At 38.6% G+C, this 70,948-nt stretch overlaps 6 protein-coding genes across 8 annotated transcripts; 3 read left to right on the forward strand and 3 right to left on the reverse strand.

Moving 5' to 3' along the window:
• Positions 1-4,659: 4,659 nt before the first annotated feature.
• On the forward strand, positions 4,660-11,044 carry LOC104088371 (protein STRUBBELIG-RECEPTOR FAMILY 6-like). Of its 2 annotated transcripts, none has more exons than XM_018768158.3 (16): positions 4,660-5,426; positions 5,814-5,949; positions 6,061-6,132; positions 6,225-6,290; positions 6,399-6,470; positions 6,563-6,634; positions 6,990-7,061; positions 7,153-7,218; positions 7,329-7,388; positions 7,486-7,787; positions 8,569-8,855; positions 9,028-9,296; positions 9,663-9,795; positions 10,193-10,323; positions 10,434-10,590; positions 10,704-11,044. In XM_018768158.3, exons 1-16 carry the CDS (start codon positions 5,336-5,338, stop codon positions 10,809-10,811), a joined length of 2,094 nt encoding a protein of 697 aa, XP_018623674.1. In that variant the 5' UTR covers positions 4,660-5,335; the 3' UTR covers positions 10,812-11,044. The 2 variants fall into 2 exon arrangements, with proteins under 2 accessions (XP_018623674.1, XP_009591325.1); XM_009593030.4 differs by having other exon boundaries at positions 4,662-5,426; positions 7,474-7,787.
• A 982-nt stretch (positions 11,045-12,026) lies between these two features.
• On the reverse strand, positions 12,027-19,969 carry LOC104088370 (26S proteasome regulatory subunit 7 homolog A). Its single transcript, XM_009593029.4, has 10 exons — positions 19,776-19,969; positions 18,304-18,385; positions 18,085-18,176; positions 17,914-17,991; positions 15,962-16,023; positions 15,067-15,211; positions 14,692-14,910; positions 14,433-14,614; positions 13,740-13,915; positions 12,027-12,464 (listed from the first exon to the last, which is right to left on the reverse strand). The coding sequence occupies exons 1-10, from the start codon at positions 19,866-19,868 to the stop codon at positions 12,307-12,309; spliced, it is 1,287 nt and encodes a 428-aa protein (XP_009591324.1). The 5' UTR covers positions 19,869-19,969; the 3' UTR covers positions 12,027-12,306.
• A 1,941-nt stretch (positions 19,970-21,910) lies between these two features.
• Positions 21,911-27,748, reverse strand: LOC104088369 (uncharacterized protein C23H3.12c). The gene is made up of 8 exons (XM_009593028.4): positions 27,348-27,748; positions 27,167-27,231; positions 26,986-27,084; positions 26,224-26,271; positions 23,696-23,765; positions 23,453-23,524; positions 22,921-23,049; positions 21,911-22,266 (listed from the first exon to the last, which is right to left on the reverse strand). The coding sequence occupies exons 1-8, from the start codon at positions 27,543-27,545 to the stop codon at positions 22,123-22,125; spliced, it is 825 nt and encodes a 274-aa protein (XP_009591323.1). The 5' UTR covers positions 27,546-27,748; the 3' UTR covers positions 21,911-22,122.
• Positions 27,749-48,098: 20,350 nt separating this feature from the next.
• On the forward strand, positions 48,099-50,294 carry LOC138894730 (uncharacterized). Its single transcript, XM_070179458.1, has 3 exons — positions 48,099-48,656; positions 49,533-49,781; positions 49,875-50,294. The coding sequence occupies exons 1-3, from the start codon at positions 48,099-48,101 to the stop codon at positions 50,292-50,294; spliced, it is 1,227 nt and encodes a 408-aa protein (XP_070035559.1).
• Positions 50,295-52,198: 1,904 nt separating this feature from the next.
• On the forward strand, positions 52,199-54,487 carry LOC138894731 (uncharacterized). The gene is made up of 3 exons (XM_070179459.1): positions 52,199-52,382; positions 52,470-52,587; positions 54,355-54,487. Exons 1-3 carry the CDS (start codon positions 52,199-52,201, stop codon positions 54,485-54,487), a joined length of 435 nt encoding a protein of 144 aa, XP_070035560.1.
• Positions 54,488-56,148: 1,661 nt separating this feature from the next.
• On the reverse strand, positions 56,149-60,019 carry LOC104103642 (O-fucosyltransferase 36-like). Of its 2 annotated transcripts, XM_009611556.4 has the most exons (4): positions 58,523-60,019; positions 58,034-58,283; positions 56,784-56,991; positions 56,149-56,466 (listed from the first exon to the last, which is right to left on the reverse strand). In XM_009611556.4, the coding sequence occupies exons 1-3, from the start codon at positions 59,758-59,760 to the stop codon at positions 56,815-56,817; spliced, it is 1,665 nt and encodes a 554-aa protein (XP_009609851.1). In that variant the 5' UTR covers positions 59,761-60,019; the 3' UTR covers positions 56,149-56,466; positions 56,784-56,814. The 2 variants fall into 2 exon arrangements, with proteins under 2 accessions (XP_009609851.1, XP_009609850.1); XM_009611555.4 differs by having other exon boundaries at positions 56,149-56,991; positions 58,523-60,018.
• Between the last annotated feature and the right edge of the window lie 10,929 nt (positions 60,020-70,948).

Here is a 70,948-nt window from a genome sequence, read left to right on the forward strand (position 1 = left end):
AAATTCCAGCAAAGTTTCAAGTCCAAAATCCAACCCGCTAACCATCCAAAACTTACCCAAGCCCCTCGGGACCTCAACCAAATATACTAACAAGTCCTAAAATATCATACGGACTTAGTCGAACCCTCAAATCACCTCAAACAACACTAAAACCATGAATTACACCCCAATTCAAGCCTAATGAACTTTGAAATTTCTAGTTTCTACAAACGACTCCGGAACCTATCAATTCACGTCCGATTGACCTCAAATTTTGCGCACAAGTCACATTTCATATTACGGACCTATTCCAATTTCAAGAATCGGATTCCGACCCCGATATCAAAAAGTCACTCCCCCCCTCCCCCCGGTCAAACTTCCCAAAAATTTAACTTTCGGCATTTCAAGTCTAATTCCACTACGGACCTCCAAATAATTTTACGGACACGCTCCTAAGTCCAAAATCACCATACGGAGCTATTGGAATCATCAGAATTAAATTCCGAGGTCGTTTACACATAAGTCGACATCCGTTCACTATTTTAACTTAAGCTTTAAACCTTGGAACTAAGTATTCCAATTCATTCCAAAACCTCACCGGACCTGAACCAATTGCCCCGGCAAGTCACACAACAACTGTAAAGCTCAATTTAAGCAGTAAATGGAGAAACGGGGTTGTAATACTCAAAACGACCGATCGGGTCATTACACTGACATTCTAACAAAAGGATTGGGATGACCACAGCATGAATATCTTGTAAGCAAGCTAGGTGTACTGAACATATTTGCACCACCTAGCTTGAGGGGGAGTAATGAGAATACAATATGATAGTGAAGATGTATATAGCTGTGTAGAATCTTCTAGAATCAGTTATGTAGTTAGTCAGTTAGTTTAGGTTGTTAGTTAGCTGATACATCATCTATATATGTATGTGAATACACTGTACAAAAATACAAGAGAGAAAATTTTCATTTCATTTCTCCCTTTCAATGTTTCTCTCTCTAAGACATTCAACTCCACAATCTCTTCTGCCGATTAGGTTTCATCAATTACCCCCAAAATCAACAATTGCACTCCTCAGCCTAAATAATGCCAATGAGAATGGCGACGCCTCAAGATTTTTTGCTCTCAAAAAGGCTGAAACCTTACATTCAGAAAGGAAAAAGAGACATACCAAACGCAAAAATGAAGGAACCTAACTAAATGCATACATACTGTTTTTTTTCTGATTAAAGAAGGTTAACATTCGAAAATAACACCTAAATGGAAGCTGGTGTTTTCTGCGAAGGCCGGCAAAGTTCACAACGGAGCACGGTTTTATAAACAGACCTAAAGAGAAAAAGTAGATAAAATCAGGACTCGGAATAGAAGTAGAGTCCATTTGGACCGTAACTATTGTAAATCAACTTATCATACTAAAAGTGGGAAGACGTCAAGTTAAAATTTGATTTACAAATATACCCATTAAAAATTAAGTACCAATTTTGCCCATGAGTAAGAAATTGCCTTCTATTAAATTAAAATAAATAAAAAATCAGTTGCATTGTTTCACATTCCAACTTTTATTTGTTTGGTCCTATGAGCTTCTACCGGTTATAGTACTAACATTTATGCATAGTCTTTACTCATATTTTACTACACTATAAAAGTAGACACCAAAGTGTCAAATTACTTCATCATTTTTTCATTTTCTCTTCTTACGTAGCAACTCCCTTTTTCCCAGAAGAACATGCTCTTTCTGTTTTTTCTTTTTTTTAATTTTGCTCTACTCCAATTACAACGCCTGTGTAAAGAAATCTCAGTGAACTTAGTTTATGGGGGCTGCTCTATTGCTCTTATCCCCATCATATATGTGATCAAAGTTCATTGTGCCGGTCTTTAAAGGAAACTCAGCACATATATCTGTAGACTATAATTTATACGCATGTGATCTTAAATCTGATGCAGTTATTCTTGATTAACATAATTTATTTTGATTGAATTGTTTCTTTTTTTCTTTTGTTCTTTGGATATAAATTTGCGCTTTGCTTTCCGGACTAATTATGAAAACGACTCGTTCTATTACTAGAGCTATTTTTTTCCTTTTTCTCCGCGATAAACATTCAAAGACTATGGGTTATTTTTGTTAATCGTTTCCTTCTGATAATCAATGTTGCTTAGGATTTATCTTTGTTTATAGAGTTAAATTATAAGTATTTTGTAATTCAATGAGATGAAACCTGGAGAATATCTTTAGACAAAAAGATGAAAGATTTGTTTTAAAATAAATTCTAGCAATCAATTGCATATATTAATATTTCGAGAAATGAAATAGTGAAGAAAATCGCCGAATAAAAAAAGGAACAGTAAAGAAAAGTTATTTTCCAATATATCTATGAGGTCTAGAATCAACGGCAAAATTAGAAGCTTCGTGTCACGTGCTTCACCAAAAGAATATTGCAAATTGAACACAAAAAATGGATACACGATGCATTAGGTAAAGATGAAAAGACTAGCCAATAACTTGAAGTCAAGCCGAATTAATGCGAGAAATCTTTTTAAAAGCATTGTAATTGATATTTTACGTGTGATCCGACAACTTTTTACAGCATGCGGCTGTAAAAAGAGGCTACAACTTCTAAAAGACAAGGCACAAACTTTAAGATGTGAAGCACTTGCAAACACAACTGACATTGCTTATATTCACATTAAAACTATGTACTAATGAAATATCAAAATTCGAGAAAATTGCCAAGTTGAATATGTGGTATATTAGAAGAACTGCATAAGAAAAAGTTATACCATTTTAGTTTAATGTCTACAACTAAAAAATATAATAGTGACATTGAGTCATACGAATAGGCTGAATATATATTCATCAATTTAAGCTTGTGCTTTTTCCTTTCAAATTTTCAGTTACTAATAATTATGCACAAGTTTTAATATTGTTTATATCGTTTTAAATTTTTTGTACCAACTGATATGGAACACACGTGCAATGCTCGTGTCCAGAAACTAGTTCCATAAAATTAGCCGAGGCCAGAATTTGAAGTTTATGGATTCTGAATTTCAATCTATTTAAAATACTGGATTCTAAATTAATAATTTATACACATACAATGAACTTCTTAATACAAATACAAGATTTGAACCAAAGCTATTGAATTCGGTCGAACCTATAAATCAAATTACACTCTCCGGCCTATAATTCATTTTAATAACACTACTGGCATAAAGCAAAATGTTGTATATATACAAATATGATTAGCTGATTTGAAGTAGCTGATAAGTATTAGGTGCTGAAAAGTATTTTTAAGTACTGAAACTTATTTAATAAATAAGCATTTAAGTGTTTGGATACAAGTATTGAAATTGATAATAAGTTACTGCAGTATTTGATAAAAAAGTGTTGATAAGCTCTTTTTCTGTTAAAATGACTTAAATAACCTTAGAAGTGTTTCCACTTATAAGGGCGTAATTTCTTCAAAATTTTAGATTCCAAATCGATCTAAATACAAAATATTCTATTTGTCATTTTATTTTAAGTACAACTGTGCTTAGATAAGATAACTTTTATGATAAATATAATTTATTTTATGATAAGCATATCATCATAAATTATAATAATTAATAAATTGATAAAAGTTTCTCAGTAAAAAAATAAACCTAAATAGGACAAAATATTTGAAGAGAAACAAACACTGTCTTTATCACCATAACACTTAGAAAGCAATACACCAAAAATTTGATATGTCTTCATTTATTACATACAGTTCAAAGATTAATACACAATCACATAAATATAAATATGCAAAGGAATAGAGAATTTGCTTATCTTAAATAGTCGATGAGCATTGCAGACTTGAAAAGCCGGGAGGGGGGGGAGGGGGGATTAGGTTGAAATAGTACTTGAGACAGTGAGTATCGATGTAAGAGTTTTGTTCTAAAAAAGAATATTTTAAGGATAAAATAATAAAAATTTTGGTCAAACTTAAAGTGCTTATAAGCTAAAAATTTATAAGTTTGGGGTGACCAGCTTATAACTTTTGACTTATAAGCACTTAGCTTATAAGCACTTTTAACTTTACCAAACGCGTAGATAAGCCGAAAAGTGCTCATAAACTAGTTTAACCAGCTTATAAGCTTAGCCAAACAATCTCTTAATTCCTGGTCACTGCGTCCATTATTCTCCAAATGCAAAAACCAATTCCAACATGGAGTGACCGAGGCTGTAATTTTCTTGCACAAATTAAGGCAAGTTAGGACAAAAATAGCAACATGAAGAGTTATGGCCTATGGGTCTAAGTTGTTTTCTACTCACCTAGCCCAGCAATTGAAAGTCATTTACTACCACAGTTGGATGCAATAAAAAAAAAAAATTGAAATTTGTGGTCTAAAATTCGTGTGGATAAAATAAAAAATTTAAAGTTAAATTATTTTCAAAATGAAGTATAACATTTTTTTGGGACATACTAAAAAAGAAATATTAGATACGAGAACACTAATTAATCTTTACGAAGAGATTTACATGTAATTACCTAATAAATAATCTCGTTCTAAATACTCTTTGGTCCTTCTTCCCCTGTTTTTCACCAATCTTTGGTCTTTCTTCTGAAGATCTATCAGTAGTGGGCATTTGACAATGATTAATTAAGGATTGACCGCATGTTCACAGAATTTAAATACTGAGTCAGGTCAAAGATTTTGTAGTTTTACAATTCACAGTCCCCAAATAAACCCGGACCCCATTTTTGGGGCAACCCGGTACCCGTAAGTCTCTCTCTCCCTCACATTTCCTCGTTCCTCTTTTAGCTACCATTCCCTTCCCTTCCCTTAATTCCCCTCTGCACCAACTTTACCATGCAATCGTGCATGCAACTTTATCAACGTTAACCTATTTCAATTTGCTTTCACATTATATTTCCAGTTCCATAACGTTGGAATTATTTCCTATTCAAGCAATATATGTAAATCTACAGTCAGTTTTACTGACGATAGTGATATTTCTTTCTACCTGCATATCGATATTCAGTCATATAATGCAGAATAATATATTATATATGGGGTCTCCAGCAGCATATATATCTTCATTCCTTCGTGATATACCAAATATGTGAAATAAAGAAACTTACCAAGGGATGGTCAAGCAGATCGTATATTTCTTTTGGGATGGCCCCTTTTCCTCCCTCACGATATTCCTTTTGTTTTTTTAATTCCCTCTCTATATAATTCTTTTTCTTTATCAAGAGGATCACTCTATATCATTTTCCATTTTTCACAATAAAAAGTTAAGCTTTGACAAATTAAAGCCTTCTCGCGTATTCCCGAGCTGGCACTTCGGTTTCGTGTTGGTGGTGGTTCGGAGAAGGGGACAGGATGAGCTTGGTGGTGATCCAAGTGGTAATGGTGGCTCTTCTCTTCGTAAGTAATCACAGCTTCGCCAATGCCGGCACGGATCCATCTGACGGTCAGCTTCAAATCCTGGCTCTACCTCTGCTTGAAATGAATAAATTAAATTACTGAATTGATATATTCATCGGACTGATTGATTAGGACAGAACAAACTTAGCTTCTTTTTTTTTTTTTTTGTGGAAATTCTGTAAGAAAGAATTTTGTTTGGTTCGAACTGTTAGTTGAATTATTTCTTGATTTCAATCACTCAACCAAGAAAACTTATGATCCAAAACAAACCATAGATATTCATATAGTTATAAATGATCATTTCATTAAGAAGTTTAAAGTTAAATTATTTCTACTATATTTTTTAATATTTTGTTTAATAAAGCTGAATTATCTAGCTGATTTTCACTGAAATGTCAAAAGAGCTCACAGAATGGCCAACATTAATTTTCAGCTTCAGCCCTGAGAGTAATGTATAGCTCCCTAAATTCACCGGCGCAGCTTACAAAGTGGAACTCATCTGACGGTAGTGATCCTTGTGGAGAGTCCTGGAAAGGCATTACTTGCTACGGCAATAGAGTTAATGAAATGTACTATGGTTCTCTTCAGTACCCATATATACCTATCATTTTTTCAATATGCACGTTATAATTTCAACTTCGAAATTGCTAATGTTTAGTTTTCATTTCATTTTCCTTCAGCCATTTATCCGGTCTAGGACTCTCTGGATCAATGGGATACCAATTAACTAGTCTGACATCTGTGATCAACTTGTAAGATTAATACCCTTCAAATTATTTCCTTCCTTCTTTGATTTGTATTTAAGTCCTAGAAATTGTAATATTTGGGGTACTTTAATTTGCAGTGACATAAGCAACAATAATCTGGGAAACCAGATACCTTATCAGCTTCCTCCAAATGTGCAGAAACTGTAAATGGAATTTAGTTTTCTGTCCTTAATTCCAGGCTCTAGTCCTTTTCTTCTTTTTTTTGAATTTACTATACATACATCATTCTGACCAGTTGCCTCGTAACACAGTAACCTTGCTGGTAATGGTTTTACTGGCGGCTTACCTTATTCGATTTCACAAATGGCTTCCCTTCAATACTTGTAAGTGAAAATTTTAAATTAAACTCATCTATATAGGTGACCATTAGGCTCATTGTTCTAATTTTCTCTCCAATTGTTGTGTCTGGTTGTAGAAATGTGAGCCATAATCAAATTCAAGGAGAACTGAATGACATGTTTGGATCACTTTCTTCTCTCAATACATTGTAAGGCCTTCTCTTCATTTCTCCCCTTTCTTATATACATTGAAATTACCCTGTTACGATTGAGAAGTTCAACGTATAATGTGCTATTCTTGATAGATATGTAGACTATCCCTTCAGTTTATTACGCGAACTGTTGCCACCAAGTGTAAAGGGTCCAAAGATGCCTAGTTGTTTGTCGCCATATTAATGATGAGAATGGGTTTGATCCTTGACCTGATGCATTGAAAATTTAGGTCCTCAAAGTATCATCAACATAAATCAGTCTTTGACATGTATCTTTTGTTTTTTCTTGGTTGATTACATTTATGCTTTGTCCATTGTTTCTTACTTTTGGTTGTTTACATTTATGCTTCAGGGATATCTCTTTCAATTCAATGACCGGTAAACTTCCTCAAAGCTTCCAGTCACTGACTAGTATGAAGAAAATGTAAGACCGGTATCTTCTGGTTCATTATTGTACTGTATTGGTTGAGTACACCGTCCTTCAAATATTGAAGTTCTAGTATTATGTTGTGCAGCTACCTGCAGAACAACCAGTATACAGGAAATATTGATGTCCTCGCCAATCTTCCTCTTGACAATCTGTGAGTTATGCACATCTTTGTGTGTGTAAATGTTATCCCTGATGTCAAATGTTTCATTTCCAGGCTTTCAGCAATTTATTGTTTGTCATGTTGATTCCTTTATGCTTTAGGAATCTTGAAAACAATCAGTTTACTGGCGCGATACCTGAGAAGTTAAGAGGGATATTGCAGTGAGTTCTTCAGTACTTTGTAAATTATTGTTCATCATTGATAAACAATAACTTTATAATTCAATTCATTGTGATACAATTGTAGAAGATCTAACAGTAACACGGGAAGCTCAGGGCCAGCGCCTCCATCTCCACCTGGCACATCCCCTGCGAATAGGTCCAGTAATCGAAGTCACAAATCCGGAGGCAATGGCAGCCCTTTCACTGGTGGCGGTAGCAGTGATAGAGATGAGAAATCTGGTATAAGTGGTGGAGGCGTTGCAGGCATTGTCATATCAGTTTCAGTGGTTGGAGCAGTTGCAGTTATCTTTAGTATCAAGAAAAGACATAGAAAGTCGTCTACAGACATAGAAAAACTTGACGTTCAGCCAATTGCTCTTCATCCACAAGAAGAACGAGGTATATAATTTTGTGACTACTGTTTTCTTTTCTTTTTGGTCATTGATAAACATATTTGGTCAACTTGATTGTTACTTTCTTCAAAAATCATACCAATATTTAGTCCACATGTTATAAATCTAGATGGTTTTGTGAAATAGGGCATTTAAATATTATGCTTTACTGTAGCCTTTAATTGGTTAATAAACTATTAATGTAGCATTGCAAGGGATTTTCACTAATACAGAGGAGAAATAACTAAGAAGGAACAAGCTTTACCATCATAAATAACAACTTGATGAACTAAGAAAGGTCCTATCTACAAAAGAGACAAGTTTCAGGCTTAAAGCTGCAAAGACCTAGTGTTAGAAATTCAGCAGGTTTTGAGTTACCTGGTGCTTTTGAAGCTTAACAGTATAAGGAAAGCATTCAATTTTATGCTTTGTAGAGCACAATCTATTGCGGTACATCAGTAGAATAAGATAAATTTGTTTTGGCAAGTTAGAAAATCAGCACCCATATAAGCACAAGATCTTTCAGAAATGTAATTGCCTTACAAGAGCACTCATAACTCAGGATGCAAGTTCCAGAAAAGGGAATGATCAATTCTCTTTCCCTTATGGAACTTCATTTGCAACTTGGTGATTCATACTTCTTAGGCCTTATCTCAATTTCCTTAAATTATGTATTGTCATGTGATCAGAATTCTGGCTTGCTTTTGCCCCTTTTACGTATATTCATTTCAGTTTTGTGTTAGCTTTTGAACCTGAATTTTGTATTCATCACCTATTTTTTGCTGCAGAGAGGAAACTTAGCCAAAATTCCTCCACAACAAGCATGAAAGCTGTTGAAACTCCCACCTCGGCGACTCTAAGACCTCCACCAATCAATCCTCATAAATCCTTTAATGGAGATACTATTTCAGCAAAACCCATTGTTCCTCAGAATGAAACTCATACAGATCAAATGAATGTTTTGCAATATTCATTTGCAGACCTACAGATGGCTACTGATCGCTTCAGTGATGAAAACCTTATTGGCGAGGGATCCATTGGGAGTGTATATCAGGCTCACTTTGATAATGGCGAAGTAAGATCTCTTTCTTGAGAATATCTATAAAAGGAAAAAGAAAATCATTCTTATGAATTTGGATTCTGCATGATGAAATCTTTTCACTATTTCAAGTTGCAGCTACCATTCTCTATGCTCATATAAGTGATCCAATTCTTTTAAGTTCCTAATATTATTTGAAATGATGTAGGTTCTGACTGTCAAGAAAATTAATTCAACTGAGCTCCGGAATCCTGAAGATTTTCTCAACCAGGTTTCTGACATATCCCGGATGCATCATCCAAATGTGACTGAACTGATTGGTTATTGTTCAGAACACGGGCAGTACCTGCTGATTTATGAATTCTACAGAACTGGTTCTCTGCATGATTTCCTGCATCGGATGGATGAAGAAGACGGCACACGACTAACATGGGATAGCAGACTCAAGATTGCACTTGGCACAGCAAGAGCACTAGAGTGAGTTTCATAATCTACAAATTTACTTTCATCGGGTATCGCATAACATTAATGCAGCTTGGAGCAAATTTTTGGAGGAGAAACATATTAACATCATGAAAGTAAATCGACCACTTAGTCTTGAGTTGGAATTGTGATGATTACCAATAGATTTAGTTGTCTCTCATTTGGAAATCAAACTTACAAGTTTGAACTGGAAATATCAATGAATATAGAGGTTTTGAAGTTCTAGAACACAAAACTTGCTCATTTTCAATCAAAAAGCTAATCAGAGTTTCGCGATGAATTTTCTATCTGTCGTTGCGACTTCTTCAATTTTATGAGCATGTTTTTTCACTAGCTAATTAATTTAAGCATCCTTTGCAGGTATCAACACGAAGCTTGTTCGCCATCTTTAGTTCACAAAAATGTCAAATCTGAAAATATTTTACTTGATACTGATCTGAATCCTCATCTATCAGACAGTGGGTTGGCAAACCTTATTGCTGATACAGATCAGGTAACATTTTGTGTTGTGCTTTACTGTGAAGTGTTCTTTGGGATATTTTTGTGAAATATTCTCATGCATAATTCAGTTTCAAGTTGTCAAAGGAGAATATATTTGGGAGTCAACTTAATCGTTTTATATGAATGTCATGCTGAAGAGTAAAGGGATAATAATCAATCACCGAAAACTGGTTAAAGGTCATTTGTTTTAGAGGAAACCTTACTATGTTATAGAGAGTTTTACGTATTGCATCTATTAACAGCAACCATTTCGTTTATTTTCGATCATGATAGATTGAATCAACCATTTCGTTCACATAAGTAGAGTAAAATCGTGTGTGTGGAAATCAGCTACACATCAGTATCTTCTAAATGGTTTCGACTTGGACTTCTTTCTTTTTTCCCTACAGGGATTAAATACAGAGTCAGGATATGGCGCACCTGAGGCTGCTATATCTGGAAAGTGTAGCACGAAGAGCGATGTGTACAGCTTTGGAGTGGTTATGTTGGAACTTTTTTCTGGACGAAAACCTTTTGACTGGTAAAGTTATTTAAGCACATATGATTTCCAATCCAAATCTGTTGAAGACAAAGAATAAGAGAATTTAGAGGGATTTTTTTGAAATAATGCGTTTGCTCTTCTGTACTCAGCTCACGACCAAGATCTGAACAGTCTTTAGTTAGATGGGCAACACCTCAGCTCCATGATATTGATGCACTGGAAAAGATGGTCGATCCGGCGCTTGTTGGACTCTATTCTGTTAAATCTCTGTCACGGTTTGCTGATGTTATTGCTCTCTGTGTCCAGGTTTGAGACTAAGTCAAAATGATAAATCCGCTATATATAGCATGTATTTTTCAAGAATGTAGCTTCTTAAATCGCCTGTCTTATCTCAATGGTAATTATCTATGTTGTGCCAGCCCGAGCCAGAGTTCCGGCCACCTATGTCAGAAGTGGTTCAAGCATTGGTTCGGCTAGTGCAACGAGCAAACCTGAGCAAGAGGTTACACGGTATTGATCAGGACTGAGGAGACGAAAGAGCTGTTCAAAAGTAAGAAACTCAGTTCCAAGCAATATTGACTCACTCTGTTGACTATTCCAGCTAATATTTTCCCCTAAATTCTTTGCTGTTTATGGGAGATTACCTGATGCTGATCAGTCCAGCAAGTTGCAATGTTTTCGATTAATACCAGATTCTGACATTCCTAAATTATCTTGACTTATGAGAGAACCTTATTAACACATACATTATTGGACTTTATACTGGCTTTGGTACTTTGCTCCACAATATTGTTAGCGGCAAGTTAATTGACATCTGACAGATAAATGTGCAACTCAGAAACCTGAAAATTTTCCATCTTAACTGAAACTGAAATACACGGTTGAAGGTGCCACTCTTCGGAAGAAATAACAAACCTGAAAATTTCATGTTAGATCAAAAACAGTATATGAAACGGAAACTGGGCAAAACACAATTTAGGTGATCACTATGTTGCATCCAAGGCTTGATTGTACTTCAATGATGAGCCACGGACAATGTGACATACCTCTAGATACACAGGTACTTGTTCGCTCTAACACGGACCAAAAATTTGTAAAATTTTATTTCGAGCGATAGTTCGCAGATATAAATGTTCCCGTTTCTGTAATATGCTGATGAAGGTCTGTGTTCCTATTTTAGTGTTACTGCAGTTTCATCAGGAAAACGAAGGACAAATAGTTCTTTCAAATAGGAATTTTGTAGTGTATAGAAATCCAATTTATCATTTGGTAAAGAGATAGCAATTTGATTCAGCGCATAGCGTCAGTACAGGATGTAGCAAGTAGGTTATTGGCGAGTAAGTTATAATCGGAATTCAGAAATATATATATATATATATATATATATATATATATATATATATATATATATATATATTATCTCTCTTAATGAAGAATGTGGATAATAAGTTTCGGTTTAGAAGGTGCACTTGAGTCTTGAACGAGCACCTGCGAAAATATAGTGTTGCTAGCACAAAGTCTGAACCCAAGCAGAAGATAGTATTCGACAAATTAGGACATAAAAATGCTTAATGCTAGTACGATAATAACAGCTCTAATTTGCCATTAAGATAACTACCTTGACTAGTGGAAGAACTGACAGCAGAAGTAAACATCATCCAACACACACACACACACACACACACACACACACACACACCCACACCCCATGGGTATAAAATTAAGATAAGTGAAAGGGAAGCTATCAGAAATTACAGTTTCTTAGATTTAACTCGAAACACCAAATCACCATGCATTACAGAGCACAAATTGGTCCGGTGTTTTTGTTGGCAACAAACAGAAGCATCCAGAGATTAATAAGAAGGTACAAAGTCTAATGGATAACTGGATGGTGAAACTGAGTAAACAGCATAATTCTCATATCGAGTACACAGGATAAACTAAATATCAAACAGCAATGTCAGCCCATTCCTGCCAATGCTCCATTGTTTCTCCAAGGAGGCCAAAAAGAGAGTAGTGCAATCAATTGTAGACCATGTACTTCGGTGTTGCACTGAATTTCTGATATCCTTTAATGACTTTATTGACGGCATCTAAGAAGTCTTTCTCTGTAACAGTTTTCCTCCTCGCTCGAATAGCATACATTCCAGCCTCCGTGCACACACTTCTTATGTCAGCTCCTGGAAGGAATCAGTGAAAAAGTCAAAACTGTACCCGTAACTGTCTGATATTCGTACATCTGATAACTACACATTGAACTTATCACTTCTCTTTTATGTGAAAGCAAACCTTCTCTAGTATATCAACCATAACTCTATGAAAGTCTATAAATATCCATATACTCATTACATAAACATCCATCAGCCACAACCACATTCCTCATATTGTTGAAAGCCATAAAGTTAGCAAAAGCAGCTAACTTATTTGCCAAATTCACCTTCAAATACATCAAATTTAATTATATATCAACCTCTTCCAGCTTCTCCTCCTGGTGCTGCTATCTTTGCTTTGGCTTTAACTGGTTGATGGACAAGCTCACAGAGATCTCAATCTGCAAGTACTCACCCTAGATTTCCTATTGGCATAACACCATCCAACATCATGGGTACCAATAATCTAAAGTTTTCTACAAAATTAGATATTTAAACCCCTATTATTTATGTAAACGATATTTGGTGTCTCAATACACAATAATTCACTGGAATAGAACAGCTCAAGTTTATTTAATAGACTGCTACAGAACATTTCGAATTTAAATTTTAAAATCTATTGAGAAACAAAAGAAGCGATCATATAACATAAGAGAATTTGGATTCAAAATGTAACCAGAAAATATTGGGAATTGGGATCAGTGGAATGAGTGTGGCTCTGATGTTGTACTTAGCAGAAGATACAACCTCATAATCATATATTCAAGCAACTCCTGATGTAAACTACCAAAGGACTATATTCCCTTGCGCTCATATCGACTAGGCACAATAAATAAGATGAAAGGTTCGATCTGTACATAATGCAATGTTTCACAAGGAATGTTGGCAAGTAAGTTTCTATTTATTCAAGAATAGGGAAACAAGCAAAGTTACACTCAAAATGTTTGACACCTAAAATTTAAATTATGATTTGCGTCTATGATGGTAGTAGCAAACAGAATCCAAAAGTTGTAGAACTAGGTTTGATAAAGAAATTCAAATTCTTAGAGCTTGTGAAATTATGTAGACTTAACTAATTGCCAAAATGTAACATTTTGAGTAACTCTAAAATTAAGAGAAAAATAGTGAGTTAAGATGTGGTAGAAGTCCCCCTTCTAGAAGCAGACTAGGGGGGGGGGGAGCTTTTTAATTGAACACAGTGCACAAGTTAGATACTTAAGATGCTACACTAAGGTTTAATATGCAACTCATGGTGCAACGTACGCAAGATTTTTTTTTTATAAGTCAAGGTATATGAGGGGTTACCAGTAGAGTTTGGGCAGAGACGTGCCAAAAGTTCAAACCGAATATCCCGCTCACAGTTCATTGTCCGCGTATGAATCTTAAATATCTGGGTCCTGCTCTCCAGATCAGGCAGACCAAACTCAACTTTGCGATCCAAACGTCCAGGACGTAGCAATGCTGGATCAAGAGTATCAGGCCTGCAAAAAAAAAGGAAAAACAAAATGGAGTTACTATTTGAGCAAGAGGATAAGATAATAAACTGCAAATCAGCAGTTAGATACCAAATATCAATAAACTAATAATATTATTTCTTTTGTTACCACAAATCAACTTCATACCAACGGAAACAATTGAGACTCGAAAGAGCATAGGAGAAATCCCCTGAGCAAGAGGAGTATAATCAAATGCTATACCAAACAGCCAAAAGTAGCAAGAAATAATTTATATGTTTCAGTCAGATGTGGCCTTTTGCTAGGAAAGGACACAAAGGTAACATCAAGATACACATCGAAATGTATGCTATTGATGTCAAAGTCCTACTAGATAAGCAAATAAAAGCAGTAGACAGGCTAAAGAGAAAGCCATGGATATAACACCCACTCTGCGTCACTCATTTATCAAAAGCTGCAATAAATCACCCAAAGTTGTTTCAGCACCTGCAACCCCCAAGAGAGACTACTGGAACAAAAGTTAAAACATAGAGGAAATATTAACCTATTGGTCGCCATGAGAACTTTAATATTCCCACGGGCATCAAATCCATCCAGTTGGTTCACAATTTCAAGCATGGTACGCTGAACCTCATTGTCTCCGCCTACACCATCATCAAATCTTGCACCTCCAATGGCGTCTACTTCATCGAAAAAGACAATGCATGCCTTCTTAGAGCGTGCCATCTGCCTTACCAAAAAAGTGGTCAGCAATTGAAACTACGAAAACTTGCTAAAAAGTTGCCAACAAGGTTACATCTAACCTGGAAAAGTTCACGAACCATCCTAGCTCCCTCACCAACATACTTCTGAACAAGCTCACTACCAATAACACGAATAAAGCAAGCATCTGTTCGATTTGCCACTGCTCTAGCAAGCAGTGTTTTCCCAGTACCGGGAGGACCGTAACAGAGAACACCCTTTGGGGGGTCAATCCCAAGTTTCACAAACTTTTCAGGATGAAGCATGGGCAACTCAACAACCTGCAAGTTAAAAGCAGAATTTCATCAAGCAGTCCGAAAGACAAATCTAGTTTGCAAATGTCAAAAAGATACAATGCAAGGATGTTAAGCAGACAAGGTCAGAGTCGGACATATACCAAATAATACCAAAACAGAAGAATATACAATCATGAGTACCTCTCTCATCTTTTCAATTTGTTCCTTGCATCCACCAACATCATTATATGTTACATCAGGCTTTTCCTCAACTGTCATCATGGTAACACTAGGATCAATTTTGGGAGGCAATGGAATCTGAATCTGATATTTATTCCTATCAACCCTGCAACGATAACAATATGGTCATACGGAGGTTCAAACGGACTCTGACAAGATTCAGTAAAGCAGCAGGTGTGGCTAGTTCGTTATTCTTACATACACAGCTAGATTTTCCCACTAAATCCTCATTCCACCTATAAAGCGCGAGAATGCCTAGCACTAGGTATCTCTAATATGAAAAGAAAGCTAAGCAATTTAAATACATTCCACAAGGAATTAACAGCTAATACGGTCATAAGACTCAAATGCCAAGCTTCACAATAAGCAAAGGTCACATTCTGTTAGATTACATGAATCCACCAATTAAATAAGATAGTAAGCTGCAAATGCTTCTTCAGCCATTTATCAAGGAGATGAGTATTGTGACTAAGTGGACCAACCAGTGTGGAAAATGAGCTGTCAAATGTTGCACAAGGTCCAGTTTATCATCCCCATATAGAGCAATCAATTAATTAGTTTCTGTGAATCCTTAATAGTTCTAGGTAAGATCACTACTAACATTCTGAAGGATCCTGATGTTGCAATAGCCCTCTTCCTTTGACAAACCACTCTTGGGGCAATATGACATAGGACTCTTATTATGTCAAATGCAATTACGAGAAAACAATACATCATAACTTCTTTTATTTAAAAAAAAACAACTTCAGGAAGAAAAAAAATCTATTTGGGTTGTGTACATATTCTATCGAGAGAGAGAGAGAGAGAGAGAGAGAGAGAGAGAGAGAGAGTCACAGAGAAGGAGAAAAAAGAATACCCGACTCGCATGCCTTCTTCTATATCTGTTGGTGAAACTTTGTCCCCTAATCCAACAACAAACTGCAGGTATAAAATGAGCATAGTCAAACAAGGTGTTCAAGATCCTCATTCCATTAAAGACTGAATCCAACAAACAATGTTGCACAAACTTCCGTGATGTCTATAAACATAAAATCATAGATCCAACCCCAAAGAAGAAGAGTAAAACCCTTCAGACTGAAGACATAATAACATGGAAATCGTCATGTTTATATGCTCAGTATATTTTCTTAGAAGATAGAGAGGGGAAAAGGTTGGCATCAAGGCAGACGGAATATTTGTGAATGGGTGGGAGATTGACACTGATCAATAGTGTACTAGACAGCATTCTGACTTACTACATGGCACTATTTCCAATTCCTAACAAGGTTCTGAAACGGCTGGATAAGATCAGGAGGCACTTCCTATGGGAGGGTAACAGCAAGGATCACAAGTTTCACCTGATATAATGGGCTAATGTTGTGCTGCCAAAGCACCTGGGAGGACTGGGCATAAAAGACTTGGCTCTACACAAAAAAATGCTTACTCATGAAATGGTAATGGAGATACACACTGGAGGAGCAAACCCTACGGAAGAAAGTAATCAAGGCAAAACATGGAGTCCAAAATCATCGGTGCTCCAAGTTGTCTAGATCCCCACATGGTGTTGGCCTATGTAAGAGCATATACAAACTTAAAGAAGAATTCTTTCAAAACACCCAGCTTACAGCAGGCAATGGTATGCATATCAGGTTTTGGAAGGATAGATGGCTGACAACACTATCCAGATCGAGGGATTCCCAAGCCTCTTTCAGATAGCATGTGAGTCTACCTCCTCCATCTCTCAGAATTGGGAACAACACTTGGCGGCATGCAATTCTGAAGGAACCTACAAGAATGGGAAATTGAAGAAGTGACCAACCTACTTTCCAGACTAGAAGGCCACATGATGAATGCCCAGACAGCAGATAAGTTAGCGTGGGGCAGTGCCAAGGATGGTAAATACTCGGTGAAAGCAGGCTATGCAAAGTGCAAACTCATATGCTCCTAATTGATTGATTGAAAACTGCCCATGAAAGCTGGTATGGAAGACTAGGCTCCCAACAAAGATCATATGTTTCAGCTGGACAGCCCTATATCAAGCATGCCTCACACAAGACAATCTCAAGAAAAGAGGCTTCCAGATTGTCAATAGATGCTACATGTACCAACAGAACCTTGAATCTAACAACCATCTATTTTTACATAGTAAAGTTGCTACTGACTTATGGAATATGTTTTTGTCTATTTTTGGTATTAACCGGGTAATGCCACATAGCGCTGAAGAAGCCTTTGAGTGCTGGTGCAACTGGAGAGTTGGTAAGGCCATCAAGCCAATCTAAAAGATGATTCCCGCTAGTATTTTTTGGTGTGTATAGTCAGAAAGGAACAGCAGATGTTTTGAAGGCTTATCAACTGCAAATCATTCCCTCAAGGATAGATGTCTTTTGTATCTTTATAGTTGACACTACCTCACCATAGATTTTCCTGACAACTTTTTGAACTTTGTTAGCTCCCTGGTACTAGAATAGTCTTTTGTAGTTGAGCTAACAATTTATTTTTTTTTGCTTTCATATCTTTTGTATTATTCTGCATCTTCTTGATGCCAGCAACGAAATCACCTTTACTTCATCCAACGAAACCACATTCCTTACAAGTTTAAATTTGAACATACTGATTATCTATATACCTCAGAAAATCAAGCGTAAACCTTCTTATTTCTTGGTAATAAAAACATTCCATATTTTATAGCCAAGATATAGATTCTGATTCTGAACACTTCTCCAGATGAAAATGGTAAACCTGGTTTCGCAAGCACCGTCTTTCTAGGTACCCCCATTCACCAAAGTTAGAACTGGACGCAGTACTATATAGGAAAGACGTGATGCATACCTTTGCAATTTGCTTGACATTTATCACATATTTCGCATCTTCAGTATTGGGGCTAATTATCTTTGTACATCTAGCAACCTGCTCAGAAAAACAAATTCAGTTAAAGCTTTAAAGTACTTGAGTAGTAAAAGAATTACGGATCAGTATTTCCAATTTTCCATAGAACCACACCTGAAGGGGTTGCTCCTCCTGCATCATCTGTTTATCAGAAACCAGATCCCATTGACTTGGTGCAGCTAGCCCAGTGTCAGACTCCTTAATACCTACAGTAAATTAAAGAAGATGTAGTTCATCATAATATGCAACAAAGAAACACAAGGTTTAACAAGGTCAAAAAAGAAGTCCCCATACATAATAAAATACAAAATCAAGAAGAGACATAACACATACCACATAAATCATTTATCTTTTTGGCCATTTCTTTGATTTCCTTTTCAGCTTTCTTTATGCTCGTGGAGTAAGGTCCCAAACCCTGCACAAAGTCATTATGTTATTTAGTACAAAGTTGATATTAATGAACAAACAACCATTGAGCTATCTGGACATTGCAAAAGGAACAAAGAATTTTTTAAGAAAAAGATGAAACTGACTACGAAATTTGCTAAGCTAAAATCATAATGAATCGTCAAAAGTAAACCAAGCCCAAAACTAAGGTAGATAGTATCGTTGCAGCACAATGGTGCCAAATTGTGCAACACTTAACAAGGACAAAACACCACTCAGGAATATGAGTAGAATAATTTACCAAGAAAACAAAAAAAATAAGAGACAAACAAGTAAATTAGTTCCATTTTCCAACGAGTGGCACAATTCACCAAAGGCAGCTTATCCGTGCTTAACAGAAGACCCTCAGTACACTAGAGTGACATAAAGCGGCCAAACTCCCAGAAATTAGCTCAACTGCAAGGGCATCAGCTAGTAAGATACATGGACCTTACAGAGGAGTGGAAGATCTCCAACTAGAAGTACAAAAGTAGATAGCAACAAATAAGGGACAGTGGAAGCCACATTGGCCACCCATATACCGCTGCATCTATCCAACTTCGCAGAAGAATGGACAACTCATAATTGCAGATGTAATTTTACTGGTATATTTCCACCTTCAAACTAGGCACATGGTTAGGTGGAGTTACCATTTCTGGATTTTCATTCCTACAAGTGATTGGAAAGGACTTGAATTTGAGTTTAAATCAATTCTAAGCTGCAAATTACAAAACTGAAGCAGCACAAAAAGAAAAAGAAGAAAGAGTAAATATAAACAATAAAAGTAAAATTATGGACCTCTCGACCATAAAAAATTAGTCTATACCATGAGCAAATCTGGTTGAGAGTCACAAGAGATTTAACAGTTCCATGGCTGCATACTCAATCGAGCACACATACTGCTCAAGGGCTTGTTAAGGCAAAGGCAGCCCAGGATTGAAATTTTCTGATTCCCAACCAACCCCCAACCCCTGTTAATACGCCAAACATAACTTTAGATGTTGTTACTAGGTCTAGTGTTCATCAAACTCTTTTTTTGTTTTCTTTTTGTTTTGTTTTGACAAGGTAAGATTTTATTAGAAAGGTACCAAGATGGTACAGAGTTGCAACAGTCCAACATCTGCCACTAACATAGCAACTACAACTCTCCCTACTCTTCTAACAAGTCCAAGTATAGTGTTCATCAAATTCTTCTAAAAGAGTCCTAACTCTTCTACTGTTCATCAAATTCTAAACCACAGTAACAAAAACAAAAGTATAGCATTCATACAATTTTGCAAAATTCGCGATATTATCTCAATAGTCATCAATGAAGAATTAACTCAAAGAAAACAGGAAAAAATCAAGAATGCAAAAAAATTAGGGTTATAAATGAGTACATAAGTCTTGAGAAGAGCAATATCATCTTCATCAAGTGGGGGAGGGTTCTTCTCGTCCTTGATCTCATCCTCGATATCTGCTGCGGGTGCCATCGATTTCAGATGCGAGTTCGTTCTTCTAACAAAGAGATTTGTATTTTAATTCCCTTTTTCTTGAGAAACAAGCAGTAAAAGGAGGTATCAGCAGAATGAGATCTTCATTTTATGTCAAAATGCAGGGTGCTTTATTGGGCCGGATATATCCGACCGATTCAGCACGAAATAAAAGGCCCAGATCATTCCTAGATTGGACGGGCCACTTTCTTTTTGGGCCCAACTACAACAATAACAACATACCCAGTATTATCTCACACCGTGGAGAGGGTAGTGTGTACGCAGACCTTACACCTACCTTGTGATGATAGAGTGATGATAGAGAGGTTGTTTTCAATAGACCCTCGGCTCCGTAAAGTATAAGAAGCATATTAATGAAAATATAGACAAGAAGGGACAGTACCAAAAAGCCATATAAAAATATGATAAAACAACAAGATTACTGGTGGCCAACAATGAAAGAAAATAACAGAAACCTATTACCAACAGAAAGCGAGACTGCGTGCTCATACTATTGTTATGAACACTCTACACTACCTACTATACTGCCCTAATCCTCGAAGTTGTGCCATGTCCAATGTCTTGCCCAACTGAACATGGTAAAAGAAGGAGAAAATTACATATACTTCCCCTGAAGTTTCAGCTTGAAGTAAACCTCCCTCTTTCAAGTTTTGTGTAACCATTTATGATTGGGGAGTAATATCGGACAAATTTTGAACCATCTGTATTAACTTGTTCTTCTCTGCAAAGCTATGTTCTGTTTTATTAGCTCATGAATTAATTTTACCAACTTCCTTTCACTGCTTTAAGTAAATTTTTACACATTATAAAGGTAAGAAAAGTGAAAAAATAAATAAAACTATTAGTATTGCGAAATAATAAAGTAAAGATAATGTTAAAGAGAATAACAAAATATCTTTTTTCTTGTTTTCTTATATTCATTTTTATTTTATTTTTTGCTTTTGTTTGCTTCTTCATTGTTTAATGTGGGGATATAATTTTGAGAAGAGGCATGGAAGAGTTATGCATCAAATGATTTGAAAACAGAAAATAAGATAGCTTTGTTAAAACTTGTGATACATTCACTTAAACTTTTTCTTGTAGCCAATCATTTATTAAACTACCAATAAGCCTAACATAAAAAATAAATAATAAAAACATAAAAGGAAATAACAAATGTAGCAAAATAAAATGAAGAAAATCCATGGACCGATTCCATCGTCTTCGCCCTGTGTAAATTTGAACCAAAAAGGACAATGTTCACCAAGTTTGGGTGCATTATTTGTCTGTTCTCAAGTTGGACAGTCAATAGTTCGGAAATGTTGACTCATTCATAATATCAGCATTGAAATAAAAAAAGAATAAAAATATAAGAATGTCATCAACGAATATAGCCAATCCACTCTCATCTCATATTCTAATGTGAAGTTTCATATGAATAATTTCAAGCATACAGCCTACCCTTGGTTGCATTGAGTTTATATCTTAAATCAATTGACCAAATACGCGTCAATTCCAAATTAGCATGAGGTGGCCATATAAACCCGATATATCGCATTATATTTGTTTAATTCAAATTTAAGTGCCATTGATTGTCCAAGGCCAAGGGTTTACTCTCAAAAGTTAAAAGTTTGTTCAAGGAAGATTTCTTATGAGACAAGTTTAAAAGATGCTCGAGCATTCAGGTTCTGCAACGACATTGCTTTGGTTTCATGCACATCTGAACGCCGAACATAAACTACCAATCATGGTCAAGCGCCTAAACGCTTTAATAAAGGTTGGTCCATGAAGCTACAATTTTGAAACTAAGCTTCTTAGCAACTGCTAAAACAAAATAAAGAGATACAACTATCGAGTTCACTACACCAAAGCTATAGTTCTAGGAAAATATTATTGCAGGAAGCACAATTGAATCAAGGAAACTTATAGGTAACATGCTTGTTAGTCAGTGGCAACGATGCAGATATCTTGTCATAATGTTGTCATTCTTGCTATGCCAGTTCCAGAGAAGTCAAAAAGTAACAAATGCATAGAGGCAGAGCTAATTGAACCAGCTGAGCACCTTCCCAGCCTCCAGAAAAATACAGGAGAGCAACATTTTGTTGAGTATTCCTGAAGAACTTGCTAAGACTAATATGAAATTTCTTGGTTCCCCATAGCCTCAAGGGTCTAAGAAGTTGCTCCAATCATTCCAATTCTCATAAACTGTTATTTCATTGATATGGAACGAACTGCAGCAATTGGTGTAATTCAGCTATAGTGAATCTTTGTACTTAATAACATCCATTGTGTTCAAGCTAAATCTCTGGCAGATATCAGATATGGTCGGTTCAGTTAGACTATCATTTGCTTCTCCAAATCGAATAAGCTTTTGAAGGTCTTCGGATGGTAGTAATATCTGTGAATACCAGCAAGTGCAAGAGCGCAGTCAATATGCATTTCGCAGGCATTTTTCAAAAGCAGCATAAACAAATGAACGACTCCAACCAATAACTACAAGATGATCCAGCCATGTCATGCTTTACTAACATGGAAGCAAGTATACAATACAAGGATAAATGTTACAGAATAGAAGCAACTCAATAATTAGTAGAAGTAGAAGAAGCAGAGAATGTAAGATCAGGTTTTAGAAGCAAAAGTGTGCATCTCAAAAACTACTACTTTGATAATGCAGAAAATTGATGCATGCATCACCAAGATTCTTTACATCTAAAAAAGGTGTATGATGCAGATTTAAGTATACCATTATATCCTGCAATAGAGTGACTAAAGAAGAACTGCTAAGGAAGCAGAAAACAAAGGAACGCAATAAATTTTTGGTAATTGTCCTAGTTAAGTTCCAAAAAGATGGACAAATTAGAATGTGATGTACATAGGATTAATGATGCATGTAGGACAGCAGAAAACAAAGAAGACAAAAGAAAATTTAATAATTTTTCCAGCTAAGTTCCAAAAACATGGATAAATTAGAATATGTTGCACATAGCCATATTCCCAGTAACACATCGCACTCATTTCAAATTATTCTGCAGAGTATCAAGTGAAATTCTACCCATGGTGGACGACAGCTGTTCGTTCTCTGCAGGTCATCTTTTGTGTTTGTACTCGTGTCTGTTGTTCCCTCATCTGACTTCTGGTGATAGGAGCCGTCTGTAACTAATTGAAGAAGTTTTTCACTTCCCTGAAGATCCAAAAAACGTAAAGGTAATTAGCAGCCTAAAAAGCAGGAGCTCTTCAGAAGAGAAAGACAAATTATTGAAGCAACATAGTAAATACAAAAATCAATAACTAGAATGTCTGTAAGCACGCATTAAACTTCAGGGGGCACACATTGAACTTCAAAAAGTAAATGACTTGAAAGAGTGGAAGGAAGGGGAGGAAGTGTACTGGACCGATACAAAAAAAAAGCAGTGCAATGAAATGGAATCACATGATGGATAATTGCGATCCATATATGAGTATGCACGTGCATACATGTCTACTTTTGCCAAAGCAATCTACAAAGAGGAACTATTTACATCTATTCTGCTATGAAAGGTATGTGAATATTCTCTACATTCTAATCAGTTCTAAACATTATTCACCTGAAGAGCTCTCCAGTGAGAGTATGTCCGAAATAAGACCCAAAAGAATGGTATATTAGGCAAGGGTAGCACCTGCATGACATGGAAATAATTGAGAAAAGCAAGAGAATTAGAACACTTCAAATCAAGAGGATCACATCAAAAAGAGGTGCATAGTAAGAAAAAACCTACATCTCGATATGATCAGAAAGAAAACAAAAACTAAAGAAGCGACTTGACATTCCATAAATAGTGTATAAATACCATGAAAACTGATGTCAGCGGAAGCAATATAACTGATCCATATAAATACTTCTTGTGGATGATAGCCCCCCTGGTAGCAAAATCATGCATTAATATGAATATATATTGAAGGAAAGAGTATTTGAATTAAATTTGATTGACAACACCTGAAGTAAAATCCAGAAAGTAGGAAGGCATCATCTTTTTTTTTGGGGTAAAGGAAAGCATCATCGTTAAAATAGCAAATACTCATTCAAGGTTCAGAAAGAGGAGAATTGACTGGGTAACTTGGTCAAGGTTAAAATGATTTTGTTCCATTGTCCCTTGGCATGACTTCAATCAGATACAATTCAATGGTATAGTTTTTTGAAAAAACATATAGTTACTTAAGATATTCATGCCAGTAACACAAGGAAGTTTCTTTTCTGTAAAATAAAACGCATCCTCAAGGATTAGTATCTCAAACAGTGAGGCAATCTTCAGGATCTATTTTAAGCTATTGAATCCAGAGTCAAAAATAATAAGAACAGCTACCCATTTGCAGGCAAGTGGATGAATTTGATGTTCACGTCAGAATCTGAGAAGAATGGAAGTGTAAATGTTTTTGCCTGACCACCACGATTAAGTTCCCAAGTGTGATTTTATGACCATTGAAAGCCCTCGCTTCATTTGGTCTAGTATAGATTATGAATGCAAAATACTCTAATCGTAGTTAGAATATGATCCTCCAAAGCAGAAAAAGCTTTTAAATACCAACCAATCATATTCAGGATTTGAGCCCTTTGGATCAGGAGATTCAAGCATCTGCTTTCCGCTGTGAATATATAGTAGACAATTTGCAGTAGTGCAGAAACCACATAGAAAGAGAGGCGGCTTGCAGGAAAAGGTATGAGGAAATAGAAAAGGCTAAAAGAATTGCTTCTTGTGACCCTCATGCTATAGTGGCTGACTGCATTGCATACACAGGATGGGAAATTTGTTTTAGAAGAAACAGTAATGATTAGGAACTTGCCAGAATATTCCAACTCTTGCAACTATTGGGAAATTTTCAAAGTGCACCCATCAACTCAGACTCTCTCAATTGGTTATCGCAGAAGGATAGGCTATCACCATAAACTCTAGCTACAAATGGCTGGATCAATCTTCCGCCAAAAGTACAAGACTAGAATGCCCTTGGAAACAAACCTGGAGTTCTAAAGCACCCCACAAAGTAAGCATGTTTCTGCTGGACATTTGCACACGAGGCTATTCTGGTACAACATAACCTCCAACAAAGAGGCATGAATTTTTGCAACAAGTGCTACATGTCTGAGAAGGCAGAAGAAGATGCAAATCACCACTTCCTTCACTGTTTGCTTCTCAGCATTTTTGGTGTCACATGGGCAATGCCAAAATCTCTTCTCTTCTGCTGGACATGGAAAGGAGCAGGAAAAGGCAGGAAGAAAATTTGGAAAACCCTACCAGTCAGCATTTGGTGGGTCATTTGGAAAGAAAGGAATCTCAGATGTTTTGAAGGCAAAAGAGAGAACATCACAAGCTACAGGTCAATGTCTTATCTCTCTTAGCCTTTTGGTGCAACATGGAAAATGTATATGGTGTAGATAGCTTCTTAGATTCTCTCAGTTATCTCTCAGGCAAAAGTAGGTAGGAACTGAGTTTTTGAAGGTTCCTGGATATGGAAATTGAATTACTTGCAAGGATCCTGATGTACCCACTGCAATCTTGGTGCTTCTTTTGTTTCTAAAATGCTCACTTATCTAGAAACATTAAGAAAAGAAAAATGATCACAAAAAGAAGATCGGAGCTAAACTGTTAACTTTAGGAGTGGTGGGACAGAAAAAAGAAAGAAACATCTAGGAAGAATTCTCAAAGAATTGAAAAGGAAATAAAATGATGCGGAAGAATATTAGAATATAAAGAAGGAAGATTATATTGAAGTATTATTACAAAGTTAGCGGATCATCATAATGAGGTTTAATTTGACTTCTTGAATTTTGTTAGAGCGGAAAGGAGTAGCATTAGTATTATTAAGTATAAAGTGTGTCAAACAATTGGGAAGGCCCAGAGAGGAAAGAGGATCAGATAAATTGGGATAGAGGGATTAAAATTGTTTTTTTATTAAGTAAAACTGTTTTCTTTTCTAAGTGCAAGATTAAAAAACAGTCAATTTTGTGTTCAAGGATTAAGTCATGATCTTCCGGTTCATTGCTAATTGGCTTGCACTCAAAATTGCCAGAAATCATAAACTGTAGAAATCAATGATAAATCTTCTGTTACACTGATAGAGGCCAGCCAAAACAAGAGTTCCAGAAACAAGAGATAAATGCCCTAGGTTTAGAACATATGATATCCCAAGTAAAAATAGAAGCTTCTTTAGATTGGTGTAAGAGATATCATGAAAGAGGATGCAACATGGATTGAATAGCATAATTACAAGACCTTCTGATAAAGGGAAAATATGAAGGAGCTAGATTTAAACAAACAACAAATGACTCTGTGCAAAGAAGCATAAAAACAGCAACTAAAGAAAGAAGCATTTTATACCCTACCTCGAGGCAATATGGCGTAGCCTCCGTCGAACAAGCCGTCCGTTTAAACTGTGCAGAATGAAAGACATCATTGGAGCAAACAGCTGGATAATATAGAAACTAAAGGTAGAGGTGCTCATGTAATGTGACTTTCCTCCTTTTCGTTTAAGCACGCGTAATCCAAGAGATAAAAGATAAAACATGGTACATAAAATTGAAGAAATTCGAGCAATGCTATGGATAAGAAATGTGAATGATATTGTGAATGTGGATATAAATTTAATCAACTTTTCAAAGTGAAATCAGAGATATCGAAGCCAAACAAATTATCTCCAATTTTATTCAATAAAAGTATATAAAGCCATCTTTCTCCAAATAACTCCCATTCTATAAGGCCATGAAATGACATGATAACTTAGGGATAAGATAGTCTCTGGCCCGTATAATTGATGGAATACTACTACTTTCATTCTCTGCTAGTCAACTCCGACCAATTAAACTTTTATATTTACTTGCTCATGTCAAGCTAAGAAGAGTTACAGTTCTCTTAACAAATTTAAAAAGGAGGTTGAGTCTCGATATCACACTTGTTTAACTTTGAATTCAAGTACCGACACTGTCTTTTTATATACTCATTAATACAAAAAAATAGGATCTACAATTACTCAGGTTTCTCTATGACTCAAAGGAACACTTGCATTACACAGAAAAAATCCTGCACCACACAAATCAAGCTCCAACTCTATAAATTCAAAAAAAAAAAAAGGAGAGAGAGGCACAGACCTTGAGGGATAGGTAATGTCCACATGCGTTACCTCCTTAGGAATGGATTTCAAAAAGATCTCCGAAGGCTTAACACGAGAGAGAAGCCGCAATCCTAGCCTAATATCACCACTTATCTAATTAGTTTCAGTATCTTCGGTTATAGTGCAGTACTTCTTATGGAAGAAAAGCTAGAAATTACCCGTGAAGTTTATTCTTTAAACTTCCTTCCGGCGCTTTTTCCAAATTACTCCAAGCTCTATTCATCTAAACACATTAACAAACATTGCAACCATTTCATCACCTCAACTTAAAATGTAATTTCAACCAAAATACAAGTTTTAAAAAATAAAATAAAATGAAGGCATGAAAAGTACTAGGACCTTATTGGAGGCGAAATCAATGACGAGTTCGAGATTAGCTTTGGAGGAGTCATGAGTAGATTTGGAGATCTTCTTCCAAAGGTCTTTGAATGTAGAAGGAGTATTTGAAGACTGAGCTTCCGATTGTGATGACTCGATCGCTCGGCTGAAGCACCAGTTCCTTCCTCTGATTGGAAACACTACTAACCTAGCTTTCATGATCGATTCAATGCACGATTATCAACAAAGTGAAGAATGAAGATTGTTCAATTGATTATAATGTAAACACGAATGCAAACACCAACGGAATACGCGAGTGACGGAACAAGTCGATTGATAGAGCAGAAAAAACTGGGAAAGTGTAACTGTCTTTTAAGAGAATGAATACAAAAGAGAACCGAGCGCCGAAAGTGAAGCTGAATGAAGGAAGGTGCGGCTCGCGCAGACTGCTCAAACAAGCCACCGTTCCGTACCAGTAACAGGACTCACGAATTTGACGCCGCCCTCGTAGGACGTGTCTTTGAATTTCACCGGATTCACACCTCAGCCCTAGAAACTAAGTAGGCAACAACAACAACAACCCAGTGTACACATACCCTATACTGCTGTTTTCCATAAACTCAAGCCACTTGAGGTTGCTTACCGCTAAAGCATTCCTACCTAATAATAACTTCTAAGTAGGCACTCTTCAAAATACATACTTTAATACTCATTAATTTTGCACTAGAGGTGGCTCAAGTAGTGATAAGTGGTAACTAGTAAGAAAGAGGATAGAAGAGGAAGGGTGGAAATACATCTTTAGAATCCGAAATAGAACATTAGGGAAAACTAATCCCGTTATGGCAAACCAACCAACTAGCTAATAATAACTTCTAAATATTATTTTAATTCCATGTTTATACCAAATTAATAAATTTATCCGCTCTTCGCACAATTATAAAAGAAAAAATTAAATTGTAATATAATCTAATTATAAATTTACCCGAGATAGAATAGATTAATTTTTCATGTGTATATATTTCTTTATAAATATATTTTTTCTAATTAGCTCCAAAATATTCCATATCATCAATTTTAAAGCTAATTTTGTTATCCTAAAGAGATAATTATTGTCTGATAGTTGATCATGAACTTCACTAATTACTTAAGCCAAACAATGAGACTTGAAAATATGTCAATAGATCCTCCACTAAGCTTTCTTTAGACAATAAAAAAGAAACAACTAATATTAATTTCATTAAACCCTTAAATAGAAAAATGGCAAGGACGATTGACATTGCATAGATTGCCTCGATTAATTTTTTAACATGAGAAATCTTATATGCATATAGGTGTTAGTGAGTAGTAATACATTCCTTCCCAAACCTATTGTTGCTTTCAAAATTTATTGCACTATTCCTTTTTTTCTTTTCACGAAAAAATTATTAATTAACGCATTCTTTTATTATTATTATTTTGTAATTGAATCTGATTTTTTTTTTATAATTAAGTATAAGATGATTTGGAACTATTCAATTCAATTGATAGAAAGGAAATACAATACCACTAGATTAAATGATTCACAAAATGCATAGTTGTTTCTGTTGAAATAAATTTTTACTTTTCGTAGTAATGCTAGAGGTGCCTTGAAAGAGGGAGAAAAAAGAAACGAAAATTGTTTCTTTTAAGAGAGATGTTACGCCACCTTGTGGTCCATCAGTTATATTTTTAACCATCTATTGATTTCTAGCGATTTTCCGTACATCCTTATCCTATTTCATTAACACATAGTAATGTCTTTTTAAGTTTTCTAAAATTGTAATAAAAATGAATCATTTTCTAACGATGTCGTATTCTCTCACATATACTATTCCTTTATACATTTATTTATTTCTCCTGCATGATAGAAATATTCACCTTTTTCTTTTGCGAAAAATTACCAAAGTAAAAGCTACCAAATACCAAACAACCATTAAAACCATAAATGATAAGATAATTGTACCTTTAGACGGAAAAATTGATCTTGTAAATCGATAAAATCATAAGTAAGAAAGTTTTTAACTTTCTATTCATTCATATGACACAACAACGCACATAAGCACATTATTGCGTTTGTTTATGCATTTACCCGGTACTCTTACATTTTGTGAGGCAATTCATTAATAATTACCCATATCATTGGCATATAATTAGTACTTTCCACCCAAAAAATACCTTAATGTAATAATTTAAAGGAAAAAAGAAAAAACAGAATCAATATACAAGTATAAATTTGTATATTTAAAGAAGAAAAATATAATATATATATATATATATATATATATATATATATATATATATGTGTGTGTGTGTGTGTGTAAAATAAAGGCATTAACACAAAACAAAAAACTTGAAATATAAAGTCAGCCACATTGATAGGGTGTCGGAGGTTGATGTTGAGGCAATAAAATTGTTGCTGGCATATTGGCCTTGTAGGATCAATTTTTTTTTTCACACACTCAACTTTTGATTTTGCTACTCTCTACTTTAATTTTCTATTTAGTACTCCAATATTTTTCATACGCACAAAGCAACCAAGTAAAGAAAACTCAAGCAGCAGAAAATGAAAATTGAAGAGGAGAGTAAAAAATACCCAAAAAATAGTAACGGAGGAGGAGAACTTATTTCTTCATCAATAAAAATAAAACTGAAGTGTAACACAGAGTTGACGCTGAGTGAGTAAAAAAAAGAAGAAAAGATGCAATTTACTATAACACATTAAACAAATAGGGGTTACGGATTTCAAAAGTCACAACCCAAGATGCAATTTATAACAAATTAAATAATTGGAGGTTATGAAGTTGTAGCCATACAAAATTTATTGGATTTAAACTTAATAAAATAATTTGGACTATATATTAAATATGTTAGTCCAACTAAATATTATGGATTAATATAATTAGATTAATTATATAGGTCCAAATATATATATAAATGTGATGACCCAAGAGGTCATCTTATGCTTTAGAACTCGAATCTGCGCTCTTAAGCCTTAAAAATCTCATTTTTACCCTCCTCGATTTGTGTGCGCAGTCCGGGCAGGTTTCCGAAAAGCTTTTACGTTGAAAATTGATGAAAATAAGAATTTATGCCTTAAAAGTTGATTTTAGTTGTCTTCGGTCAATATTTTTGGTAAACGAGTCCGAATCCGTTTTTAACGGTCCCGGTGGGTTCGTATCGAATTATGGGACCTGGCGTATGCCCGAAATATAATTCGGAGGTCCCTAGCTCAAGTTATGAATTTTTGATGAAAATTAAAAGTCTGAAAATTAATTATTTTTAAGAATTGATTGATGTTTGACATTGTTAGTGTCGGGTCCGTATTCTGGTTTCGGAGCCCGGTACAGGTTCATTATGATATTTAAGACTTGTCTGTGAAATTTGGTGAGAAACGGAGTTGATTTGACGTAATTCGGACGCCCAGTTGAGAAAATAGAATTTTTAAAGTGTTCTTGAGAATTTCATTTGATTTGGTGCTAAATTCGTAGTTTTGGGTGTTATTTTGGCGATTTGATCACGCGAGCCAGTTCGTATGATATTTTTAGACTTGTGTGCATGTTTGGTTTGGAGCCCCAAGGGCTCGGGTGAGTTTCAGATAGGCCACGAGATGTTTTGGACTTTGGAAATCTGGTATTTTGCTGTAGCAGGTGTTCTGGCATGTCCTTCTTCGCGTTCGCAAAAGTACTCTCGCGAACGCGAAGAGTAAACTGGGCAGCGGAAGATTTCTTCTTCGCGAACGCGAAGGCTTGGTCGCAAACGCGAAGCGATGGGGGCGTTACCCTTCGCGAACGCGACAAGCCCATCGTAAACGCGTAGTGTTAGGCATTAGGGAGGGGGAGTCAGCCGTTCTTTCATCGCGAACGCGAGCAATGCCTCGCGAACGCGAAGGTCAGGGGGGAGTAACCATCGCGAACACGAGTTAGGTCTCACGAACGTGTAGGCTTGGCAGCCAGTACCCATCGCGAACGCGACAGTGCTCTCGCGAACGCGATGAACACTGTCGCCTAGCACTTAACAGAATTCAAAAATGGAATTTTAGCCAAAAATTTATTTTCTCAAAAATCAAATGGTGAGAGGCGATTTTTCAAGAGCCATTTCTTCCCCAAATTGTTGGTAAGTGATTCTAAACCATTTTCTTTCAATTACCCATTACATTTCTTGAATTTTCAACCAAAAATCTAAAGTTTTCATGGTAGAATTAGGGTTTAGGGTAAAAACTAGGGATTTCAGAAATTTGAGGATTTAGACCCCAATTTGAGGCCGGATTCCAAAACTAATTACATATTCGGGCTCGGGGGTGAATGGGTAAAATGATTTTGGTCCGAACCTCAGGTTTTGACCAAGCGGGCCAGGGGTCGATTTTTCGACTTTTTAGAGAAAAATTTAGAAAATTTAAATTTATGAAATATAATTGATTCCTTTAGCAATATTTGATATTATTGAGTCATTTTTGAATAGATACGAGTGGTTTGGAGGTGAATTCCAAAGAAAAAGCTGTGATTGAGAATTAAGTGGCCTTCGGAGCAAGGTAAGTATCGTGTCTAACTTTGGCTTGAGGGAATAGGTATTGTGTGAGTATTTGCTACGTGTTTTGTTGTTGAATACAATGTATAGTTGAGGTAACGAGCATCTATGCATTGTAATCGAGTCATAGCATGCGAGTGAAATTTTATTCTTGCAAATTTATAGTCTTAAATCTTATTATCCATGCTTATTGTTGTTGTTGAAATGTTGGGAGACTTGTATCCGGTTCCACCAAGGTTGATAAAATTGTGAATATTGATTCGAGGTTGAGATGTTAAATTGTGAAAGTAATCATTGATGAAATATTGATTTCTTTGTTAAACTTCTCTCTATCCGTTGTTATTGATTCTGTGAATTGTGAGAAAGAGTGTAAAGCACGAAGGGTGATGCTGTGCATGATTTATTTATATTGTGAGGAAAAGTGTAAAAGCACGAAGGGTGATGCCGTGCATGATTTATTTATATTGTGAGGAAGAGTGTAAAGCACGAAGGGTGATGTCGTGCATGAATTATTTATATTGTGAGGAAGAGAATAAAAGCACGAAGGGTGATGCCGTGTAGTCTTATTTATTATTTGGTAAGTTTGAGAATAAAAGCATGAAGGGTGATGCCGTGCAGTTTTCCTTGCAGTTTTAATTGCTCAATTCGTTTAAGGATTTTCGGTTTAATTCTGTCTTTTCATTATTCTCACTCTTTATGTTGTATTCCCCCACTGTATGTTCCCTTCCCATTATTTTCATGTCATTTCTTTATTTACTGTTGGTGCCACAAGCAGGATTATATTGTTCAGGTTATATGTGGGTGTCTTGTCCTAGCCTCGTCACTACTTCGCCGAGGTTAGGCTCGACACTTACCATTACATGTGGTGGGTTGTACTGATGCTGCACTCTGCACTTTTTGTATAGATTTTGATACCGGCTCAGGTTGATCGAGATTCTCTACTGGTCCGTTGTCCGGAGACTCAAGGTAGATTTGTCGGCATTCACAGACCTTGAAGTCCCCGTCAATCTTTTATGTCCTACTGTTTTCTTTCATTCAGACAATTATATTTCTTTCAGACTATTACTTATAGTAAATTCTAGAATACTCGTGAATTGTAACTTCAGATCCGAGTGGTAGTAATTAATACAGTTTTATGATATTCCAAACTTATTATATTTCATCTTAGTTAATTATTGTTATTTACTGAATGGAAATAAGGAATTGGTTTGACGATTTTTCTAACGTTGGCTTGCCTAGCAAGTGAAATGTTAGGCGCCATCACGGTCCCGTCGGTGGGAAATTTCGGGTCGTGACAGTTGGTATCAAAGCACTAGGTTGCCTAGGTCTCACGATTCACGAGCAAACTTAGTAGAGTCTGAAGGATCGGTACGGAGACGGGAAGTGAGATTTCTTTTCAGATGGCTGCTAATATCGCCAGACGAGTCGAACTGGTTCTTACTCAGGGAGGTCAGGGGTATGACAAGAGACCTCGTTATTCCGGTGAGTTCGGCGGTGCCTCACCTAGAGGCAGGAGTATTTTGGAAGAGGCCATCCTCCCAGGCCATTTCATTCAGCGCTCCAGGCATCCCACGGTGCCTCAGGTGGTCGTGGCCCTCATATGTATTATTTCGACCAGCGAGCCTACAGTGCACCACCAGCTCCTATTAGTGCACTTCCACTCCAGAGTTATCAGGGTGGTTATTCAGGTCGACAGGGCCAGCTTCAGGGTCAGCAGTCACAGCAACCGAAGTTATGTTATACTTGTGATGATCCGAGGCACATTGCTAGATTTTGCCCTCGAGCAACGGGCAGCTCACAGCATCAGAATTCGTGTGCCATGGTCCCGACACCAGTTACTGCACCACCTGCTCAGCCAACCAGAGGCAGGGGTCAGGCAGCCAGAGGTAGAGGCCAGACTGTTAGAGGTGGAGGTCATGCCGTTAGAGGTAGAGACCAGCCAGTTAGAGGCCGTCCCAGGGACGTAGTTCAGGGTGGTGGGGACCAGCCCCGGTGTTATGCTTTCCCAGCCAAGCCTGAGGCTGAGTCATCTGACGCTGTTATCACAGGTACTGTTCCAGTTTGCAGTAGAGATGCTTCAGTTCTATTTGATCCGGGATCTACTTACTCCTATGTGTCATCCTATTTTGCTTCATATTTGGTTGTGCCCCGTGATTCTTTGAGTGCTCCTGTGTATATGTCCACACTAGTGGGAGATGCTATTGTTGTAGATCGTGTTTATCGTTCATGTATGGTCACCCTTGGGAGTCTTGAGACTCGTGTAGATCTTCTACTTCTCCACATGGTTGATTTTGATGTCATACTGGGTATGGATTGGATGTCACCTTATCATGCTATACTAGATTGTCACGCCAAGACGGTAACCTTAGCCTTGTGGGGGTTGCCTCGATTAGAGTAGAGAGGGAATCTTAGCCATTCTACCAGCAGGGTTATCTCTTATGTGAAGGCTCGGCATATGGTCGAGAAGGGGTGTCTAGCTTATTTGGCTTATGTCCGCGATTCTAGTGCGAAGGTTCCTTCCATAGATTCGGTACTGGTTGTTCGTGAGTTTCCAGAGGTGTTTCATGCACACCTGTCGGGGATGCCACCCGACGGAGATATTGATTTCTGCATTGATTTGGCTCCGGGCACTCAGCATATTTCCATTCCGCCATATCGCATGGCCCCGCCAGAGTTGAAAGAATTGAAGGAGCAGTTGCAAGATTTGCTTGATAAAGGCTTCATTAGACCTAGTGTCTCGCCCTGGGGTGCACCTGTGTTGCTTGTGAAGAAGAAAGATAGATCGATGAGGATGTGTATAGATTATCGGCAATTGAACAAAGTCACCATCAAGAACAAGTATCCATTGCCGAGGATTGATGATTTATTTGATCAGCTTCAGAGTGCCATGGTGTTTTCAAATATTGATTTGAGATCTGCCTACCATCAGTTGAGGATTAGGGCATCCGATGTTCCTAAGACAGCTTTTCGGACTCGGTATGGGCATTATGAGTTTCTAGTGATGTCATTTGGGCTGACAAATGCCCCAGCAGCATTCATGGATTTGATGAACCGGGTGTTCAAACCCTACTTGGATTCCTTTGTGGTTGTGTTTATTGATGATATCTTGATCTACTCCCACAGTCGAGAGGAGCATGAGCAGCACCTTCGGATCGTTCTTCAGACTCTGAAAGACAGCCAGTTATATGCTAAGTTCTCAAAATGCGAGTTTTGGTTGAGTTCAGTTGCTTTCTTGAGTCACGTTGTATCAGCAGAGGGTATTCAAGTGGATCCTAAGAAGATTGAGGCAGTCCAGAACTGGCCTAGACCCACATCAGCTACAGAGATCCGTAGTTTCCTAGGTCTAGTGGGCTATTACTGTCGATTTGTGGAGGGGTTTTCATCCATAGCAGCCCCGTTGACCAGATTGACCCAGAAGGGTGCCCCGTTCAGGTGGCCAGACGAGTGTGAAGCGAGCTTTCAGAAGCACAGGATAGCTTTGACTACGGCACGGGTATTGGTATTACCCACAGGTTCAGGATCTTATACAGTATATTGTGACACATCTCGTATTAGTCTGGGTGCGGTATTGATGCAGGGTGGCAAGGTTATTTCATATGCTTCACGGCAGCTGAAGGTTCACGAGAAGAATTAATCGGTTCATGATCTAGAGCTGACAGCCATTGTTCACGCGCTGAAGATTTGGAGGCACTACCTTTACGGCGTGCCATGTGAGGTATTCACTGATCATCAGAGCTTGCAGCATTTATTCAAGTAGAAGGAACTCAATTTGAGGCAGAGGAGGTAGCTGGAGCTATTGAAAGACTATGATATCACCATATTGTATCATCCCGGGAAGGCCAACATGGTGGCCGGCGCTTTGAGTAGAAAGTCAGTCAGCATGGGTAGCCTTGCATATATTCCAGTTGGTGAGAGACCGCTTGCATTGGATGTTCATGCCTTGGCCAACCAGTTCGTGAGGTTAGATGTTTCTGAGCCCAGCCATATTCTAGCTTGTACAGTTGCTCGGTCTTCTTTGTTTGAGCGCATCAGAGATCGGCAGGATGACGATCCTCATTTACTTATCCTTAGAGACACAGTGCGGCACGGTGGTGCCAAGCAGGTTACTGTTGGAGATGACGGAGTTTTGAGGATGCAGGGTCATATTTGTGTGCCTAATGTGGATGGACTTCGTGAGTTGATCCTTGAGGAGTCCCACAGTTCCCGGTATTCTATTCATCCGGGCGCCGCCAAGATATATCAGGACTTGAGGCAGCATTATTTGTGGAGGCCGATGAAGAAGGACATAGTTGCCTATGTAGCTCGGTGCCTAAATTGCCAGCAGGTAAAATGTGAGCATCAGAGACCTGGTGGTTTACTTCAGAGGTTAGATATTCCTGAGTGGAAGTGGGAGCGTATCACTATGGATTTTGTTGTTGGACTCCCACAGACTCAGAGGAAGTTCGATGCAGTTTGGGTTATTGTAGACAGGCTGACTAAGTCAGCGCATTTCATTCCTGTGGCAATTACCTATTCCTCGGAGCGGTTGGCAGAGATTTACATTCGTGAGATTGTCCGTCTTCACGGTGTGCCCGTGTCTATCATTTTTGATCGAGGTACGCAGTTTACCTTGCACTTTTGGAGGGCAGTACAGTGTGAGTTGGGTACGCGGGTTGAGTTAAACACAGCATTCCATCCTCAGACGAATGGGCAGTCCGAGCGTACTATTCAGATTTTGGAGGATATGCTCCGCGCTTGTGTTATAGACTTCGGAGGATCGTGGGATCAGTTCTTGCCCCTTGCAGAGTTCGCCTACAACAACAGCTACCAGTCGAGCATTCAGATGGCTCCCTATGAGGCGTTATATGGCAGGTGGTGTCGGTCGCCAGTTGGGTGGTTCGAGCCCGGAGAGGCTCGGTTGTTAGGCACAGACTTAGTACAGGATGCCTTGGATAAGGTCAAGATTATTCAAGATCGACTTCGCACATCTCAGTCCAGGCAGAAGAGTTATGCCGACCGTAGAGTTCGTGATGTTGCATTCATGGTCGGATAAGAGAGTGTTACTTCGGGTATCACCCATGAAGGGTGTAATGAGGTTCGTAAAGAAGGGCAAGTTGAGCCCTAGGTATATCGGACCTTTTGAGATTCTGGAGAGAGTGGGAGAGATGGCTTACAGGCTTGCATTCTACCTAACTTAGCAGCTGTTCATCTGGTATTCCATGTGTCTATGCTTCGAAAGTATCACGGCGATCCATCCCATGTGTTAGATTTCAGCTCTGTCCAGTTGGACAAGGATTTGACTAACGAGGAGGAGCCAGTGTCAATTCTAGCCCGGGAAGTTCACCATTTGAGATCAAAGAGCTACCCTTCAGTTCGAGTGCAGTGGAGAGGTCAGCCTATTGTGGCAACTACTTGGGCGTCCGAGTCCGATATGCGGAGTAGATATCCCCACCTTTTCACCAGCCCAGGTACTTTTCTATGTCCGTTCGAGGACGAACGGTTATTTTAGAGGTGGAGAATGTGATGACCCAAAAGGTCATCTTATGCTTTAGAACTCGAATTTGTACTCTTAAGCCTTAAAATTTTCATTTTTATCCTCCTCGATTTGCGTGCGCAGTCCGGACAGGTTTTCGGAAAGCTTTTACGTTGAAAATTGATGAAACTAAGAATTTATGCCTTAAAAGTTGGTTTTAGTTGACTTCGGTCAACATTTTTGGTAAACGATCCCAGTGGATCCGTGTTTTTACGGTCCCGGTAGATCCATATCGAATTATGAGACCTGGACGTATGCCCGGAATCGAATTCGGAGGTCCCTAACTCAAGTTATGAATTTTTGATAAAAATTAAAAGTCTAAAAATTAATTATTTTTAAGAATTGATTGATATTTGGCATTGTTAGTGCCGGGTCCGTATTCTGGTTTCGGAGCCCGGTACAGGTTCATTATGATATTTAAGACTGGTCTGTGAAATTTGGTGAGAAACGGAGTTGATTTGACATGATTCGGACGTCCAGTTGAAAAAATAGAAATATTAAAGTGTTCTTGAGAATTTCATTTGATTTGGTGCTAAATTCGTAGTTCTAGGTGTTATTTTAGCTATTTGATCATGCGAGCCAGTTCGTATGAAGTCTTTAGACTTGTGTACATGTTTGGTTTGGAGCCCCGAGGGCTCGGGTGAGTTTCGGATAGGCCACGGGATGTTTTGGACTTTGGAAATCTGGTATTTTGCTGCAGCAGGTGTTCTGGCATGTCCTTCTTCGCGTTCGCGAAGGTACTCTCGCGAACGCGAAGAGTAACTGGGCAGCGGAAGATTTCTTCTTCACGAATGCGAAGGCTTAATCGCGAACGCGAAGCGATGAGGGCATTACCCTTCGCGAATGCGACAAGCCCATCGTGAACGCGTAGTGTTAGGCATTAGGGAGGGGGAGTCAGCCGTTCCTTCATCGCGAACGCGAGCAATTCCTCGCGAACGCGAAGGCAATGGGAGAGTAACCATCGCGAACGTGAGCTGGGTCTTGCGAACGCATAGGCTTGGCAGCTAGTACCCATCGCGAACGCGACAGTGCTCTCACGAACGCGATGAATACTATCGCCCAACACTTAACAGAATCCAAAAACGAGATTTTAGCCAAAAATTCATTTTCTCAAAAACCAAACGGTGAGAGGTGCTTTTTCAAGAGCCATTTTTTCCCCAAATTGTTGGTAAGTGATTCTAAACCATTGTCTTTCAATTACCCATTACATTTTTTGAATTTTCAACCAAAAATCTAGATTTTTCATAGTAGAATTAGGGGTTAGGGTAGAAACTAGGGATTTCGGAAATTTGAGGATTTAGACCCCAATTTGAGGTCGGATTTCAAAACTAATTACATATTCGGGCTTGGGGATGAATAGGTAAAAGGATTTTTGTCCGAACCTCGGGTTTGGACCAAGCGGGCCCGGGGTCAATTTTTCGACTTTTTGGAGGAAAAGTTGGGAAATTTAAATTTATGAAATATAATTGATTCCTTTAGCAATATTTGATATTATTGAGTCATTTTTGAATAGATACGAGTGGTTTGGAGGTGAATTCCAAAGACAAAGTTGTGATTGAGAATTAAGTGGCCTTCGGAGCAAGGTAAGTATCGTGTCTAACTTTGGCTTGAGGGAATAGGTATTGTGTGAGTATTTGCTACGTGTTTTGTTGTTGAATACAATGTATAGTTGAGTTGACGAGCATCTAGGCATTGTAGTCGAGTCATAGCATGCGACTGAAATTTTATTCTTGCAAATTTGTAGTCTTAAATCTTGTTATCCATGCTTATTGTTGTTGTGAAATGTTGGGAGACTTGTTTCCGGTTCCACCAAGGTTGATAAAATTGTAAATATTGATTCAAGGTTGAGATGTTAAATTGTGAAAGTAATCATTGATGAAATATTGATTTCTTTGTGAAACTTCTCTCTATCCATTTTTATTGATTCTGTGAATTGTGAGGAGGAGTGTAAAGCATGAAGGGTGATGCCGCACATGATTTATTTATATTGTGAGGAAGAGTATAAAGCACGAAGGGTGATGCCGTGCATGATTTATTTATATTGTGAGGAAGAGTGTAAAGCACGAAGGGTGATTTATTTATATTGTGAGGAAGAGTGTAAAGCACGAAGGGTGATGTCGTGCATGGATTATTTATATTGTGAGGAAAAGAGTAAAAGCATGAAGGGTGATGCCGTGCAGTCTTATTTATTATTTGGTGAGGTTGAGAGTAAAAGCACGAAGGGTGATGCTGTGCAGTTTTTCTTGCTGTGTTAATTGCTCAATTCGTTTAAGGATTTCCGGTTTAATTCTGTCTTTTCATTATTCTCACTCTTTATGTTGTATTCCCCCACTGTATGTTCCCTTCCCATTATTTTCATGTCATTTCTTTATTTACTGTTGGTGCCACAAGCAGGATTATATTGTTCAGGTTATATGTGGGTGTCTTGTCCTAGCCTCGTCACTACTTCGCCGAGGTTAGGCTCGACACTTACCATTACATGTGGTGGGTTGTACTGATGCTGCACTCTGCACTTTTTGTATAGATTTTGATACCGGCTCAGGTTGATCGAGATTCTCTACTGGTCCGTTGTCCGGAGACTCAAGGTAGATTTGTCGGCATTCACAGACCTTGAAGTCCCCGTCAATCTTTTATGTCCTACTGTTTTCTTTCATTCAGACAATTGTATTTCTTTCAGACTATTACTTATAGTAAATTCTAGAATACTCGTGAATTGTAACTTCAGATCCGAGTGGTAGTAATTAATACAGTTTTATGATATTCCAAACTTATTATATTTCATCTTAGTTAATTATTGTTATTTACTGAATGGAAATAAGGAATTGGTTTGACGATTTTTCTAACGTTGGCTTGCCTAACAAGTGAAATGTTAGGCGCCATCACGGTCCCGTCGGTGGGAAATTTCGGGTCGTGACAATAAACTAAATAAATAAATCTTAATCCATTGGGCTAATCTATTTAGTTGGGATACAAATGATGAGTCCACTTCATTAGGCCCAATATGCCATATTCTTAGGGGCCCAGTTTGGTGCCACGTGTCAAATGACGTGGAACGCCAAGTCAAACGGAAGAGCCAATGGGATTATACCACGTGTCAAAATTACAAGGCATGCCAAGTGAGATTAAAAGGCCAATGAAACTGTGCCACGTGTGTAAGTGACATGTTCTGGCCAATCAAACGCGGCCTTGTCACACTTCAATTTTATTGGTCGGAATGAGTTTGTTCTTATCATAACTCTTTCTTCCCACAACTATAAATAAGGGTCTTCATATCCCAAAAAAAATACACCGAAAGTTATGACAAGAATCAAGAAAGAGCTCGTGGATCAAACACTACAAATTCCTCCACAAGTTTCAAGTTCAAGCAATCAAGTTCAAGTTCAAGCTCAAGAACAAAGAACAAATCAAGTTCAAGCTCAAGAACAAAGAACAAAGAACAAATCAAGTTCAAGCTCAAGAACGAAGAACAAATCAAGTTCAAGCTCAAGAACGAAGAACAAGTCAAGATTCAAGGAGTACGAGTTCAAATTAAAGTTCGTGCTAGTTGAATTCAAGATCATCGTTGGTGGAAACAAATATAGATTCAAGATCAAGCTCAAAGGCCCTTGAATTTATTTACTATTGGAAAAAAGAATCAGAAGATTCATAGAGATTGTATGTAATGATTCGACCGGTCGTTTTGAGCTCTAGTGCGTCGTTCAGCAGTTTGAGGCCATGAGAAACTTTACTTCAGGTATTATGACCGGTATGCATGGTCGGAAGTGAAATTTTGGAAGTTCAGAGTTGATTTGAAAAGAAAATTCTCATTTCGGAAGCTTTAAGTTGGAAGAAATGACTAAGTTTGGATTTTTGAGTAAACGATCTCGGAATCGGGATTTGAAGATTCTAACAGGTTCGTATGATGATTTTGGACTTGGGCGTATGTCCGAATTGAGTTTTGGATGATCCGGGAGCGTTTCGGCACCTATTGCGGAAGTTGGCATTTTCAAAGAATTTCATAAATTTGAGTTGAGGTGAAATTCAATATTATCGATGTCCGTTTGGGATTTCGAGCCTAGGAATAGCTCCGTATGGTGATTCTGGTATTGGGAGCCTGTCCGGAAGTGGATTCGGAGGTCCGTAGGTCATTTTGGAGTCATTTGGCCAAAGCTAGAAATTTGAAGGTTTTTGAGAAGTTTGACCGGAAGTGGACTTTTTGATATCGGAGTCGGAATCTAATTTCGGATGTTGGAGTATGTCCGTAATGTTAAATGTGACTTGTGTGCAAAATTTGAGGACAATCGGACGTGATTTGATAGGTTTCGGTATCGGTTGTAGAAGTTAAAGTTTCAAAGTTCATTAAGTTTGAATCGGGATGCGATTCATGATTTTGATGCTGCTTGATGTGATTTAAAGGCTCGAGCAAGTTCGTAATGTGTTATGGGACTGGTCGGTATGATTGGTTGGGGTCCCAAGGGCCTTGGGTGGATTTCGGATGGGTTAACGAATTGGAATTTGGACTTGGTTAATGGTTGAAGCATCAGATCTGTTGGTGTCTGGTTTCCTTCTACGCGTTCGCGAAGGTATTCCCGCGTTCGCGTAGAGGAAGTTGAGGGCTACTAGAATTTACCCTTCGCGTCCGTGAAGGGTTACTGGTGAGGCGAGTGTGGTTGTTCTTTGCGTTCGCGTAAAATGGATCGCGTTCGCGATGGTTTGGCCTGGTGTGCTTCGCATTCGCGGGAGGAACCTCTCGTTCACGTAAGAGAAATTTTAGGGTAGTGGCTTGTGTGCTTCACGAACGCGAGGAAGGTTCCGCGTTCGCGAAGAAGAAGGGCAGCACCTGGGCAGATTGCTTTAAAACAGGGGTTGAGCTCATTTCACCCATTTTTCACACAGCTTGGGGCAATTGTTTGAGCTTTTGAAGAGGGGATTTCATCATAAAGCATGAGGTAAGTGATTTCTACTAGTTTTGAGTTACATACATGGTTTATATATGGATTTAGATATGGAAATTTGTAGAAATTGTGGGGTTTTGGTAGGAAACCTAGAAATTGGTATTCTTGGATTTTAACCACGAAAATTGTTATGGAATTGGATGGAAATTATATATATGAGTTCGTGGCTATGGGTAAACTTTATCTTCGAAAAATTTCGGAATCTGGTCCCGAGGGTGATTTTTTATCGACTTTTCGATCGGGGGTTAGAAATTATTATAAATTGGATTATATTGAGAATTTCAGTGTATATTAATGGGTTTGCATAATTATTGACTAGTTTTGGAGTGTTGGGCATCGATTTGAGTTGATTGAATGGCTTGGGATCCGGTTATGAACTTCAGAGCGAGGTAGGTCTCCTTTCTAACTCTGTAAGAGGGAATTAACCCCATAGGTGAATTAAACAAAGGTTTGTATCTAATTGTGGGGGCTACGTACGTATGAGGTGACGAGAGTCCGTACATAGCTACTATTATGCTATTGTCCGGGTAGTTTAGGACCCATATCATGCTATACTTGGAATGTTTGTGTCCTTACTTGCTAATATAATCACTTAGTCATGATAGAAATTGATAAAAGAATTGTGTAAAGTTAAATTCACTTACTTGAAGGTTTGTATAAGATACTTGACTGTAAATGAGAAACTTGTGTTTTCTTGAAAATAATTATTATTTGTGGATCGGGCCGAGTGCCTCGGTAGTAAATAGATGCATCTATGGTTCGCGCCATTCGACCCTCTGGCAGTGCACAGTTTAAATATTTATTGGATCGGGCCGTACGACCTCGGCATGATTTGCGCATGCTTGTATTGCTTGCCTTGAAATTTATAAATAACGATGTTGCCTCCCTGGTCTGAGATAAATTGATAAATTGATATGGCCTCATTGGCCGGAGATATAAATTGTTAAAAAGATGAAAATAAATTTGGAAATCCCCTATTAACAAGAGAACTATTTACTTGTCTCATGTTATTGTGTTTACCGCTGCTTCATAAAAATCCATAATTTATCATATCATTGGTATATTGATTATAGCCCATAGTAAGTGTCCGAGTCGACCCCTCGCCACTACTTCTTCGAGGTTAGGCGGGATACTTACTGGGTACGCGTTGATTTACATGCTCATACTACGCTTGTTGCACATTTGTACAGGTACATATATGACAAGTGAACTTGTGGGCGCATAGGCTCGGTCATTACGAGGACTTAGGTGAGCTGCAGCTTATGTACGACCCGCAATCAGCAGAGTCTCCTTCAGAGTATTGTATTGTCTTCCTGTCCAAAGTTGTATTCCGGACAGTTATTGTATTTTATTTTAAATTTCTAGAAAATGCCCATGCACTTGTGAAAGGAGGGAGTTACTTGATACGAAGAAGGATACAACATGACTTTGGATTGGAATGTATTGTCGCACCTTAGGTTGATGTCCATGATAAGTGAACGGACCTGTACAACTGGTGAATGAGCACGGGCTCATGATGGTTTATTGGCTTCACGGTAACTGTACTCGATGCAACGTTGTTGGAGGATATCGGTATGGAATTTCCACGGGTGGGTTATCTCCTGTGAGCATGTTAGCAGTCGCGTGGTGTTGATGAAGCTTCTACGAAGAATTCTACTGGCTACCCGGAATGAGATTGAATATGTAAATGTGGCTAGTGGTAAGTGTTCATTAAAGGTTAATGGAAGGATTTCGAGGAATTTGGAGGGTTGATTGTGCTAGATCATGTCGATGAAGGAAGAATCTTGGTGGGTTCCAGGTTTATACAATATTAGCTTCAAGCTAAGTGGGAGAGTCCCACTGCCTACAGTTGGATTGCATGGTCGTCTATTTATAAGATTTCTGGTTATCGGTATATTGATGGGTTATTACGACTAAGGAAAGAGAACATCAATGGTAATTTGAGTAAGCGATTTGAGGAATGCATGCTATAGTTGGCCTTATCGACTCATGCTCAGGCTTTGGGATGACTCAGGATTTATGCTTCATGTAGAGGCGAGTTCAAGGAAGATGATTCAGCCGGGTGCTTCTTTGAGAGGGCGTTCATGTGCTAGTAGAGCCTTGAAGTTGATTATATTCGGGACCAAGTCAGAGTGGGTGACTCTCAATAACGGTCCTAGTAAATTCAAAAGTTAAGGTGTGGTGTCTAAGGATTTCGAGTCTATGGTATGGTTGAATATCGAGCTTTTGCAGCAGATTATGATAAAGGAGCTTGGAGTGTTCTTTGTTACCTTTGGTCTACGGGGTATCATAAGAGGAAGGGAGTATGTAACTTTGGACTTATAGAAGAGTCATCAGAATGGGTATATCAGTTGAAGACGCGATTATGCACACATGGAGGATATGAAATGGTTCGTGGGTTTTGGGAACAATGTGGCCTCATGAAATGGGGTCACTCGGGATGAGTGCGGATTGAGTTCGTTATATTGATAAAGGAGTTGTTGTTATTTCTAAGGAAGATCTAGAGTAAGTTAGGAGAAGTCGGGTCTGGTTAGCAATGGTTGAATTGGCATAATGATGGCAATGATCAACTCCTTCAGTGTGTTGGGTTACTCATGTGATTGGTGACGGTACATGCGAGGTTTGACGGTTTCCGTAACTGATCTTATTTGGAGGCTTTCTAGTATTATGGCATATTATGTGCAGATGGATCCCGGAAGAGTTATGGTAGTTTAGACCACTACTCGAGGTTGGTATTTTCTGCGGATATGAGAATTCAGTCACGTGTTGTAATAGATCTCTTGAAACGAGTTAAGTAAAAGGTTTCTATATGATGAAGTGTTTACCCTATTAATAATTTGGAAGTTAAGATGAAATTTTTTCACTCTTGCGCATTGGCATGATTAAGTGTAGTGATCGGCATGGGATTCAGAAGTTGTGGATCAAGGTTGCAGTTTGGTGTCGACAAGAACGTCAAGAGCTCGGATGAGTAGGAAAGGATTCAGGTGGTTAGAGTAAGCTGGTATAGTCTTTAGAGTCACCTGAGATTGATGTCCTGTGTAAGAGGCTTTGAATAGTAATTTCGGATTTTTGATTTGCTTTACAGCAATTGTGCGGTCGGTGGTATGGATGTGCAGACTTGTTATCTGGTGTGGAAGGTCGTGGGAGCACGTCCCACGGGGAGATTGTATAAGTGTGACATGTAGTCACTTGATTGATTGAAGATTGGAACCAAGTATGAAGATTGCGGTACTATTGTTCATGTGAGAATTTATGCTTGGAGGGCGCTCGGTTCATTTGATTGTGGACTGTGAAGGTTTGTTCTGTATATGATGGTTTTTCTTGTGTGTTATGGGGAAAAAGGGTTATTATGAGCCCTTGAAGGATTATTAGACTAGTACGGTACGATCCGAATCGGCTTGAGGTCCGTGGATGGATCTAGATATGAATGTGGGCTCTATATCGCGCCGGATGTGTTCATTTTAGCATAGCGCTCCTTATGAAGGAGTATTCAGACGTTGGATGTCGTTTCATCGCCGGCTATTTCATATAATACTACATTGTGTCGTGCGAGTTTTGAAACGGCTTGGTAAGTTTTCTTATGTGTTGAGGTTCCGCATAAGGATGGTGTTATATGAGCAAGATGGCTCTCTAGATTCAAATCATATATCGCACCTTAGTTGTGCTTGAGTTTTGTAGCATATGGCGTTGTCGGTCCTCCCAGGGATGGTATGATGCACTTAGCGTGCTTATGTCCGATATTCAGATATTTTGTAGTAATGAGCATTCTAGCTCGGTAAGTATTTCCCTATAGATTCTTTTTGTGCAGATCGGGCGGCATGCTACCACGGGTATGTTGTTTGGATCGGGTTGCGCGTCGCAACAGTGGGATGTTGATTACAGACCCCTATATCTATTTTCGTGTGTTTGGTTTTCCATTTTCTGGGGAAGGTTCATAACACCTTTTCTGTTGTCTAATTAGTTGCGTGGGTTGAGTAATCCCTTCCAGGGTTCATTTTCCTTATGTATTACATTCGAGTGGGTAGCTTGTTGGCCCATTGTGGCATCACATATGACTTTTGATCGTGTCTGAGGTGGCTTGTTTCCTGAGCAGCTTATACTGGGTGAGACAAGATTTTTGGATCTGGGATCAGTGCGATCGGATTATATGAAGTATATTAAAGAGCAAATACCATTTACGGAAGCAATCACTGGCTTGACCAAGTACATGCAAAATCAAGATGCTAGAATTGACAAGCTAACAGATAAGGTAGGAATCTTGATGGAAGAAGAATCCACCCACGCACCTGGCAAGCTCCCAGAAGTTCCAGAGAGTGATTCTCCCCCAAGACAAGTAGCATCCGCGAAGGCTATCCCTGTCTCATCTGAAGGGATGATTCCAATCGATCAACTGAAGAGTTTATTGAAGGAACCATTAAGAACAAGTATGAAGTTGCTGTCAAGTCCTCCCTTACATGCGCAAAGCCGTACATTGCAAGGATCAATATGTTGAAGATGCCTGCTGGCTATCAACCTCCAAAGTTTCAACAGTTTGATGGTAAAGGCAATCCAAATCAACATGTGGTGCACTTCATTGAGACATACAACAACGCTGGGACTTATGAAGATTACCTTGTCAAACAGTTTGTACGCTCGCTAAAAGGAAATGCTTTTGATTGGTATACAGACCTCGAGGCGAGATCTATTGATAGTTGGGATCAACTAGAGTAGAAGTTCCTCAATCGCTTTTATAGCACAAGGCGCACTGTGAGCATGGTGGAACTCACAAATACTCGCCAATGGAAGGGTGAACCAGTCATTGACTTTATCAATCGTTGGAGGAATGCAAGCCTCAACTGTAAAGACAGGCTTAGTGAAGCTTCTGGCATAGAGATGTGCATCCAAGGCATGCATTGGGGATTATGCTACATCTTGCAAGGTATCAAGCCTAGCACATTTGAAAAACTTGCAACTCGTGCCCATGATATGGAATTGAGCATGACCTCTGCTGGAAATGAAAGGCTGCCCATCTATGAACCTTGCAAAGGGAACGACAAGCAAGAAGTCAGGAAGTGGGGCAAGTTCGTACCCAAGTCTGAAAGCAAAGAAGCTATGAATGTCAATACATCACCTGTAAAGTTCACGACGAAAGTGAGCAAGAAGCAGAGTATGAAATCCACTTCTTTTCATGATAAGCGAAGTGGAAAGTTGACTCTAAAAGAAATGCAAGAGAAAGAGTACCCATTTCTGGATTCTGATGTGCCAGCTATTTTTAAAGAACTCCTCGAGTTAAATCTCATTGAGCTTCTGGAGATGAAGTGACCAAATGAAGCTGGGAAAATAAATGACCCGAATTACTACAAATACCATCGACTTGTGAGCCACCCTTTGGAGAAGTGCTTTATCTTCAAGGACAAAGTTATGGACTTGGCTCGCAAAAAGAAGATCGTGCTTGAGGATGAGAAAGCAAGCGCAAACCAAGTCTCTATCACCTTTTGCTCATTCAGTCCGGGTTAATTTTGTGGTTTTAAAGAAAGTAAAGATGTAGAATTACTGGAGAACGACAAAGCTGAAGTCAATCAATCTGATGATGATGAAGGTTGGACGTTGGTGACTCGTCATAGGCACCACAAAAGGAGCCCACGAAAAGAATCAATAGAACAACCAAAAAAGAAAATAATAGTGAAAAGACACAGGAGATAGAATCCAGTTAAGCATTTGAAGAAAGAAAAAGTGGAGGTGCACCATCCTCAAAAGTCACGACATCCAGTGACCTTGGAGGATTTCTTGCCATGTTGGTTTCGCATGAAGATTTCCCGTGATAGTATTGAGGCCTCTTGTTGCAATGCTGATAAAGGGGAAGAAAAAAGTGATGACCTACCGTTGGCACCATCTCCAGAAAAGCTCATCGAGTCTATCCATCAAGAAGTTAACACGTGCGAGGAAAACGTTATGTTCACAAATGACGACCTTCTACTAGGTGACACTCTTTATAACCGCCCGTTGTACCTGGTTGGCTATATGCGTGATGAAAGGGTAAATCGAATTTTTGTTGATGGAGGATCCTCAGTGAACATCTTGCCAATTCGCACTGTGAAAGAACTTGGTATTCCCATGAACGAACTCTTGAAAAGTCATGTGATGATCCAAGGATTCAACCAAGGGGGGCAAAGAGCCATAGGTGCGATCATGTTGGGAATCACCATTGAAGATATGCAATCAAGTTCATGGATGCATGCGATCGATGCAAAGACTTCATACAACGTCTTGCTCAGAAGGCCTTGGTTAGATGAGAATAAAGTGGTTCCATCTACCTACCATCAATGTTTGAAGTACTACGAGGATGAAGTCGAGAAGAAGATAGTTGATGATGATGAGCCATTCACCGAGGCTGAGTCACACTTCGCCGATGCAAAGTTCTACTTGAAGAACCGCATTGTGAAGGAGCTAAAAGCTGATGAAGACATGAAAAGCAAGAATGGTGAGCCCACAACTAAAAGAGCTGAGGTGATTGCTGGTAGAGCCAAAGCTGTTACTGAGGAGGTACAACCCAACACGAATAAATCTCATAGAGGGGATATTGTGTCTTATGGCAAGAAAGTAAGTCCTGCACTCCAATATGTCCCTAAAAGAAAGAAAGATGAAGGCGAATCATCTAATCTCCAAACTAACATGCTAAAGGAGTTAACTCTTCCGGTAAAACGAATTGAGGCAGTAAAGTTGTCCTCAAAGCCACTTGCAGGGTTTGTAGCCCAAAATAGTTTGCAGAATGTGGCACTCCCTATAAAGCGAACATATGAAGGTTTTGATCCTAGTGCTTATAGGCTATTTGCAAAAGCTGGATATAATCCCAATGAGCAGTCAAAGTTAGGGAAGCTCCCATAAGAAGATGCGACGAGGCAACCACGTGAAGGTTTGGGATACAAGCAACTGTCACCAGTACGCATCTCCATAAGAAGGGCGAGCAGCAATCATATCATCGTAGAAGACAAATCTGCCACTTCTAACAGACCTTCTGTCTTTGATCGACTTGGAAAATCAACTGTGAGAACTTCTGTATTTGAGAGATTGGGTCCATTAAAGAAGGGGAATAAGTTCTAGAGAAATTATCGAAATACAAAAACAGCCGCTTTGCCCAAAATTCAGAAGATTTCTAAAGATTTTCAAAGTTTGGTTCCTTCTAGAATGAAGCGACAAACAAAAGTCATGGTTTCGTGTGATGAGGTACTGAAGGTGAAGCCATACACTGTGGTCTACACTAAAGAACGTGATGAAGACGAAGAAAGTGTGGGTTCTTCGTATCATGTTACTGCACAAGGCGAACATGGTGTTTTATCTCTAATGGAGGATGACGAGAAATTGGACAATGTTTCACCGTGTTATCATATATCCTTTAACGATGTGGATCCTCAAGAAGATGAAGATGCGAAAGATGCTCCACCCGAACTTGAAGAAGGGGTGAAGGCAACGATTTATGCCTTAAAAGAAGTTAACCTTGTCACTAATGAAAAACCAAGACCCACCTACCTAAGTGCTTTACTAGAAGTTGATGAATAAAGCACTTATATTGAGTTACTCAAGGAGTTTAGGGATGTCTTTGCTTGGAGTTACAAAGAAATACCTGGCTTGGACCCTAAAGTAGTAGTCCATCACATTGCCGTCAAGAATGGCGCTCGCCCTATTAAGCAAGCTCAAAGGCGCTTTAGGCCGGACTTGGTTCCCCTGATTGAAACTGAAGTTAACAAACTCATTGAAGCTGGATTTATTCGGGAAGTTAAATGCCTAACGTGGGTTTCAAGTATTGTCCATGTAAGGAAGAAGAACGGCCACATTCGAGTGTGCATCGACTTCAGGGATCTCAACAATGCGTGTCCCAAAGATGAATTCCCGCTTCCTATTCCAGAGCTGATGATCGATGCTACTACTGAGTATGAGGCAATGTCATTTATGGATAGTTCGTCAGGCTATAACCAAACTTGCATGGCACCAAAAGATAAATAGCTTACTGCATTCCGCACCCCAAGGGAATTTATTGCTACAGGGTAATGCCTTTTGGCTTGAAGAACGCTGGTGCTACTTATCAAAGGGCTATGTAGAATATTTTTGACGACCTTCTCCACAAAAATGTCGAATGCTATGTGGACAACTTAGTGGTAAAATCAAGAAAGAGGGGCGACCACTTGAAAGACTTGAGAATGGTGTTTGAGTTGCTCCGGAGGTACCAACTTAGGATGAATCCATTGAAATGCGCCTTTGGAGTTACTTCCGGAAAGTTCCTTGGTTTCATTGTCCGACATCGAGGGATAGAAATTGATCAAGCCAAAGTAGATGCAATCTTGAAAATGCCTGAACCTCGGGATATTCACGAATTGAAAAGTCTGCAAGGAAAGTTAGCGTACCTTAGGAGATTCATCTCAAACCTAGCTGGGAGGTTCCAACCATTCAGTCGCCTTATGAAGAAAGGTGTCCCTTTCAAATGGGACCAAGCGTGTAGCAATGCCTTTGAGAGCATTAAATCCTACTTGATGAAGCCTCCGATTTTAGCAGCTCTTATACTTGAAAAGTCATTGATACTATATATTTCAGAATAAGAAAGGTCTATTGGAGCGATGTTGGCCCAAGAAAATAGTGAGGGGAAAGAAAACTCTCTTTACTACTTGAGCAGGATAATGACAGCAAACGAGCTGAATTATTCGCCAATTGAAAAGTTGTGTTTGGCGCTAGTCTTCTCAATTCAAAAGTTGAAGCACTACTTTCAAGCTCATGTTGTTCGTCTTGTTTCTAAAGCAAATCCCATCAAGTTTGTGATGTCAAAACCTATTCTTAGTGATCGACTAGTGAGATGGTATCTCCAATTTCAACAATTCGTGTACATCCCTCAAAAAACTGTAAAAGGACAAGCGTTCTTGGCAGATCACCCTATACCTATAAAAGGACAAGTGTTAGTGGGAGCTAACTGACGAACTACCTGATGAGGATGCAATGGTTATTGAAGTTCAGCCTCCATGGAAGATGTACTTTGATGGTGATGCACATCGCGGAGGAGCTGGTGCTGGTGTAGTATTTATCACTTCTCAAGGTGAAGTTCTGCCCTACTCTTTTACGTTGACGCAACTCTGCTCTAACAACGTTGCTGAGTATCAAGCACTAATACTTGGGATCGAAATGGTTGTTGAAATGAAGCGGTTGCAATTGCAAGTCTTTGGTGACTCTCAGTTAGTGGTCAATCAGCTTCTAGGTAGTTACGATGTCAAGAAGCCTGATGAGGCTGAAGGTGAAGAAAATGAACTCAAGTATCTTGCTGATGTTTCTGAAGTTGAGACAGAAGAATGGCGACAACCTATTATCGACTACTTATGCTATGGATACTTCTAGAAAATCCGAGGAGAAGGACTAAAATCCGTCGTCGTACACCTCGCTTCCTTTACTACAAAGATACTCTATACAGAAGGTCATTCGAGGGAATACTCTTGCGATGCTTAGGGGAAGAAGAAGCACTCCAAGCTTTGCAAGAGGCACATTCTGGGGTATGTGGGTCACACCAGTCTGGACCAAACCTCCACTTCTATATAAAAAGGATGGGATATTATTAGCCAACAATGGTAAAAGATTGCTTGGACTACACTCGAAGATGTAAGGCTTGTCAATTCCATGCGAATTTTATTCATCAACCTCCTGAAGTGTTGTAACTGACTATGGCATCCTGGCCGTTTGAAGCTTGGGGATTGGATGTTGTTGGACCACAACCAAAGTCCTCTGGTGGGCACCTATACATCTTGGCTGCAACTGACTACTTCTCAAAATGGGCTGAAGTTGTTGCTCTTAAGGAGGTAAAGAAGGAAAATATTACAAGTTTCATCCGAGTAAACATAATCTATCACTTTGGCATTCCTCGTTACATAATAATGGATAATGGAAAGCCATTCGATAATAGGTTGATGAACAAGATTTGTGATCTCTTTGGCTTCAAGCAATGTAAATCTTTGATGTACAATGCTGCCGCCAATGGTCTAGCTGAGGCATTCAACAAAACTCTATGCAACTTGTTAAAGAAAGTCGTCTCCAAATCCAAACGAGATTGGAATGACCGTATGGAAGAAGCTCTATAGGAATATAGGACGACTCACTGCACACCAACACAAGCGACTCCTTATTCACTCATTTATGGAGTCGAAGTCGTCTTACCACTCGAGCGTCAAATACCTTCATTACGACTGGCTATTCAAGAAAGGATCACTGATGAAGAAAATGCTCGACTTCGATTAGCAGAGTTGGAGGCTCTTGATGAGAAGAGGTTGGAAGCTCAACAGAGTCTTGAATGTTATCAAGCTCGATTGTCTCACGCCTTCAATAAAAGAGTTCGCCCGAGATCCTTTCAAGTAGGGGATCAAGTTCTTGCCGTACGAAGACCCGTAATTATTTTCCATAAACCTGTAGGGAAGTTCACTTCAAAATGGGATGGGCCATATGTCGTACAAGAAGTTTACTCAAGTGGGGCTTACAAGCTGGTTGGTGCAGATGGCATGAGAATCGACCCTATCAATGGAAACTTTTCGAAGAAGTATTATCCTTGAAGTTGAAACGCTCCTTGACATGAGCATAAATTGTATCTTCCTACACTCCTGGCCCGCATGAGTCTTAAACTGTGTACGACCCACCACCAAAAAAAGGATTGCTAGGTTGAAAACCTCGAAAGAGTTTGCTTAGGCAAAAGTTAGGACATAAAAAAAAAGAGTCCGCTAGGTTGAAAACCTCGAAAGAGGCAGCCTAGGCAAAATTTAGGACGTAAAAAAAAAAAGTCCGCTACGTTGAAAACCTCAAAAGGGGCGGCCTAGGCAAAAGTTAGGACATAAACAAAATAAAAAAAAATGAGAAAAAAAAATATCACCCATTCTGGACTACAGTATGACTTGATCCTCTTCACCGAGGTACGTAGGCAGCTTAGAGTTTCATTCTGAGTTCAGTCGCATAAGTTCAAAAGATGCATAATGCCCTAGTCGTTGTCCAAATGAAGTATGATGGAAGTAATTCATTCAAACAATACTTGAAAATCAGGCTGAAATTTCATTCTTCTTTTGAACTTTGGATCTCATATGACTTAGAGGGGCAAGCCTTCGTGATAAACCAATGTCTTCAATGGGGCGATTATAGTCTTTTAGGAGGCTACCAAGTATTTGCACTGAAGTTCAGGGATTTACTATGTCTTCGTGTTCACCAAATCTTTAAGTCCTCCGGTCTTCAAGTTTGCTGCTCTTCAAGTTGAAATATTTAAACCCTCCAAGTCTCCAAGTCTTCAAATTGAAGTCTTCAAATCCGTCGATCTTAAAGTTGAAGTCTTCATGTTCGCCACTCTTCAAGTTGAAGTCTGCAAAGTCTGTCAAATCTTCAAAGTTTCCAAATATTCAAGTCAATGTCGTCAAGTCCACGAAGTCTTCGAAAGGAAACTATAACTTTCCAATCTTAAGGTGGACATATAAGTCCCTTTGCACCTTAAGTTTGCCTCTTCGTGGGTTTGTCCTTAAAAGGAAACTATAACTTTCCAATCTTAAGGTAGACATATAAGTCCCTTTTGCACCTTAAGTTGGCCTCTTCGTGGGTTTTTCCTTAAAAGGAAACTATAACTTTCCAATCTTAAGGTGGACATATAAGTCCATTTGCACCTTAAGTTGGCCTCTTCGTGAGTTTGTCCTTAAAAGAAAACTATATGAATCCTGATTGCGTCAAATCTGATTGCAACAATCGTAGTATTTTATTGTCTATAAATTTATTGTCTACAAATTCTGATTGCGTTAGGAAAATAATCGAAACTGAAAAATATTGCAACAATCGTAGAATTTTATTTCAAATATTTGAGTGTACAATCTCTATGAATCCTCCGATTCTTCTTTCCAATAGAAAATAAATTCAAGGGCCTTTGAGCTTGATCTTGAATCTATATTTGTTTCCACGAACGATGATCTTGAATTCAACTAGCACGAACTTTGATTTGAACTCGTACTCCTTGAATCTCAACTTGTTATTCGTTCTTGAGCTTGAACTTGATTTGTTCTCCGTTCTTGAGCTTGAAACTTGAACTTGATTTGTTCTTCGTTCTTGAGCTTGAACTTGAACTTGAACTTGATTGCTTGAACTTGAAACTTGTGGAGGAATTTGCAGTGTTTGATCCATTAGCTCTTTCTTGCTTCTTGTTATAACTTATGATATTTTTTTCTGGGTTATGAAGACCGCTATTTATAATTGTGGGAAGGAAGAGTTATGATAAGAACAAACTCTTTCCGACCAATCAAATTGAAGTGTGACAAGGCCACGTTTGATTGGTCAGAACATGTCACTTGCACACGTGACGCGGTTTCATTATCCTTTTAATGTGACTTGGCATGCATTATAATTTTGACACGTGTTATGATCCCATTGGCTCTTCCGTTTGACTTGGCGTGCCACGTCATTTGACACGTGGCACCAAACTAGGCCTCTAAGAATATGGCATATTAGGCCTAATGAAGTGGACTCATTATTTGTAGTCCAACTAAATGGATTAGCCCAATGGATTAAGACTTATTTATTTAGTCCATATATATTTGGACCTATATAATTAATCTAATTATATTAGTCCATAATATTTAGTTGGACTAACATATTTAAATATATAGTCCAAATCATTTTATTAAATTTAAATCCATTAAATTTTGTATGCCTACAGAAGTCACAATGAATGAAGAGGCGTGGGTAATGTTTATAAATTTTTTAAATTAAGATAAATGGTTAAATTGAAAGGGAAAAGTAAAAAAAAAAAATGAGAAAAAGATAAATAGGATTCCTACAATACAAGAGATGCCACACCATCTTGCCAAATCACTCCTTTATATATAGATATATAGATTAAATAATTGAATCTTAGTAATTAAAAATTGGAATGAGAACATATACTGATCACTTAATAATGATTAAGTGAAGATACTTGTGCATTCATTATTTTGGTGTATACAAAGGTGCGATAAGTTTTTATCTAATTATACTACCATATTAATACGTGTTTTTCTCTTTCATTCGATTATTTGATCTTCTGCGTGACCCTGAAAAGTTAACTATGACTTTTTTTTCTCCGGAAGGAAATATTCACAACTTAATTAGAGATTTGAAGGATTGAGAAGACATGTGAATAATACTAAGAGCCTGTTTGGATGCAAATCTAGCTTTTAAGCAGTTTTTAACTTGTGGAAGTGTTTGGCAACCAAAAAATGGGCTTAAAAAAAAAAATGGGCTTACAAAAAGCCAAACCAATAAGTTGGAAAACCCAGCTTTTTTCTAAATTGGCTTAAAAGCCATATTGCTTTGACCAAAGATATTACATTCTTATCCCTTATAATTTTTCTTAATCCCGAAATTACCCCTAAGTAAAAACCCTACAACATACTATTTTTTTTCCCCATTCTCCAATATTTGTCAATTTCTTGAAGTTCTTAACGTGAAGCAAACAATAGTTTTTTTAAATAATGTTTGATATATTCCAATATTTTGTAAATATTGTTCTTTTAGCTTCTTTTTTTGATTCCATAACATTTAATTTTTTTGGTCGTTGAATCCTTCCTTTTTTTTAAATTGGTGTAACTATATTCTAAAATCAAATCATTCAATGAATTTACGTGTTGCCCCTGAATTTGAAGCTATGAACGGAAAATATAATATTATGGTCATCATCTTCTTTATAATGTTAACAACTTTAAGGATATTTCAGTCATTTTAACAAGAAAACGTGCTTACCAGCACTTTTACCAAATACTTCATCAGCTTGTTTTAAGTTTCAGCACTTTAATCCAAACACGTAACTGCTTATTTATAAAACAAGTTCCAGCACTTATAAAATGCTTTTAAGCACTTAACTTAAAAGCCACTTTTTTTAAGCCAATCCAAACGGGCCCTAAGTATGCATTGTGTACAAACTAAATTACAATGGTACACTACAAATGCATACGAGCGAACTACTTCTGTCTCCTTTAATAAAATTACATGGTCAATTTGAATGCATGCTTCCCCTCACGGAAAAATGCAAACTCCTGGAGCAAATTCCCTCTGCGGTTATAAGCTTCTGTTCATCAAGTGAAAAAGGAGAGTTAACCCGCTTTCTCTTTGTAAAGATGCATGATGTACAAATAGCACCTTTCTCTTCCGTGAGCTGTGAGCAGCAGACCAAATAACGCTAATCATGATCAAGTAACACTAGGTACAAGGAGCAAGACAATGACCATCTCCTAAAGCTAATAATATTGATACACTAGATTACAGATCAAAAGAATCGGGCCAATATGCCTTCTGCCGCAATGAGACTGCAACCCAAGTACGGAACGTACTTGACATTGACAGAAATCAGTCCTAACTTCTAAACTAGCGTATTCTTTCATTTCTCCAAATAAGTAGGGAATTCAACTCAGGCATGGTAACTTGTTAGAAACGCCTTCTGGTAATTCCAGCTTCAGGAGCAGAATGTGTTACCTGACTATAAGAAAATCAATCATTATCAGGTTCACTCATCATCCGCAATGAAGTTCGGACGTTCACCCTGGCATAAATACTCATCACAAAGTGATGCTGATCCCCAATCCTTCCGAAGCCGCAAAATATCCTCTGTGAAAGTAGAGCCCATTGATCCAATAAACACGCCAGACAGAGCACAAATGGTCTTGTCCAGCATAGCTTCCACCTTCATGAAGATTAAAAACAGACTTAGGAGAATGCGGAAAAAAAAAAAGATCCAAAAGAGAATGTATAATGGCTTATCACCCTATGTCAATATTTATAACAAGAGTTGCAGAAGAATGTTCTATGAAAAAAGACTGGTTCTTATACATTTGTCTTAACATCGTTTCATACAATATTGTGGAGAAGCCATAAAACTATGCAATATTGAGGAAACATGAGTCATCTTGGATTGATGACTTTGAACGGCATATTTAATAGGCAGTAGGATCCAAGGATTTTAGTTGAACGAATTGTCTTCATTTAATCCAGATTTTGAGGTCAGTCAAGTAAAATTTTATTTTAAACGCAAAACAACCTAGTTACAACAACTTGCCTGTTTATACAATCCTTCTCGTGTAGCGTGCTTTCTTGTCCATCCCAAAGTTCTATCGTGTTTAAAAAATGAAGTTCATTTCTTTTACGAGTGCAGAAACAATTTCAGTTTCATAGAACAGGGAAGGAGGGAGGTAAGGAACCTTGAATGGATAGTGAACTACAGAAGCAACAATAATAATTAGAAGGTTAGGATGGCTAGCAAATCTAGGGAAAAGATTAGGTCTACTCTCATTATTGGATTGATTACAGTATGGTTTATTTTTACCATACTATCGGCTTTTTCTTATTAGCTAAAACTAAATTAAAAATGAAATTAACTTGATCTGTCTAAAATTGATTCAGATGCAAGTACAATGTGGAGATGAGCAATCTTCTTCCAGTTTTAGGCTGAAGCAGACCTAGAAATTTAGATCAGACACTCTATCCTTAACTAGGTTTAATAGGATGTCTATTTAACTTCAATCAAGACCAAGGGTTTACCCAGGTAACTCAATTTGCTTTTGATAAGCTAAGATTTAGAGAAAAGGCTGGGTCCATATTAATAGTGCAAAGTAGATCCAGTAACAAAGTGGCCAACTGGTTTTCTCAGTAACTGATACATAAATTATTACCAGTAATCTGCATGAATATCAACCAAGTGCATTTCCAAGAGTTGGATTCTAACTCACCTGACGATCTCCTTCAAGCCCATGCCTGTACAATAAAGCATCCCATTTCTCAGCTGAATTTCGAGCAGGCCTTCTAACAAGTGGTACAGTTTTCCCATTGACAACAACAAGTGACTGAAGTAGACCAGTTTCACTTTCTGCAGCATCTGTGGAGAGATAAATTACTGCTGAATTGGCCCTTTCAACCACACGGTTGATACAATCCGCAGCTTGAGGAACAGGATAGAAGCAACTTGGTGTTTTGGCATTGCTATGAAATAGACAAATAAAATTGGAGGCAAGGAACTATGTCATGATAAAAGTACTAAGCTTAGAAGCTTTGGTAACTGTAGCAGTAATATGAATTTTTAAACTGTTATGATACTAAGGCAATTTGGTAATAAGATTATTAGAAATTCCAAAAGTCCCTGCCTTTGATTCCCACTACTAGAGCATATGCTAAAGCACAAATAATTGAACAGTAAATACAGCTAGGAAAAGCAAATATACCAGAACTTCAAAAAACCGTGTCTGCGGAAATGAAGAGCTATAAAGTTCTCTCCCAAGAATGTTTGGATGAAACGCTGGGCAGTGAGCAAAATAAGACGACTTGGCTCAACGAGTGTCTTGCATTTGTGTGAAATGGGGCCACCAGGTTGCATTACCCATTCTTTTTCCACATCGGCAAAAAATACATCACCAATTGCAACAATATCATCATCCGAGGAAAAATTTGTCATAATGTCTTGAACAGTCCTTGGCTTCGGGTTCTTAACATCCTCAATCCAAGCAGCTTCGAGCTTATTCATAGAAACCCCTAATGACTTCAACTTCTTAACACGCTCTTCATCCATAAAACAAGGCTGTGGCTGAGAGAAATAGCAAATGAATTTATCTATGTGCATATGACCCTTTTGTCCTTTTGCAAATTCCTCAAATGTTACAACTACTTTTCTCCCCAAGCATTTGTCAATATGATCAATATCTAACACTCGATGAAATTCATAGTCTACTTTAGAGCTAGGAATGATCAAAATGCGGTTAAGCAGCGCTGCAAAAAACATATGCTTTTCCAAACAAATTAAATGATTTGACATCTGCCCCGACACACAAATTGCAAACAAATGCTTATCCGGCCTTGGCTTCCACTCAATAGTTCTCCTCTCAGACAATCTATAATCCACCTTCCTACAGCTATGTAAATCACCATAGCCGTCGAGACTAGTATCTGTAGCATTATCCAATGCACTTAACGAGTTCCCTAATTGATGAGACCACAAAAGAGCTTGTTGAATTTGCTTATTTAATGAAATCTGACTGAGCAAATCCGATTTCAGTTTATCTAAATTACTGTTATTGGCAATAGGCTTATTAGAAGAATTATCAAGCAATGTGTGGTTCCACAACTTGAAAAGCCCCAAGTTTTGCTGTCTAAGGAGATACAGTGCCCGCAATTCGGACTCGCGCATGCGATTGATGGAGGCATCGTAATTAACGTTTATAACGCTGGTTTTGAAGAGGCTTTTAATGTCTGTGGTGAAGTAAAGGATGAGGATAATAACTGGGAGTATAATCGCTAAGAAATACCTCTTATTGAAGCTGAAATTGAAGCGGCGAGTGTTCGCAGTTTCGTCAATTTGGAATGTGGTGCGCTGCGGAGATTCGGAACGATGGTTTCGGCGTTCACTTTGCGCTATCAGATTCTCATGATCCTCTTCTTCATCAGAGGATTCTCTCTCCATTCTCATAATATTTTCAAGGAAATCAAATGTGCATTAGTAATTTTGAGAATTTTCTTTATCTCTTCTCTGTCATATGGAAACAGCGTCTGCTTTACGATGGAACTGAGCAGGAAACTGCAGAAATATGAGCGGAGAAGAAGAAGAAGAGCGAGTTGGAGCAGTGTGTGTATGGTTTGGGGTCCAAGTGTAAAGTGAACAGAAAGCATCTTCGTGATTCGTGAAGCTAGGAGGTATTTGGTTTCCAGTCGTTTTTATAGAGTTTAATATTAAAAATCAAATTTCAGAAACAAAGTACAAAGTACGTACTAGCATTATACTTTTCATTATTATGCTATATTTTGATGGTAAAGATTACAATTGCAGTTTTCTACATTGGAAAGCGAAGATCGTATTAATTGTACGGAATTTTCCGCCTAATTAACCTGGGCCGTCAAGAAGATTGGCATCGTGGTACTTGGATAGCCTTACGTTAAAGATTTCGGCCAAGATGTATTACAACGGGGCAAGTGCACATATAGCCATTTTCGGGATGCTATTTACAGATTAATCAATATTTATTTTATTCTGAAATTTTAAACTAAAAATATTATAAATTCAAGTCAATTCAAATATTTTGGTGCTGAAATATTAAACTGAATTTGAGGACGCACTAGCTAATTTATAAATCGCAACCCTTTAGAATGGCTACCTAGTGTCATTTCTACCAAAAGTCATCTCTTAAAAAAAGGTGATGGACAAGAATGGCCCTATAAGGGGTTGGTCGGTAAATAATTTAAAAAATAACTTCGGCCCCACATACACTTATAGCTTGTCAAATTTGTTTTTACATGATTGGTAGATTTTATGCTTTATATTTACTCTAACTATAATGTTAATTGTTCATAATTTTTACTTGGTTGGCATGACTTTGTAATTGTTCAACTCTTCACCAATCTATCATATTATCATGATTTTGTATAATCTGCAATCAACCTATTTGTCGGTTAGTTCACAAACTCTACAAGATTGGCATGATTTTGTGTTATCCGTAATTGACATATTTGTAAATTATTATCAAAGTCTACCCGATCATCATAATTTTTCTGTATTGTTCAATAAAAGTGTTCTTCGAAATTGTGCTTCAATGTCGATCAAACCACCTCAAATATGCTCAAAATAATCTCAAATTTGAAACAAAACCTCCAAATACCAATACAAACGATCCATAGTCACCAATTTAGTCAAATAACACCAAATCAAGAAGATCCACTTTGTCACGACCCAAATTCACGTGGCGGCACCCGGCACACTACCCGACTCGAGTGAACCAACCCATATGTCAAGACCAAGTATAATTGCATAAGCCAATTGAAAATCTTGTACATTTTCAAATCAAGTCACAACATATTTTTTTCATTTCCAAAGTCATACATGAAACCTTTCATAAAAATGATATAATCAAATTAAATAATTATTCCTTTATGCATGACGTCCAAAATTCTATTTTTACAATCCCACAACTATCTATGGAGCCTCTATACCAAATAATAGAACCAACACTTGGAGTAATTCCAACAAAATAAAATAAGAAAGAACATGATAGCTACCACGAAATAAAAGTGGTGCTTCATAATACCTCGGAAAGAGAGTCATCCTAGCCTGACTGCATGCCACGTATCATACATCATCCTGAAACATGTAAAGTAAGCGGAACCCTGAAGGGTCCCCCTAAGGCCTGAGTACACCACAGTGGTACTCAATAAGTGTCATAGACTCTCTCTAACTTAAGTTTTTGGAACAAACTTTATAAAAATAATGCATCAATATTTGATATAAAACGATAAAATGTTTTATCAATTTATGATCCTTGTCAATTTAAATAAAAGACAAGTGAAACATAACCCACAATATATACTTTTAAAACATTTATATTAACCCAAGATTTTGGATAAAATCATACAAAATAATTTTATTTGCTTTAAGTCATCGAAATCACTTTCGCCTCCTTAGGCCTAAACATAAGAAAATCATCCTTACCTTTCACTGGGAGTATTATACCATCATCGATATAAGAAGGTCAACTAGGTTATGTACCTAGCGGCAAGTATCATATACCCTACTTGCTCAGATCATCTCATCGTAGTGTCGTACGAATCGACTCAGTCATGCTAATAATAGCACAAAATAGTACTCTCTCGAGGGAGAGCACCCTACCGTAGTCTATACCACAAAGTGGCCATCTACGCCTACACCGGTACGTGTAGTTTCATGACAACGAACACAATATATCCGAAGTCAATCTCGGTGAACACAAGTAACTTCTTAAACATTTGATACTTCAAAAATAGATTCTAGCATAGTAGCTTCAAATGATCTATTTTTATCAAATCATAACATTTATAGAAAATCTAAATCATTTAAACAAAATTAAGTAAACAACCTTTTACATGCTAAAACCTTTAGCAATTTAACCTCAATCTTTACAAGATACCACAAGTGCTATTCTGCTCATCAATTTTCAAAAGAAATACTTTCCATAAAAACTTATCTTTAGCACTCAAATATGTATACTCTTTTCAATACGCGAGTTTTGATAAAAACTTATAACATTTACCTTGAGTGTCATTTTGTCAACAAGATTTAAAATAAAATTTTATAAAACAGCATGACACTACATATGCAACATAATATTTTAGTACATTGAGACATCCGTACTTATTTGTCCCCACAAACACGAAAGCACATTTGCAAACAACTTAAGTATTAACTCAAAATATGCTTTTAGAGAAAGTCCCTCAAGTAGAGTAAGTTTTAATCAACTTAGCTCGCTTTCGCCTTATTAACATTCACAAGATTTCAATATTCTTCCATCATTCCAATATTGATTAAAATGCTCAAACATCACCAACAAATCGATATCTACAATTAGATATCCTAATTACATCAAAACATGACCTAAAATATTGATTAATATTCATATAGGGCTCATAAGTTAGCCACAAGCCTCCAACAACTCAAATCGCCAAATAGATTCAGATGTTAGACCATTCAACTTCATTCTTATATTTTAATACTGTAACGAGTCGGTCAGTCGTTTTGAGTAATGGGAAAATTGTGATTTACGATTGTTATTTGACTAGCCGGGGTAATTGGTTCGGTTCCGGTGAGGTTTTGGAATGATATGGAACACTTAGTTTCAAGATTTAAAATTTAAGTTGAAAAGTTGACCGGATGTTGACTTATGTGTAACGACCCCGGAGAATTTTTGCTAAGGAAATTAAGGTTTTGTGGTGCCGAGGTAGATTTGTGGCAAACTGCGTCGGGACTTCCATTCTTTCTAATTTTTTACCCGACCCAACTTCGATTTATAGCCCTTGAAGCTCATTTTTGAGCCAAAATCTGTCATTTTTAGAGAGAAGGGAGAGTGTTCTAGAGAGAGGAAGAAGCTCAAGTGGTTTGTTCATCAAGATCTTGTTCAAGCTTTAAATCCAACAAGAAAATATCACAAGTTCTTCACCCAAGAGGTAATGTTCTAACCCATAGTCTTCAATTTCGAGTTTGAGTAAAGATGGGTAATTAAGAGCATGATTCTTGGGTGTTAGATTATTATTTATGCATACACATACCAATAAGGTTTATGAAAATATTATTGAGTTCAAATGGGTAAAGATTGGGTTGAAAATGGTAGAAATCTTCAAAGACTTTAATTGAAGATTTGAGGATCAAGTTGATGTCGGAATTTGGTGAAATTTATATGGTTGGACTCGTGGTTGGATGTGCGTTCATATTTTGTAACTTTTGTCGGGTTCCGAGACATGGGTCCCATGGGCGATTTTTGAGTGAACTTCGAAATTTTATTGGAAAATTAGATTTCCTTGTGGAATTAATTACAATAATTGGTATTGACTGAATCGAATTAATTATGGCTAGATACGAGGCTTTCGGAGAACAATTCTCGTGGCAATGGCATAACGGAATAAATAATTACACGGTTTGAGGTAAGTAATAGTTCTAAATTTGGTCTTGAGGGTATGAAACCCCGGATTATGTGTTATGTGATTGGTTTTGAGGTGATGGGTGTGTGGGCATGCACCGTAGGAATTATGACTTGGTCAAATTCCATAGAACTGTATAATTGAATAATCTGTTGATATCAGTACATTCTCTACGTGTTAGAGGAAAATTGAGCTGAGACTCGTATTTTAAAAAAATCACGCTTAGACATATGTTGATATTATTGGTACCTACTGGGTCATTTCTGTGGTTGAATTATATGTTCAAATTGTAATTTCACACTCAGTCATGTTCATTTATTTCATATCATATCTTAGTCTCTGTTGCTATTTATTGATGATTCATATTATCATTTTGGGTTGATTTTCATGACATCTTGAGCCCGAGAGACTGGAGAGGTTGATGACTGGGTGAGGTCGATGGCCTAATTGTGAGGATATTTATGGGATCGGGTTGCACGCCGCAGCATGTTTCATTATTATATGTCATGATTGGCTTGATATAGCACTTGGGCTGAAGGAGCCCCTCCGAAGTCTGTACACACCCCCAGTGAGTGCAGGTACCTACTGCGTGCGAGTGCCGAGTGCCGAGTGCTGAGTGACTGTGAGGAAAGAGTGACTGTGAGGTTGGAGTGAATGAGAGGACTAAGTGACTGTTACTCTGAGAGGATGCATTGATTGCATTATTTGCTTCATTTCAACTGTCATATATCCCTATTTTGGAATTTTCGGGAAAAACATTATTCTGTTTTGGTCAGTCAAATTTGATATGAAATTTATGTGAAATTTTAAATGTTGAACTTGAGAGCATGCTTACCCTTTTATGTTGGAAAGTACTGTATTTGGACTAAGCTAAGAAGCTCGTCACTACTTTCAGTTCTTTATTTATTATTGTTACTTACTGAGTTGGTTGTACTCATAGTCTCATACTACACCCTGCACTTCTGTCCCGACCCAAACAAACCCAGTCGTGATGGTGCCTATCGTGGAACTAGGCAAGCCGACTCATTTCCAAAACAAACCGATATTTTCATTTCAAAGATAATTTCAATGCTATTTAATATAAAAACCTTCGCAAAGGAGTTCCAATCAAAACAAAAGTGCGGAAAGAGAAAAGCCCGATATCGGGGTGTCACTAGTCATGAGCATCTACTACAATCTGTCTAACAATATCAAGACTAACTCATTCTGGAAAATAGCTAAATACAACTAAAGGAAGATAAGAGGGAGAAGAGCAGGGCTGCGATCGCCAGGCAGCTACCTTGCTATCCCTGGGAAAAATCTGCAATCAGAATAATCAACAACCGCTACCGTGTCCAGCTATACCTGGATCTGCACACAAGGTGCATGGAGTAATGTGAGTGTGCCAACTCAGTAAGTAACAACAATAAATAAAGACTGAGCAGTAGTGATGAGCAATAAAGCATATAACGTTCATATAAGGAAATCTTAGTAAAATACCACATGCTTTTAAAATCAGAATTTGAATCAAACATCTCGTTTAAACCCAGTTCCACTAAAAAATCATTTAAAGATATTTTTCAATAGTTTTCAAATAGAGGAAAAATGCAAAAGTAAGCAAAAATGATGAAATCATAAACAGCCCCTCGGGAAAAACATCACTCATATACAGCCCCTCGGGCAAACCTCACAGTCATTCGTGCCACTCGGGCATACCTCACAATCACTCATGCCTCCCAGTCACTCAACACTCGGCACTCGCACTCAGTAGGTACCTGCGCTCACTGGGGGTGTGTACAGACTCAGGAGGGGCTCCTTTAGACCAAGCGCTATATCAAGCCAAATCATGACATAAATCACTCAGGCCCTCGGCCTATATCAAACATGTTGCGGCGTGCAGCCCGATCCCATAAATATGCAACATGCTGCGGCGTGTAGCCTGATCCCATAAATATCCTCACAAATCAGGCCCTCGGCCTCACTCAGTCATAAACCTCTCAAGCCACTCGGGTATTTCAGTAAAATAGGGCATTCAGCCCAAAACATTTATATGCATCAAAATAGAGTCATAAAACTGAGTTATGCGGTAAACAAGTATAAACATGACTGAGTATAGATTTTCAATCGAAAACAGTGAAAGCATAGTAAGAAAAGGCCCTGAGGGTCCAAACAGCACTGACACAAGGCCCAAACATGGCATTCAGCCCAATTTACAGAAACTCTTTCTAAAACATATAAGTATCATATAGTTTCAACAAAATATGCAACTTTACAGTTGCTACGGGACGGACCAAGTCACAAATCCCCAACAGTGCACGCCCACATGCCCGTCACCTAGCATGTGCGTTACTAAAAATAGTAGAATGATACAAAAAAAATTCGGGGTTTCGTACCCTCAGGACTAGATTTACAATCGTTACTTACCTCGAACAGGTCAAATCTCTACCCCACAATGCTCTTGCCTCTAGACTCGGCCTCAAAATGCTCCGAATCTATTCACAATCAGTACAATACCATCAATACGCGCTAATGGAATGAATTCCACAAGAAAAGCTACAAAATTAGACCAATACCTGAAATTGGCTCAAACCCGGCCCCCGGGCCCACATCTCGAAATCCAAAAAAATTTACACTGGAAAGCTCATTCACTCACGAATCTAACCATACCAAATTCATCAAAATCTAACATCGTTTGATCCTTCAAATCCTTAAATTACTCTCGAAATATTCCAAGTCCTAACCCCTCATTTTCACTAATTACATGATTAAACAACAGAAAATCACCATATATGCGAGTATTAGGGCTTAAGCAACTTACATCACTGATAGCCCTTGAATCACCCTTCAAAAATCACTCCAAAAGCTCCAAAAACCGACTTGAAAATGATGGAAATGAACCAAAATCGCGAAGGGTTCTATTTATGGTTTCTGCCCAGGTTTTTCGCACCTGCAGAATATTTCACGCTTATGCGCCACCGCACCTGCGAAAAAATCCATTGCAGGTGCGGAACTCACATAGGAGCCCATATTCTGCATCTGCGGCCCAAAACCCCGCGCCTGCGAAGGCGCACCTGCGCGTCTCCTCCGCTTCTGCGAAGCCTGCCCAGCATCCCCCTTTCCGCATCTGCGCTCCAGGTTTCGCATCTGCGGGCTCACAGATGCGACCTCCAACTCGCACCTGCGCAACCTGCCTAGCCCAGCATTGCCCACACCGGCGCACTCCCCACGCGCACCAGCGGCCTCGCACCTGCGACTCTTTCTTCCGCAGGTGCGAAAATAGCTGTAGCAGCAGCTTCAGCTGCATTTTCCAACTTCGACAAATCCGTTAACCACTCGGAATCACCCCAAAGCCCTCGGGACCTCAACCAAAAATACCAACAAGTCATATATCAACATACCAACGTAGTCGAACCTTTGAATCACTCAAAACAACATCAAATCATCGAATTACCCTCGGATTCAAGCCTAAGAACTTCTAAATTTCCAAATTCGGCAACCGATGCCGAAACCAACCAAACCACGTCAGAATGACCTCTAGTTTTGCACACACATCACAAATGACACTACGAACATACTCCAACTTCCGGAATTCCATTCCGACCCCGATATCAAATTTTTCGATGCCGACCAAAATCGCTAAATTTCCAATTTCGCCAATTCAAGCCTAATTCTACCACGGACTTCCAAATCACATTCCGGACGCATTCCTAAGTCCAAAATACCTAACGGAGCTAACGAAATTATCAGAATTCAAATCCGAGATCATTTACACATAGGTCAATATCCGGTTGACTTTTCCAACTTAAGTTTCTACTTAAGAGACTAAGTGTCTCAATTCACCTTGAAACCACTCCGGTCCCAAACTAACTAACCCGATATAATATAATATAGCTGAATAACATAAAAAGAAGTAGAAATGGGGAAAACAGGGCTATAACTCTCGAAACGACCGTCCGGGTCATTACATCCTCCCCATCTTAAACATCCGTTCGTCCTCGAACGGGTCTAGAAACATACCTGGAATCTCGAATAGGTGTGGATATCTGCTCCGCATCTCCCCCTCAGTCTCCCAGGTGGCCTCCTCCACAAGCTGACCTCTCAGATTGCACCTTCACTGAAGCTATATCCTTTGACCTCAACCTTCGAACCTGCCGATCCAAAATAGCCACCGGCTCCACATCATAAGTCATATCACTCTCCAACTGAACCATGCTGAAATCCAAAACATAGGACAAATCTCTAATATACTTTCGGTGCATGGAAACATGAAACACTGGATGCACACTCGACAAGCTGGGTGGCAAGGCATGCTTATCAGCCACCTCCCCTATCCTTTGAAGCACCTCAAAAGGACCAATGAACCGGGGGCTCAACTTACCCCTCTTCCCAAACCTCATAACACCCTTCATGGGTGATACCTTCAGCAAAACCTTCTCCCCAACCATAAAAGACACATCACGGACCTTCCTATCCGCGTAGCTCTTCTGCCTAGATTGCGCCGTGCGAAGCCGCTCCTGAATCAATTTCACCTTATCTAATGCATCCTGGACCAAGTCTGTACCTAAGAGCCTAGCCTCACCCGGCTCAAACCATCCAATCGGAGATCTACACCTCCTCCCATATAAAGCCTCGTACGGAGCCATCTGAATACTCGACTGATAACTGTTGTTATATTCAAACTCTGCGAGTGGTAGAAACTGGTCCCATGAACCCCCAAAGTCAATGCCACAAGCACGCAACATGTCCTCCAATATCTGAATAGTGCGCTTGGACTGCCCGTCCTTCTGAGGGTGAAAAACGGTGCCCAACTCAACCTGAGTACCCAACTCTCGCTGCACGGCCCTCCAAAACTGCGATGTAAACTGAGTGCCCGTATCTGAAATGATGGAAAATGGGACACCATACAGGCGAACGATCTCTCGGATGTAAATCTCAGCCAACCGCTCCAAAGAGTAAGTAGTACCAACTGGAATGAAGTGCGCGGACTTGGTCAGCCGATCCACAATAACCCAAATAGCATCGAACTTCCTTAAAGTCCGTGGGAGCCAACTACAAAGTCCATGGTGATCCGCTCCCACTTCCACTCTGGGATCTCTAGTCTCTGAAGCAAGCAACCCGGTCTCTGATGCTCATACTTAACCTCCTGACAGTTGAGACACCAAGCCACAAACCCAACTATATCCTTCTTCATCCGCCTCCACCAATAATGCTGCCTCAAATCCTGGTACATCTTCGCGACACCCGGATGTATGGAATACCGCGAGCTGTGGGCCTCCTCAAGAATCAACTCTCGAAACCCATCTACATTAGGCACGCATATCCGGCCCTGCATTCTCAGCACGCCGTCATCACCAATAGTCACATCCCTAGCATCACCTCTCCAAACCCTGTCCTGAAGAACAAACAAGTGGGGTCATTATACTGACACTCCCTGATACGGTCATAAAGAGAAGACCTGGAGACCACACAAGCCAATACCCGACTAGGCTCCGAAATATCCAATCTGATAAGCTGGCCCGCTAAGGCCTGAACATCCAATGCCAAAGGTCTCTCTGCTGCTGGAAGATATGCTAAACTCCCCAAACTCTCTGCGCGGCGACTCAAAGCATCAGCCACCATATTGGCCTTCCCCAGTTGGTACAAAATAGTGATATCATAGTCCTTAAGAAGCTCCAACCATCTTCGCTGACGCAAATTAAGATCCTTCTACTTTAACAGATACTGCAGACTCCGGTGATCAGTATAGATCTCACAATGAACCCTATACAAATAATGGCGCCAAATCTTCAAGGCGTAAACAATGGCTGCTAACTCAAGATCATGGACATGATAGTTCCTCTCATGGGTCTTCAACTAGAGCGAGGCATGGGCGATCACCCTACCCTCCTGCATCAAAACACAACCAATGCCTATCCTCGAGGCATCACAATACACGGTGTAAGAACCTGAAGCTGATGACAGAACTAACACTGGAGCTGTGGTCAAAGAAGTCTTAAGCTTCTGAAAGCTCTCCTCACACTCATCCGACCACCTGAATAGAGCACCCTTTTGGGTCAATTTGGTCAAGGGCGATGCAATAGATGAAAATCTGTCCACAAAGCGACGGTAATAACCTGCCAAACCAAGAAAGCTCCTAATCTCCGTGGTTGAGGACGGTCTGGGCCAACTCTGCACCGCCTCTATCTTCTTCGGATGCACCTGAATACCCTCACTGGACACCACGTGCCCCAAGAATGCTACTGAACTGAGCCAAAACTCACATTTGAAGAACTTCGCATAAAGCTTCTCCTCCCTCAATCTCTATAATACAATCTTCAAATGCTGAGCATGCTCCTCCTAGCTACGAGAGTACACCAGAATGTCATCAATGAATACAACATTGAATGAGTCCAAATAAGGCTGGAATACATTGTTCATCAAATGCATGAACGCTGCTGGGGCATTGGTCAGCCCAAAAGACATCACCAAGAACTCATAATGGCCATATCGGGTCCTGAAAGCTGTCTTAAGAATATCTGAATCCCGAATCTTCAGCTGGTGATAACTGGACCTCAAATCAATCTTGGAGAATACCCTCGCTCCCTAAAGATGGTCGAATAAATCATCAATACGAGGCAAAGGATACTTGTTCTTGACTGTGACCTTGTTCAACTGCTTGTAATCAATACACATTCTCATGGAACCATCCTTCTTCTTCATAAATAGAACCGATGCACCCCAAGGTGACACACTAGGCCGAATAAACCCCTTATCAAGGAGTTTCTGAAGATGTTCTTTCAATTCCTTCAACTCCACCGGTTCCATATGATACGGTGGAATAGAAATGGGCTGAGTACCCGGCAACAAATCATTACCAAAGTAAATATCTATGTCAGGCGGCATGCCCGACAGGTCTACAAGAAACACATCTAAAAAATCACGTACCACCGGAACAGAATCAATGATAGGAGTCTCTCCACTACCATCCCTCACAAAAGCCAAATAAGATAGGCAACCCTTCTCAACCATGCGCTGAGCCTTCAAATATGAAATCACCCTACTTGGTACATGATCTACAAAACCGCTCCACTCAACCCTCGGAATTCCCGGCATAGTCAACGTCACCATCTTAGCGTGGAAATCTAGAACAACATGACATGGAGATAACCAATCCATACCCAATATCACATCAAAGTCGACCATACTGAGCAGCAAAAGGTCTACTTAGGTCTCTAGACCCCCAATAGTCACCACACATGACC

The sequence above is a fragment of the Nicotiana tomentosiformis genome, chromosome 6 (assembly GCF_000390325.3).
Source record: "Nicotiana tomentosiformis chromosome 6, ASM39032v3, whole genome shotgun sequence".
Classification (NCBI taxonomy): Eukaryota; Viridiplantae; Streptophyta; class Magnoliopsida; order Solanales; family Solanaceae; genus Nicotiana; species Nicotiana tomentosiformis.

Coding starts and splice junctions, on each gene's coding strand:
- LOC104103642 (XM_009611556.4), bottom strand. CDS start 59,760: ATGAGAATGGAGAGAGAATCCTCTGATGAAGAAGAGGATCATGAGAAT. Junction 58,284..58,522: donor CACGGTTTTTTGAAGTTCTG/GTATATTTGCTT, acceptor TCTATTTCATAG/CAATGCCAAAACACCAAGTT. Junction 56,992..58,033: donor GGCTTGAAGGAGATCGTCAG/GTGAGTTAGAAT, acceptor ATCTTCATGAAG/GTGGAAGCTATGCTGGACAA.
- LOC138894730 (XM_070179458.1), top strand. CDS start 48,099: ATGAAGATTTCCCGTGATAGTATTGAGGCCTCTTGTTGCAATGCTGAT. Junction 48,657..49,532: donor ATGAAGTCGAGAAGAAGATA/GTTGATGATGAT, acceptor CTGAAGGTGAAG/CCATACACTGTGGTCTACAC. Junction 49,782..49,874: donor CGATTTATGCCTTAAAAGAA/GTTAACCTTGTC, acceptor GAGTTACTCAAG/GAGTTTAGGGATGTCTTTGC.
- LOC104088370 (XM_009593029.4), bottom strand. CDS start 19,868: ATGGCACCCGCAGCAGATATCGAGGATGAGATCAAGGACGAGAAGAAC. Junction 18,386..19,775: donor TTGCTCTTCTCAAGACTTAT/GTACTCATTTAT, acceptor GACTTTGTGCAG/GGTTTGGGACCTTACTCCAC. Junction 18,177..18,303: donor AAAGATAAATGATTTATGTG/GTATGTGTTATG, acceptor AATTTACTGTAG/GTATTAAGGAGTCTGACACT.
- LOC138894731 (XM_070179459.1), top strand. CDS start 52,199: ATGGATAATGGAAAGCCATTCGATAATAGGTTGATGAACAAGATTTGT. Junction 52,383..52,469: donor CAAACGAGATTGGAATGACC/GTATGGAAGAAG, acceptor ATGGAGTCGAAG/TCGTCTTACCACTCGAGCGT. Junction 52,588..54,354: donor GAGGCTCTTGATGAGAAGAG/GTTGGAAGCTCA, acceptor TCCGTTCTTGAG/CTTGAAACTTGAACTTGATT.
- LOC104088371 (XM_009593030.4), top strand. CDS start 5,336: ATGAGCTTGGTGGTGATCCAAGTGGTAATGGTGGCTCTTCTCTTCGTA. Junction 7,389..7,473: donor AAGTTAAGAGGGATATTGCA/GTGAGTTCTTCA, acceptor ATACAATTGTAG/AAGATCTAACAGTAACACGG. Junction 10,591..10,703: donor TTATTGCTCTCTGTGTCCAG/GTTTGAGACTAA, acceptor ATGTTGTGCCAG/CCCGAGCCAGAGTTCCGGCC.
- LOC104088369 (XM_009593028.4), bottom strand. CDS start 27,545: ATGAAAGCTAGGTTAGTAGTGTTTCCAATCAGAGGAAGGAACTGGTGC. Junction 27,085..27,166: donor TTAAAGAATAAACTTCACGG/GTAATTTCTAGC, acceptor TGGTGATATTAG/GCTAGGATTGCGGCTTCTCT. Junction 23,050..23,452: donor CTCACTGGAGAGCTCTTCAG/GTGAATAATGTT, acceptor TTGGATCTTCAG/GGAAGTGAAAAACTTCTTCA.